Source organism: Schistocerca piceifrons, chromosome 4 (genome assembly GCF_021461385.2).
Source record: "Schistocerca piceifrons isolate TAMUIC-IGC-003096 chromosome 4, iqSchPice1.1, whole genome shotgun sequence".
Classification (NCBI taxonomy): domain Eukaryota; kingdom Metazoa; phylum Arthropoda; class Insecta; order Orthoptera; family Acrididae; genus Schistocerca; species Schistocerca piceifrons.
In genome coordinates this window covers 298,877,742-298,949,830 of record NC_060141.1, presented here as the reverse complement: position 1 = coordinate 298,949,830, position 72,089 = coordinate 298,877,742, and positions in this window count along the sequence as shown.

Sequence of the window (72,089 nt, the reverse complement as noted above, 5' to 3'; positions counted from 1 at the left end):
TTTCGACTGGTTTCATATGCTTTCAGCTATTTGTCGGATATATTCCAGTCCCAGTTTTTCCTTACTAAGTCTAGTACTATAGAAACTGTTTCCGAAACATCCAACTTCTGCTTGATGTGTATATTTGTAGTGTCTGTGGACTTGTAAAATCGTATGGATCTTTGTAGTTAAAATTAATTCCAAATATAATCCCAAATTCCTGCATGTAGAAGATTTAGTGTTGTGAATTTCGATGAATCCTTCTCGAAAACACAGTATTGCCACTTACATATCTATCTGGATTTGAAGTGGAGCATCAGGAACAGCACAGCTCAAACGGAACTACAGATCAGTTCGCAACATCTTTCGCTGACCTTCCGTTGCCGGTAACAGTTGCAGTATAGTCCGCTAATTATTTAAATCTACACTCCAACATGTAACATACCTACACGAATAGCGAAAGGGGAGTTTTGCCAGAAACCTAAGTTACATAGCATTCCTGCGACTAGGTCCTGGCCTCAATTTACTCCCTTTTCTATTCCCTCAGTGTGGTATTTCTAAGGATCAGAGACACAAATTTCTTGTAAGGCTGCTCTATACGTTTTTGCACGTCGATCGTCGCAAGCTACATCCTAAAAAAATATCAGCTATGCCGTTAAATAGATCATAATCCATTTACCTCACCTCTCTTAGCTCTCAGTGGTTGAATCAGCCGTTGTAACAATTGTTTTATTTTCTTCTTTGAGTTGCCTAATTAAAGTACCTGCAGACTGTTAATGGCAGGAACAATACACTCTTTGCTATTAAATGAAATGGAAAATAGCGCGACTGGTGTCGTCAAAAACGTCACAAAATTTATGAAAATCCTGAATTTGTTTCCCTATAAAAATTTACGTCCATTTACGAAAAAAAAGTCACTGTACTAGAAGAGCAAATCATGACGTGTAAACCGTGCGATTTGTTGCACATTATCCTTCCATGTATTCCACTGCGATCTTATTTCAGTGCGAAAAACGTTGCATTCGACTTGTAGAAGGACGGTGCCCCAAATTCCATCATTCAACTGAAGCAATTTGTATTTTCCTTAAATAACTTATTGTAAATGCCATGATGGTTTCTTCCAAAAGGCCTTGTTTATTTCTTAGACTAGCCACGTCCCCTATATTAAATGGCGTCATCAGAAATGGACCGGTAAATCTCCATGTTGGTTTCTTAATTCAAGCATCCCTTTTTACCAACAATGAAGGCTTTTATCGGAATTACATCCGTAAACATTTGGACACAATCTATAATGTTCGAATCGGTTCTCTAAATGTTTCGAATTCAGTAAACTGATCCATGAAGTGGCTTAATTAATGTGATGCGGCCAATATATCTCTGATAATTACGAGCGACACACAAACACGCTCACCCTGCATCATAGAAACAGCCAGTTTGCGCGCGTGTGTGGGCTGCTCCAGCAGACGTGGTTCATACACCTTCATTGGCAAAATGGATAGATATTGTTGCTATGTCGAATCATCATTATTACACCATTGCACAGATTGCTGACTACGTAATTCGATTCACCTGCATAAAACTTTGGATTAGTCGTATATAGATCCTACCCTATGGAACGGAATAGGCGGCTTTTCTGGTGAGAAACACAGACACACAAACGTAAACACACACACACACACACACACACACACACACACACACACACACACACACACACACACACACACACAAACACGCAGTTTGAGCAGCTGATAAACTAAAGAGAAGCCCTACTAAAGAGAGGCACTACTGATTTCCTGTAAACCGACCTCATTCTGTATTTCTTCCTAAAACTACAGTATCACTGAAGACGACAATCCCGTTACTCGTTACGACGTACATCGTGAATGAGAATAGACCGCAGAAAACGCGAAGAGATGTCAGCATCCAGAATCAGCCTAAAAATAACCAAATGTTAATCCAGCTTACCATTCGTGAGACTTCATGGAATGGTACCTCTGGCCATTAAATACGCCTTCCATCTCCATATGGACAATGAAGACCACAATACACGCAGACATATATCAAAGTCATACAGAGGTACTGTATCGTTTCACCATAGTTGGGAGAGCAAAGGCCGGCCGTTGTGACCGAGTGGTTCTAGGCGCTACAGTCTGGAACCGAGTGACTGCTACCGTCGCAGGTTCGAATCCTGCCTCGGGCATGGATGTGTGTGATGTCCTTAGGTTAGTTAGGTTTAAGTAGTTCTAAGTTCTATGGGACTGATGACGTCAGAAATTAAGTCCCGTAGTGCTCAGAGCCATTTGAACCATTTGGAAGAGCAAAGACGGGATTTCTATGGCATCGTTCAATCTGACGAGGAGAGAGACAACCTCTGTAATCTCCAACTGGACATACGCCTGAGATGAATGCCGGAAGGCTTCTTTGAAAGAGTGAAGTAGAACGCTTTCCTCACCCATCTCTAATCCAAACTGAACCCTAAGACCATATTTTTTTCTTTCTTTTTTTCCAATATTAAGCAGATGGGCCTTGTCAGGCATTCACTAAAATTCTTTCTAACACAAAATCTTTTGGTCACGATGTAGTTTCGACAGTATGTAATGACGCTTAGTCTGTCAGATTTTGACATATTGTAGAAAATAGACCCTAACCAACAAAGATTTATGAACGGTGTGGTGGCTATACATAATAATATCAAAAGTCACCCATATTTATCTGAATTTCGCAGAAACTGAGCAGTAAAATCACAGTAATTATCTGGGAGGAAACTGACCGAAAGCTATCAATGTGCTGATGGTGCAACACAATATGCGCCTGTGGAAAAAAATCCTTTTAAATCCCTTTTGATTAATTCTTCAGGTCGAAGGCACGAACGTGAATGAGCTCTTGATTAAACATGCATCGTACAACCACAAAAATAACACAATTTAAACTGATTGAGGCTGTTAACTGAATTATATTAGCAGATAGATATCGTGACGGTAACCACGTATCTCAATGAAAAAGCTTTTGATAACAGTCGCATCCAGTACGTCTAATTAGCGTGGCAGTCGCTTTATTAAGCGATGCTCAATAACACAGTGAACGGTGGTGTGGGGGGGGGGAGGGGGGGGAGGGAGGAGTAATGTGAAAATTAATGCCCAAAAGCCAAGCCATGAAAACTGCAGAAGGGGTTGCCAATTACGAATATCCAGAGGCCAACTGGGACCTGTGTCAGAGTTGATTACAACCACCACTCTAAAGAGAGATACAAATGCCTCTGTACATTGTGCCGTATTCCAAGCGATGCAAAGGTGTTTGATTTTCATGTAAAGTGGCACGGAAAAGGATGATTTATCTGCGCGGTAGAGGAAAATGGACACAGTGGTACCAAACAAAGAACACACGGTGTATTTATACATCATTTCAGTTCCACAGATAATGAAATTGCAAAGCAATAGAGCATTCAATACGAAAAAAACATATGCATAGCGTTCATGTTTCCTACATCTGTACAATGAAACATCAGCAAGATATTATTTATAATATAGAAGCAAAGTGTATGCATAAGCATTATGATGTGAATGGCTACATCACGCAAAAAATTTCTGTTTACTGGGGCGCAGCAGATGATACACGTCATTTTCTGACGCTTCACTTTTATCTGGTCATAATCTATGTAGAGTTAAAATAAAGGGATTGCAGTTGTAGCAGTATTCTATACCAGTATCCAGTAAGACACCATTATTCTTCCTCATCATATTTTGTAAAATTTTTTTAAGATAATGTTCCCTTCCTCTTTGATCATACCGACTGGAAGGCAAAGACGAAATGTTAGAAATATTTTTTATGAGTGCAGAAGTGTGAGCATGAAAAATAGTTTTAATTCTTTTCTACGTCTAGCTGTACTTCATTTAGCAAGCGCACGGTTCCGTACAAAATTTAGCAAATTTTCTGCAAGCCGGAAAGGTAATCATGTCTGACTGTCTACGGCCTGGCGGTGACCCTAATGTGTGAGTATGAAGACGACTGCTTCCAAAACAGACAGCTTTCACCCACCTCTAATTAAAATGCAATAGATTTATAGGATAGGACAGTTATGCAAGACACCTTTTTAGTTTTGTTTTACCCAGACTTGTTTCAGAAATTTTTGTGCTATCTTCAGAGGGCTGTTTTTTACTTCCTTACTGTAAAATTGTTGTTACATAATAACATTGTGTGAACTTCTGTACATAATATTTACAGCTGTAAATGAATAATTGTTGTGAAATAGTATACATCATTTGTTCTTAATTCACGGTTGAGATATGTATTAACGACCTGATACTCTATCTGTTATTTGTAACAGTAAGTCTGAAGTTCTAGTTCTAGCTGAATTGGCAAAAGAGTGGATGTATGCGTTAGTTTACATACCTTACATGATGCTAGCTAGTCTGTTACACAATCTACAACTTCTCATGTGCAAACAGGACTGGGGCAGAGGGAGAGAGAGAGACAGAGAGGGAGAGAGAGAATGGATTTTTTTGACAACTAAGTCACACACACAGTGGTAATATATTAAAGAAACAAGGACGCAACATATTATACAGAAACAACCACAGAATACAAAGAAGACTTGGAAGAAATACCACCAACACCGACAAATACAGCCCGTCCGGGTATACCAACTTACTTGCAACTGCTGTCAGTCTGTATATATGGGTCTAACATGCAGGAATTTGAGAATGAGGTATACAGACATCTCAGAGCACTGAAAAGCAACTGCTCACACTCAACATTCGCAGACCATCTGATAGTACACAATCACCACACAACAAACTTTGAAACTGACTTACACATCCTTAAAACTAGGAGCAGCTTATACCAAAAATTAAGTATAGAAGAAAACTATCACATCCAAAAATCAATAGGCCAAGGAAAGAAAGTACTAAATGAATACACATCACTGTGCAATGAAACCTTCTTTGCCACAACTGGAGAACTATACAAATAACATCCACACCAAAACTACTCATGAAGAAAAGAAGAAGCATTCTTTCTCTCTCTCTCTCTCTCTCTCTCTCTCTCTCTCTCTCTCTCTCTGTCTCCTCCTCTCTCTGCCCGAGTCCATAACACACACACACACACACACACACACACACACACACACACACACACACACAAACACACAAAGCAAACACCACAAGTGCCAAATACACTTCAGACTCGCGCGCCTCACCCAGCCACACACGCTACGAAACAAATGAACACTAAACAGCCACAACAAGACGTAATAGAAGAAAAACTCTGCCTATGTTTTGAAAAATCTGAGAAAGTGCAGTGTCAAGCTACCATAGGTCACGAAATCCGCCTATTCACCTCGCCAGCAACTTATGATAACGCACAACAACATCAAAGCCGTAAGTTACACACAAAGAACGTGATGTATACTCAGCTTCGTTTGTAAGTGCATAATAAACAGAAAAATAAAAATTACGTTTCGCCTTGCAGATGAGAAGTTGCAGATCGTGTAGCAGACCAGCCAGCAACGTAAACGTCCAATAGCAACATGTAAGGTACATGTAAACTGTGGTGTCACCGCCAGACACCACATTTGCTAGGTGGTAGCCTTTAAATCGGCCGCGGTCCGTTAGTATACGTCGCACCCGCGTTTCGCCACTGTCAGTGATTGCAGACCGAGCGCCGCCACACGGCAGGTCTAGAGAGACTTCCTAGCACTCGCCTCAGTTGTACAGCAGACTTTGCTAGCGATGGTTCACTGACAAATTACGCTCTCTTTTGCCGAGACGATAGTTAGCATAGCCTTCAGCTACGTCATTTGCTACGACCTAGCAAGGCGCCATTATCAGTTGCTATTGATCTTGTAATTCATGTATCACCAAGAGCGATGTTCACCAATTATGGATTAAAGTTAAGTATTCCAGAAGCTACGTACTTTTTTTACTAGACTCAACTCCTTTAACTGTTCGAGACCTCACGCCAGCCTGCGTGAGCTTAAACGCGTGCCTTTCGGCTATCTCATAGTGGCTTGGCTGTCTTGCCAAGTGACAACAGTTTGGCGACGAGCTAAATCGCGTTTGTACCCCTTCTGCCCTGATTTACTTGTGTCATGGCTTCGCCACAATCTCCAGATGTACTGTCCGAATTTTATCGCTTGTAGAATCAGCAGACGCAGGCCTTATTGAATGCCCTTGGACAGCTCGTCCAGGGTCAACGTGCATTGCAAAACGATGCGGCAGCCGCCGCTCCACCGCTACCGCAGCCACAACACGCAGTTGCACCACCTTTTCGTCCTTCTGATGCGGCACTGGAAAGCTGGACAGAGTGGTCACGCCAATTTGGATTCCATCTCGCCGCCTACAGAATTCAAGGTAATGAGCGGCAACCTTTTCTGCTTTCTTGCGTCGGAGTGACCACGTACCGTGTGATAGTGAAATTATTTCCCAGACGCGATGTAGCAACTCTGTCCTACGAAGAAATTTTGTCTGCATTAGATGCATATTTCAAAGAATCAGTCAATGTAGTTACCAAACGGTATACGTTCTTTCGTACAAAACGTTCAGCCAGTCAGACTAATCAGGAGTGGGTTGCACCCTTGCAAGGCCGTACTAGGGATTGTGCTTTAGAGTGTGAATGTGGACTTCCTTATTGAGATACTGTGGTACGTGATGCAATTGCACAGAACGTTTCTGATGTTCGTCTACGGGAACAGATTTTGAAACTAGTCAATCCCTCTCTTCAACAAGTGATGGACATATTGGATCGGCAGGACACACTTGACTTTGCTCAGGAATCATTTGAAACTTCACCAGCCATGTGTCACATTAACCGACCCGCTGGGCGCGCTGCACGGAACGGTAAACAGCCCTCGCGCCCATGCGCGCAACTGCCGCACAAGCAAGCAAATGCAGTGCTAAAATCATGCCCGCGGTGTGCTACTAGACATTCGCGTGAGAATTGCCCGTCACGCCAGGCTATTTGCTTTTTCTGTAATAAAAAAGGACATGTTCAAAGTGTTGGCCATAAAAAGCTCAGAACGGACACTCACAACCATTCCAGGCCTTTTGCTTCTCACCGGAATCGGAATCGAACCCAGAATACTCAGGCTCGTGAACCTTCGCCCATGGAAATTCATGTAGTTCGTTCCACTCCGCCCAGTGCCACTCTCTCTAACAGTGACTGTGTTTGTCCCACGAATAGTGTGCGTCGACATCGCCGGAAATCCCGTCAAGTCGCAAGTGATTCTGTACCACTGTCAGTGCACGTTGCATGAGAAGTCGCTCTTGTCGTCAGCAGGACAATAAACTTTTTGTAGACTTGGACATTAATGGCAACATGATACCATTCCAGCTCGATACCGGTGCTGCAGTTTCCTTGACCAATCAAGACACGTACAAACAGCTGGGCACCCCTCCGTTGCGTGCCGCAAATGTTATGTAGTTATTCAGCACAAGGTATCCCTGTGTTAGGACAGTGCAGCCTTCTTGCAACATACAAGTGACAAACAAAACTTGTCATTTTACGTACTTCGTTCTTCTTCTGCAGTGAACTTGTTTGGTTTAGATTTATTTCAGTTGTTTAACTTGTATATAGTCAATCAGGTCCTATCAGTGAACCAGACTGTGCCTTCAGACAGTGTTTCTCGTCTATGTTAAGAGTTTGCAGACATTTTTGCACATTTGGAACTGAAAGTAAACGCGCAACCGAAATTTTTCAGAGCGCGCAATGTTCCCCAAGCATTACGTGATGAGGTTGCAAAAACATTACACGACTTGGAATCACAAGGTGTCATTCAACGTGTGCAGGCTTCTCTCTGGGCATCACTCTTAGTAATATTGCAAAAACCTTCCGGAAACTTGAGACTTTGCGTGGACTTCAAGGCAACAGTGAATCCCCAACTAGTGACTGCAACTTTTCCTTTACCCCGCCCAGAAGATCTTTTTGACAAACTGTGCCTGGGTAAATATTTTTCGAAGTTGGCCCTAGCAGATGCGTACTTGCAAATACCGGTGGACGAAGAATCCCAGCGCGTTTTGGTGGTTAACACGCATCTTGGTTTGTATCGATTCAAACAACTGCCATTCGGGTGTTCATCCGCCCCTGCATTGTTTCAGCAATATCTGCAAATAGTTTGTGCGTCGGTCCCTACTGCAGCAAACTATCTGGACGATATTGTGATCTCCGGAAAGACAGAAGAAGAACATTTAGCCAATCTCAGAACATTATTTCAGGTCTTGCGCCAAAATGGTCTTCGCTTGCGGAAGGACAAATGTGTGTTTTTTGCTCGTGACTTACCCTATCTGGGCCATGTACTCAATGCCCACGGTATACGTCCCAGTCCCGAGCACCTCCGTGCCATACAAGACTTGCCTTCGGCGTAGAATTTGAAGCAGCTACAGAGTGTGCTGGGAAACATCAATTATTATCATCGCTATGTGCGCCACGTCTCTTCCATTTCAGCTCTGCTTCATCGCTTACGCCGTAAAGGTGTTCCGTTTGTCTGGACGACGGAATGCGAACGCGCCTTTCGCCAGTTGAAATCGGCGTTGCTTTCCAATACTTGCCTTACGCCATTCGATCCCCGGAAGCCCCTTTTGTTGAAGGTGGATGCATCAGATTTCGGGATCGGTGCTGTGCTTGCGCACAAAGATGGACCGCACGATCGCCCTATTGCCTTTGCGTCTAAATTGCTCTCGTCTGCGCAAAGAAATTATTCACAGATCGAGAAAGAAGCTTTGGCTCTCGTATTTGGTGTACAAAGTTTCATGATTTCTTGTTTGGTCGTCACTTTACCATCATCACCGACCACAAACCTTTCACATCGCTTTTTCATCCGACCAAGCCTGTACCTCCACGTACAGCGCAGAAATTCATTCGCTGGTCTATTTTCCTCTCGCAGTACCTCTACGATATCTTGTATCGGTCCACTGCTAAGCACGGAAACGCCGATTCGTTGTCCCGTTTGCCTGTTGCTGAGGATAGAGCATTCGATTCCTCCCAACTTGCTTGCATGTTCATTGATTCAGAAACCGATGCCGTGGTCGTCGTTTCCGATTGATTTTCGTCGTGTAGCTACAGCCACAGCTGCAGACCCTGTCCTTGCTTCCGTTCTGCATTTTGTTGCCACGCAATGGCCCTTGTCGAAGTCACGGATCGAGGATCCGTTGGTTCGCCGATTTTTTGCTCACAAGGAGAGACTTTTTGTTCGATGTGGTGTTTTGCTGTTGCGTTCTGATAATGATCAGTCCAGGGTCGTGGTCCCACGTTCGTTACAGTCCTCTGTCTTACGGCTTCTCCACCAAGGACATTGGGGTATAGTGAAAACGAAACAACTTGCTCGTCAACACTGTACTTGGTTCGGAATCGATGCTGCGATTTCGCATATGTGATCTTCTTGCATGGCGTGTGCCGAACAACAATCCGCACCACCGCGGAAATTCTTTGCATGGTCTAAAGCCACCTCCCCTTGGCAACGCTTACACATCGATTTTGCTGGACCATTCTGGAATGCTCGATGGTTGGTTGTTGTCGATTCCTTCAGTAAGTTTCCTTTTGTTGTCCGGATGTCTTCCACGACATCTTCTGCCACCATCCAAGCGTTATCGGCTATCTTTTGCATTGAAGGTCTTCCACAGACTATTGTTTCCGACAATGGCCCACAATTCATGTCCGCAGAATTTCAGGCATTCTGCAAGGCCAATGGTATTCAACATCTGACGTCCGCGCCGTTTTCGCCACAGTCAAACGGTGCCGCTGAACGATTGGTCAGGGCTTTCAAGTCACAGATGTTGAAGTTAACAGAGTCGCATTCTCGGGAGGACGCGTTATTGCTCTTTTTGTCTTCGTATCGCTCTCAGCCCCCAGATGGTCGCTCGCCGGCTGAGTTGCTCCACGGTCGTCCTCATCGAACCTTGATGTCTTTGCTACATCCGCCGCATCAGGCTCCTGTGCAGTGGCAGACACCTGCTTTTGCCCCACGCGACGTTGTTTACTATCGCAACTATCGAGGTTCACGGCGTTGGCTCGCAGGGCGCATTCTTCGCTGCCTCGGCCGCCCTATGTATCTGGTTTTGGGGGCCTCTGGTGAGGTGCGTCGGCATCTCAATCAGCTGCGCCTCTGTCGTCGCACGGGATCTGCCGCTCCCCGTCTGCTTTCAGCGACGGTGCCGTCCGGTCAGCGCCCTGCGGACCCATCTACTGGCTCGCCTCAGCCCCAGGTATTACCGACGATGCCTTCCATTTTGCTCCATGGCGACGCGCCACCGCCGCCGCCGCCGCCGCCTGTTCTCACGCCGGCGACGCCCGCAGTGGACGCGTCGCTGCAACCGCCGGGTGCCTCCATGGGTCACGCGCCGCCGATCGCTTCCCGTGCCCAGTTGTCCTCCACCATGGAATTCTTGCCCGCTCCGGACCATCTGCCGTCTTCGCCCGTCGGGTGCCCCTGCTCGATGAAGGTCGACTCTTCGGCCCCTCCTGTCTCTCTAAGGGCGCATCCATCGCATGTTGGCGTGCACCCTGAAGCAGGTTTCCAGGCGTTTCCTAGCTCCCCTCGGGCCGAATGGCAGTGTGCGGGTGGCACAGCATCGCCTGTTGTTAGGCTCCCCACCTCGTCGCATACGCCAACATGGGGTCCTCTCCACGGCGGGCGGAAGCCTTATACCACAACTGTCCGCCGATTTGCGGGGGAGGAATGTGGTGTCACCGCCAGACACCACACTTGCTAGGTGGTAGCCTTTAAATCGACCGCGGTCCGTTTGTATACGTCGGACCCGCGTGTCGCCACTGTCAGTGATTGCAGACCGAGCGCCGCCACACGGCAGGTCTAGAGAGACTTCCTAGCACTCGCCCCAGTTGTACAGCCGACTTTGCTAGCGATGGTTCACTGACAAATTACGCTCTCTTTTGCCGAGACGATAGCCTTCAGCTACGTCATTTGCTACGACCTAGCAAGGCGCCATTATCAGTTGCTATTGATCTTGTAATTCATGTATCATCAAGAGCGATGTTCACCAATTATGGATTAAAGTTAAGTATTCCAGAAGCTACGTACTTTTTTTACTAGACTCAAACCCTTTAACTGTTCCAGACCTCACGCCAGCCTGCGTGAGCTTAAACGTGTTCCTTTCGGCTATCTCATAGTGGCTTGGCTGTCTTGCCAAGTCACAACATAAACTAATGCATACATCCACTCTTTTGCCAATTAAGTTAGAACTAGAACTTTAGACTTAATGTTACAAGCAACACACAGTGCATCAGGTCGTTAATACATATCTCAGCTGTGAACTATGAACAAATAATGTATACTATTTTACAACAATTATTCATTCACAATTGTAAATATTATGTACCAAAATATCGCTAAATATTAATATGTAACAACAATGTAACAGTAAGAAAATAAAAAACAACCCACTGAAGACAGCACAAAAAATGTGCTCAAATATGTCTGGGTAAAACAAAACTAAAAACGTGTTTTGCATAAGGCGGGATTGCTCGTACTATTTTTATAGCAAGCATGGACATAAGAAGAAGAACTGCTACACCATAAGATGATTGCAACAAATTTAGTTGTTACTTTGCTCTCTTTCCACAAGCTCTCAAATGATTTTAAAACACTATATACAACTGTGAAGAAAAATCTAGTTGTTTCAACACAAATGTAGATAATACAGGAACAGCATGTAAAGTAAAATGCTGTAAAAGAAAAATGCTATGAGAAGGAATGGCACCCCAGATCACCAGTCCTGGTTGTCGAGCCATATGGCGAGCGACAGTCAGGTTGGTATCCCACCGCTGTTCGGGGCTTCTCCAGACATGTATTCGGTAGACTGAGTAGAATTGTCTTCAGTGGTGAGTCCCGACGACCAGCAAAGTCGTGCCTAGACGAGACCCAGGCAGCAGTGAGATACCAGCCTGATTGTCACCCACCATATAGCGCGACAACCAGGAGCGATGATCTGGGGTGGCACTCCTTTCCATACCAGGACCCCTTTGGTTGTCATCCGCGCTACCTTTACAACTCAGCGGTAGATCGACGATATTCTCTGCCCCGTTTTGATGCCCTTCATGGCAAGTCATCCTTCAGGGCAAACCCTTACATGGAAAGAGTCTCTACTGTTTGTCCTCGTTCATTCCAAACCCTAGCATGGCAAGCAACGTCTCTGAATCTCACCCCAATTGAGAATACTTGGTTGGAGTGATATGGGCAGGGCCTTCCAACCAGATCGGAGATTTGACGATCTAATGCACCAGTTGGACAGAATTTGGCACGATATCGCTTCCGAGGACATGCAACAAATTTATCAGTCATTGCCAAGCAAAATAACTGCTTGCATATGCGTCAGATGTGGACCAATGCGTTTGTGGCTTGCTCAATTTGTAAAGATCTTTTTCTCGATTGAATCATCCATTTTTTCTGAAATTTATGTGCACTTGCGCATCACATCTACCGTCCATTCGGATAATTCTTTCGTAGTCTACATCTACATCTACATATACATGATTACTCTGCAATTCACATTTAAGTGCTTGGCAGAGGGTTCATCGAACCACAATCATACTATGTCCCTACCATTCCACTCCCGAACAGCGCGCGGGAAAAACGAACACTTAAACCTTTCTATTATTGCTCTGATTTCTCTTATTTTATTTTGATGATCATTCCTACCTATGTAGGTTGGGCTCAACAAAATATTTTCGCATTCGGAAGAGAAAATTGGTGACTGAAATTTCGTGAATAGATCTCGCCGCGATGAAAAACGTCTTTGCTTTAATGACTTCCATCCCAACTCGCGTATCATGTCTGCCACACTCTCTACCCTATTACGTGATAATACAAAACGAGCTGCCCTTTTTTGCACCCTTTCGATGTCCTCCATCAATCCCACCTGGTAAGAATCCCACACCGCGCAGCAATATTCTAACAGAGGACGAACGAGCGTAGTGTAAGCTGTCTCTTTAGTGGACTTGTTGCATCTTCTAAGTGTCCTGCCAATGAAACGCAACCTTTGGCTCGCTTTCCCCACAATATTATCTATGTGGTCTTGAAACGTCCCCTTTTGAAAAATTATATACGTGACTGGGCATAAACTGACACACAATGTTTTTAGCGCAACGCAATCTGACTTTCAATAATCCCTGCAAAAGAATGGCCCTGACTAACATTAACCTATACCTTTCACAAATCACTTACCTCACAAAAATCTTCGTTACTCGAACTACTGCAATATAGCGAGCGCCGCTACTGCCAGCTAAATAAATGATTCTAACTACTGAAGGCACTAACTACTGATAGGCATAGTTAGCAAATGAAAGATTTTGATAGAGAACAAATGATGTATTTACCTTAATAGTCATAATATATATAGCAGTTCACGACATCCAGTCTTACAAATTTCAAAACTCCGCCATCTCTCTCCCCACATCCACCACTGATGGCGGCTCACCTCCAACTGCGCAACGCTACGCGCTGTTCACATCCAGCTGCCCAACACTACAATGGCAGACAACAATGCAAAGTAGCTGCAGACTGCACACAGCACAGCTAGTGATTTTATACAGAGCGCTACGTGGCGTTACCAATAAGAAAACATAAACAGCCTACTTACATAGCCCCCATGCTCTCCACAAAAAATTTTACAAATTGTTTTGGGCAGTGGCCAATAATGATTTGATAAAATTTTTCATAATCACAATAACAAAGAAATCAAATGCACCCACTTATTGGTACAATGTTGGTTAAAAGCTAAAATTTTCTCACAGTCCATAAAGAAAGTCCTGATCATTCATCACAGTAAAATTGCAGTGTTTTTCTCAAAGTCTGAGCAGTAAAAGAAAACACACATGGAAGTAGTGGATTTCCATGCAGTCTTGAAGAAGTAGTGTTGTCCTTCCAACGGAAAGACAGTGCTGACTCTTGGCATGCAGACAGCTATTGGGCCACAACAGAGCAAACCCACAGCAGAGTCAGTCAAAGTTTTGAAGAATATTGGTAGGTAGGTCATCACAGAGCAGACCCACTGTAGTCACGGTAGAGATTGTGGTATTGGTGGGCCACCAGAGGCCCAGACCCACTGCAGTCCTTGTAGAAATAATGGTACTGGTGAGTCAGCAAAGGTGTAGACCCACTATAGTCCTTGTAGAAATAATGGTATTGGTGGGTCATCAAAGATGCAGACCCACTGTAGTCCTTGTAGAGATAGCCAGCAGCCATCTGTTGTTACTGTGGAGGTGCACAATCACCATTGAAGAGTCTTGTGGATAATATAGCAAGTCCATAACCACCACTTGTGCACTCACAAAGTTTTTGGAATCGTCCTTAGAACCAGCAATGCTGTTATCCAGTCCCTTGCTGAATTATTAACAGACGTGCAAACACTAAAAGTCCCTACTTCTCACATATTGTCCATATACTATGACCAACAGAAACTTGTATAGTGAAATGGAACTTACAAGTTAATAATGTGATGAACTGGTGTCAATTACAATTTTATAACATAAGAATACAATAACAATGGTACAAAATACATCACTAAAAACATAATAATACAGATAACATTTGTAGTAATAGGGGCTTTACAAAAGAATAGAAATAAACATATACATCAGTGTTACAGGAATTATGACATAAGTAAATACATAAAAGATCAGAATAATCATTGAAACGTCAACTTCACACATGAGCATTAAAACAGAACAGAATAAATAATGTCTAAACATCTTTACAGAGTAAATAACATAGTATTAGAAAAATTCTACATCATAACTCTCATCAGCTAAACACATAAAGACAGGAAAAACACAAATATACAAGAATACACAAACACATAGCAGAATAACACAAGAAGAAAGGGCAGGGTTTGTTTTCAGTGTAACATTTGGTACTGCAGTCCAACCTAAAACTTCATTCCATAGATCTTTCGTCTTATTTCAACATTTGTTTCCACCAAAAAAATCCTATCCAAGCATGCTTTCTGTATTTATATGTTCACATATTTCTTACCTCATTATTCACTTTCCATTATCTTACCTCATCATTTATTTCCAAGAAAATCCTACCTAAACCTGTTGTCCCTAAACCCTACTATTTTTGTTCATATCCTCTTTCAAAATACATTTTTGGCCAAACCATTTTCTTAAAGCATCTCAATACATTTCTTCCAATTCATCACAACTTGTTCTCTTATATGGCCTACCCCATCTTAAGTTAACTTAAATCTACTGAGCTCAGATGCTAAACTAAGGAACGAGGCAATGCAGCAGCACAAAACAATTAACACAAACAGCAATGATAAAAAATACACATGGCAAAGCAAGCAGCATAAATTAGCAAAGCAAATGCAATATTACAATTAATATAAGGCAATGTGCAGCAAACAAGAAAAATAAATCAGTAGCAAAACTAGATTAACAGAGTAATAAAAAGTGAAATTTAATAACACTATGCCTGGCAAACAGCAGCAGCAAATGCAATAACTTATATCTAATCATAAAAAGGCTCAAGCAGAAAAAATATTATAGTAAATATGGCCATGTCTAATACCTATGTCACATCTTAACACTAGAGTGATGCATCACTGTAACTTGCTCTAGCAGACAAGTTACCAAGTCACTGACAAAAATTATGGATGCAATTCCTGTGAAGTGGAAATGTCTTTTTGTGCTCCCTCATTTTTTTGGAGTACATCCATCATAAAGTTATTTTTTACTGGATCTGTAGGCATAAAATATTTATATTAGTACATCTATTAAATTTTATTTTAACCAATGCTGCTGCAGCTAGAAACTTGATATTAAACAAAATGAGCAAACTCTCAACTAGAAAGACAATAGATGTAAAATGTTTCTCATCATTTCATTAGGCATTTTAGTAAATATCATAAATTAAGAGCTCCACAGTGTAATCATATGTTTTCAATTTCGACCTTGTCGTTTTTGCGATGCTTTCTACAAAGGCCTCTTTTTTTCTTCACCTGTGCCTCTGAAAGGCACTCACTAATGACTTCTTTCCAGGCGACTGTCGCCCATCTGGGTGCCCACGACGCATTACGTGATGGTCACTTAACTTTCTTACCGAAATATTTATGACACCAGTTTGCACAACAGTGACAGTCTCACATAAAAAATTTCACAGGTCGAGAATTTGCGTTGCAAATGTGTAGAAACAAAATCCTATCAATATAACAGTGTTCAAAAAATTTTCAGTGGCATTGTGATACATTCACACATGTACACACATTTCATAATTAAAAGTACGATTCTTGGTTTCCAACATCCTTTTCCACAAATCAGAGTCCCTAACCACTACTCATGATTCCTTACCTCATTATACATATACATATTCATCGACACTTCTTCAATATTTCATCATGAGAAATACGTAGCATAATAAACATTTCTCAACAACATAATACACATCGTCGTCGTAATAATAACATCATAACACCTCAGTCAAATCTCAAAAACGTCGTAGCTTTCTGGAATAATTTCAAACCCTAAAAAATATTCTCTGCTCATTTCAATAGTGTCATCTACCTCGAACGTACCTTAAAATCATGCTCCCTTACCAAATACATCATTCAAAGCTCTCATAGTATCACAATGGTTCCGAAAAAGTATGAACAGTTCACAAAGTACAGAAAAAATTTCGTAAGTGTGAAGCTACCCAACTGTGTAATTGTGTAAACATGTGTCACTGATGTAGTAAAAAAATGTTTATCTCTCAGCTAAATGATCAGATAGCTGTGTAATTTGTGTGTTAGAGAAATATGGTACCAATGTGTGAAGTTGTATAAGCAAATACCATATTAGCTAGGGCTCCTCGTGCTTGCCAAACACATGGTACACAAAGTAAGCGTATACGCCCCTGAGGATTAATGTAAGTATACCCTTAGGTGTTACAGATTACAGCAATGGAATGAAATGTATCACAGAAAACCTTCTTTGTAATTCAAAACTCTTTAAAAATAAATGTTTTAAGTATAACATTAATCACTCAAATACGTGTACTGTAGCGCTAAACTGTGCGTCTTGTTGCGATATAATCTCTGTGGAAGTGTCGTAGTTATCGTCCTCTGAAAGCTAAGTTCTGCAGAAGTCAATGTACTTACCTCATGATAAACAAAAGTGAAATGCTTTGTGTATAGATATCTTAGTTATTACGCTTATTGTTGTGATGAAGAAAGTACTGTGCTGTAACATATTGTTTTGCTACGGAAAGGGCTGTCTCCTTGTAGCTATACCACAAAAGTTACTACTAAAACATGTTTTACTTTCCAGAATAATACATAAAACTGTGCAGACATAAAACAGAAACACCGCAAAAGCAACATTGTAAATTGTCACTCATTAGTAGCATCGTGATAAAATCGTGTAGCTGTCACATAAACTAACCACTGTGTCATCTGGTATCTCACAGAAAGTACTTTAAATCCAGAATGTATTTTCAAGTAAACCAAAATGTTGCATTAAAATCTCATTAGCAGTACTGGTAAATGTTCTAAGTATGTGCTCCTTATAGTCGTTACGTAATCATGCAACTAACGAGCAAGAATGCACACACACAATAACACTGTGTCTTCTGTTCACAATAACAATGCATTCGTAATTTCTGTTTAAATAAGTTCTCTTGGTTCTTGACTGGATATTTAACTTCAAACATTGTTGCATGTTAACAGATTCTAAGTCTGACAAAGCATACTAGCGATGTAAAGTGAAAAGTTATATGGCAAAGACTAAGTTAAAAAGCAGATTATCTTTCAATAAACGGTTTTACATGTGAAAAATGGTGTAAACCTTTACTTTTCCTAGTACACAGAGTTTCAGTTTCAACGCAATTATTATGTGGTTACGTCGGTAAAGAACACTGGAATTTTTCTCAAGGTTAGCTTATGTTATTTTTCTCAAGCCCAGCCGGCGCAGGTGGCTGCCTGCGGTGCGAGTCATTGTCTGCTATCTCTTTGTTGGCGCGCATCGTTATTGGGATTAGGAGACCTAACTTCCACAAATTCACGTTGTCCAGAGTGCCCTGCTCTGTTTGATCCCGCCAGTTTGATGAAATTCAGGTCTGTCGTTATGATTATATCGTCTGTCGTCATGTCGGTAGTTCCTGTAGTTTCTTTCTTGTCAGTTAAGTGGTGAAGAATTTCTCCCTGAATTATCACTGCACAGTGGACCGTTGCGTCTGAAGTTATTCTGCCTCCCGTGATAATAATAGTTCTGGTTGCCATATTGTCTGTTTCTATGATTGTCTCTGTTATATTCATTACTACGGAAGTGCGATCTTTCTCTGTAACTATTACTCTGCCAGTGGTTGTCATATGGGTGGTGTCTGTTTTGTTCACGATTTGCGTTGTAAGGATAGCCATGTCGTGTCCAGTTATTATTTCTTTCATGGCAGAATTGTGACGGATGTGATCTGTAATTGTTGTGCTCCTGTTTTCGCGTTCCGCGATTGTCAGTGTCAATTTCCAGTTCTTGTAAGAGCCCCTGAAAAGCTTCAATGTCGTCTTTGCAACGTCCTGCCAAAATAATATGTCGCAAATGTTCAGGTAATTTGATTAAGCAAATGCAGATGAGTTCTGAGGGGCTGTATGGGTTTGACAGGTACTGGTTCTTGTGCAACATGTCTTCAAAATATTTGACAAGACTGGAAAATTCAGATTGTTCAAAGTGTTTCATCATCATGATGCTATGTTTTACTCGGTCTTGTGTAGCTTGAGACCAATATGCTGAGAGGAACGCATGGTAAAATTCTCCTTCACTGTGACAATCGTGAATGACCGATCGCATTCTTTCAGCTGGTTCATTCTCTAAGTAGCCACACATAAATTATAATCTGTGTTCTAACGACCAGTTGGGAGGAAAACAATGAGAGAATTGATGGAGCCATGCTTGTGGATGAATGTCGTTGCCAGAATTCTTAAATGTTTTGAATTTACGTGTAGTAATGAACAGCTTATAGTCAAAATCATCATGTCGGCGAGTAGCATATCGGTCATTGTTACGTCGTGTCGGCGGTTCCATCTCAAAATTCGGTGCACCTTGCCAATTTCTTTCATAATTTCCGAAATGCCCTGTGTTATTATTTTGTGGCTTTTCCGTATTTCTAAGTCCCTCTTCCCGTGTTGGAGCGCGTGTGTCCTCTGAAATATGTAATTTTTGTATTACTTGTGCCAACTGATCTTGTACTTCCCGGATTTCTCTTTTGTGTTGTGTATTAATTTCATTCTGATTTTGTTTGAATTTCTTAATTTGTTCATACTCTTCTGTGTCAGTGATGGCTACAGGTCTTGTGTCATTCAGATCATCATCTACCTTTGTAGATAAGTTAGTGAACTGATCTGAAAGTTCGGCTACTTTATCCGTTAGTGAAATTGTTTCCTCTGTGTGTTTTTCTGAACCAAGTTTCAGAGTGTCCATTTGTGTTGAAATCGTATCTACTGCGTCCTTTAAGTTTTCCTGAGTTTTTGCAAGTTGCATAACCGAATCGGTAGATGCAACTGAGTCAATTTTAGCTTGCAAGGTGTCGTGATTTTCATAAACAATAGTTTGCAGTTCTTTTATGGCTGCTTCGTGATTCTGTAATGCATTTTCATGACGCGAAAAAATAGGTTGGAAATGCTCACAAATTTGTGTTTTTACGTCATTACAGACTTTTTGACATTTCGATTCGATTTTATGTAACTCAGTAGTTAAATCTTCACGTGTTTGTTCAAGTGTGGTGTCTAACTTTTGAAGATTTTGTTCCATTGCGTCAAACTGTTGCTGTGTTTGTCTCTGGTGTTGTCCGATTGTGTCTAACGTTTGAAGATTTTGTTCCATTGTGTCTAACTTTTGAAGCTTTTGCTGTGTTTGTCTCTGGTGTTGTTCCATTGTGTCTAACTTTTGAAGCTTTTGCTGTGTTTGTCTCTGATTTTGTTCCATTTGTTGCTTTAGCTGTAATATCAATGCATTAGTGTCTGGAATCTGTTCCTCTACGCTTTTCGGCAGTGCATTTGCACTGGCAACTTTCACATTTTGACAAGCAGAAAATGTGTCTTGACTTATTTGAGAAAACGGTGAGGACGCAAAACCTGAATGTACAGTATTTGCAAAATTGTGTCCTGTCATTTCGGATTCCTGAGGCGAGCTGTTGCCGAGCGATCGATCGATAATGCTTCCCTTAATTGTTTCACTGCCTACGCCATTGTTTGCCGCCCGCTCCATTTCTCTACGCACAATTACCAAATTACTATGTTGAACATTAGTTAATTCATTACACGGTGGCGCTAACACACTGCTTTCGTCTTCACTGTCATTTCTCAGTTTACTTTGGAGCCTAGTATTACGTTTTTCACACGCCATTATTGTCACAATATTCACACGACAACACAGAAAAACACAATTTGAAGAGCAAAAGTAAGAGAACACATTAACATAGCACTGAAAATAATATCTAGTTAATTGCAAGCACAGCTGCGAAATACTTGCTGCAAATCTACATGCATGCCACAACTGTTTTACTGTACAACAATGAAACACTACAACTACAAAGGAAATTCTCTCTATAATTACGCGCTAGCAATAAACAAAAGCTACCACTACTGCCAGCTAAATAAAAGATTCTAACTACTGAAGGCACTAACTACTGATAGGCATAGTTAGCAAATGAAAGATTTTGATAGAGAACAAATGATGTATTTACCTTAATAGTCATAATATATATAGCAGTTCATGACATCCAGTCTTACAAATTTCAAAACTCCGCCATCTCTCTCTCCACATCCACCACTGCTGGCGGCTCACCTCCAACTGGGCAACGCTACGCGCTGTTCACATCCAGCTGCCCAACACTACAATGGCAGACAACAATGCAAAGTAGCCGCAGACTGCACACAGCACAGCCAGTGATTTTATACAGAGCGCTACGTGGCGTTACCAATAAGAAAACATAAACAGCCTACTTACAGTCTTTCCAACTGAAGTTGTTCGTAATTTTTACACTCAGGTACTTAGTTGAATTGACAGCCTTGAGAATTGTACAATTTATCGAGTAATCGAATTCCAACGGATTTCTCTTGGAATTCATGTGGATCACCTCACACTTTTCGTTATTTAGCGTCAACTGCCACCTGCCACACCATACAGCAATCTTTTCTAAATCGCTTTGCAACTGATGCTGGTCTTCGGATGACCTTACTAGACGGCAAATTACAGCATCATCTGCGAACAACCTAAGAGAACGACCTAGATTGTCACCCAGGTCATTTGTATAGATCAGGAACAGCAGATGTCCCAGGACGCTTCCCTGGGGAACAGCTGATATCACTTCAGTTTTACTCGATGATGTGACGTCTATTACTACGAACTGCGACCTTCCTGACAGGAAATCACGAATCCAGTCGGACAACTGAGACGATACCCCATAAGCCTGCAGTTTCATTAGAAGTCGTTTGTGAGGAACGGTGTCAAAAGCTTTCCGGAAAAAAAAAATCTAGAATCAACTTGAGATCCCCTGTCGATAGCGGCCATTGTGTCGTTTTTTTTTCTCTTAGAGTATTTAACTGACGTGACTGTGTCAAGCAGTGTAAAGCATACTCTCCATGAAGCACTTCACGAACGAATGTGCAGGAGGCGCAGCGAGGCTCCTAGTTCTCCGCTAAATATCAGCGAAAGTTATTTGGCCTTGGGGAAGGTGCCCTCCACGTAGCACCCCGTGTGGGGTCTTTTCCAGCTGACGGAGGGAGCGAGGAGGCTCCCAGGCGGCCCCTTCAGAGCGCGGGGGCTGCCAAGCAATCCCGGGCCCAACAGCGTCCGTCGCAGCGCAGCGCAGCGTGCAGCCCGCGGGGCTTCCCCGCCATCAGCCGGCCGGCCAGCGACGGCCTCGTTTGCGCTCGCGCGCCCCTCATATTCTCGCGGCATAAATTCGCTGCCGAGGGGGCGGACAAAGTGGCTGCCGTTAGGCGCGGACGACGACGACGACGACGACAACGGAGCGCCGTCAAGTTTATGCAAAGTACGTAAAGATTTGGGGCAGCCAGACTGCAGCGCGTCTCCGTAATGCGCACGCGGTTCGCCGCAGGGTGCGGGGTTGGAGGTGGAGCACGAGCGTGGCCACATCGCCGGTTATTACCGCCCGTGGCGCTGCACGAAAAAGCTGCCCTCTGCGGCGAGCTCAACAGGGCGCATCCCAGGCCGGAGATCCTCACGGGAAAAAAACTGTTCTACTACACTATCGAGGTCCAGGGCATTGTCCCTACAGAAATTACACCAAGGAAGAGGGGGAAGAAAAGTAGGAAGATTAGGGTTTAACATCCAATCTATGATATCGAAGATCGAGCGTCAAGCTTTGGAAGTGATAAGCAATCGCAACATTCAGCTTAAGTGAACTGCGGAAATCGTGGATGAACTAAATGTAGATGGTTAGTAAAGGATTTAAACACCTGTCATCACGAATATGTTTTTTTTAAAAATTATTTATTTATTGCGAACATAAAAGCTGCTCTCGAATGTGTGTCTAGAGCAGGTCGTACAATACATTGGTACACCGAAAATTCTCTTTGTAATAATATGCATGGTTTTTTCTTAAATCTAATAATGCGATATTGACTGTATCGCTGCTGTGAACGTGTATGCAGGTACTGGGTGTTTTGGACGTGTGTACGGGGGCTGCTTGGGTTTTCCTGCGGTGCTATGGACGTCTGAATCCATCCTGATCCGCCGACCTCAGTGCTGCTGACGAGTTACTTCCACATGTCGTCGATTAAAAAGTTTCGAATATGTGCCTCATTACTTGCTATCATTTGCAGAAAACCTAGTTTTGATAGCTTGTTCGTTTATAAGATGATTGTTATGACGACATGAGCCTTGATGCACAAGGGCATGGAGATAAAACCCAACAACTCGAGATAATATGAGTTATCCTTACGCTTTCGCTTTGAAATATAATCTAGATTCTTATCTATATTTTATTAACTGCGATATACGAGATAAAATGAACTAGACACAAAAGATGAACGCATTGTTTCGCGGCGATCTGCACTAACGAAATCCTGTCGAGCTTCCAGTCGCGCAAGTGGATTTTAAACCACTTGACGTGATTGAAAAGGCTTTAAAATTTTACACAATGTTTTAATTTGATGCCGCGCAGTAACACTGGCATATAACGAAAGAAACGCACTTATTTATCAACTGAAGATATCAGACGGTATGATCTGTAAAAATCAATTTTCTCACCAAATAGTTTTCGAAAAATTGGATGATAAGTATTTCATATCTGCTATGAGGAACATCGACCCTGAGCGCTGGTGCCAGCATTTGGCGAGCGGTACAGCCATAACATAAGCCGTCTCAGTACGGTATGCAAAGAGCACAGCTGTAGCAGGAAAAGGATTTAGATGCTAATTCATACAATGAAACTCAGTTTTATTCGCAATTTCGGTTTTGCGATGCTTTGCTGGAGTCATTCCAATCAAATAACCATCACCGCGTCTCTCATGGGGCACCCAGTGCCCACAGAAAGTGTTGGTTTGTTTCCCATTACAAGCAAAATGATTTTTAAAAAGGAATTTGATAGGGAGGACGAACGCCATATGACCTACACTTCACCCCGTCTGTTGAACCTCTCCACTGTAGGCCACAACCACGACGCCCAGATTTGAAATCACGTGGGTATCGTATGGTCGTATGGATAGCCGAGGGAAACAATGTAGGGACACCGCTGCTCAGTATCGATACGAAGAGGTCTCAGGGTATGGCATAAAGGGCGTCAATGATATCACTGCTTCCGTTGACGCGTTGATTCCCACTCATTTTGCTGTCGAACACAACAGTTTGCAGTGCGATGAATAACAGAACGATGTTTTTGGCAACCTTTGACACTACTGACCACCCCCCCCCCCCCCCCCCGGACATTCCAACCCTTCTCTAAGAACAGTGTGCGTCTGCCACATTATTGAACATGATTGCGTCCCTTTGGAGCGTTGCGCCGCAGTGATAGCGAACCATTTCGACATCCTTGAGCTGAGTGGCACTATTTCGCTGAACCAGCACCTGCTAGCCGCATGTGAAATTTAAAGGGTATCGATAGGGACTGTCACGTCAGCCCCTTCTATTCAGAGACTGGCTTTCTCTGTACAAACACATTTATCAAACAATCAACAAGAATGTTCGGGGTCATCAAGAATGTGCGGGTGCTACGAGGACGGCTGTCGCAATCTTCGTGATTACGCCACATGTGGGCGCGAAACAGGCGGACTGAAAAAGTATAGAGGACTCTTTGCTGCTTCGGATCACATTCAAATGTCGTGGAATGGTTTGGAAAATCTTCTAGTGATTCCACCCTCTACACCAGAGCAAAACATTGCGGTCGCGTTGTGCTCCAAAGGCGGTTTGTCTGAAATGTTTTATTCGGCCACCCACAAGAAAGCCGCGTGGTTTCAACGCTGGGCACTGCGATTCTCACTTGCATCTCAGAGACTTCAACACGAGGGGTGTAATGTGGGCAAGAGAGGGTGTGACAACCATCCCACCGCGTGTGACGTTGGTCGGAACTGTGATGAAATTTGGTACCAATGTGACACCATCGACCTACCTTACACGCCACATGAACTTCTTAGCTCCGCCCTTTCTCAGGCAAGTGTCGACTGCTTGCTATATCGAAAGTTGCATAGCGCACTGGTGACGTCACCACGCTTTCGCACCATCACAGGAGAAGGTTGTAGGCAAGTTTGAGCCAAATTTGAAACTTCTGCTTTGTTGTGGGAGACAATACACGTGGGTTCGAAATAGTAAGCTTTAATTGTGTTGCGCGGTGTAGATTGAAGAGTAGTGGCAAAAGATAGCATCCCTGATTTTTAATTTTTTAATCCGAGTCTTCCATTCATAACGACTTTCCTTTGTTCTTGAACGTATTGTATTTAATACGTCTTTCCCCACAATTAGCACGTATTTTTCTTAGAACAACGAATAATTTGCACCACTTTACATTGACACACGCTTTTCCGAGGACGAGAAATAATAAAAAAAATCTGATTATTATTAAGCTCCTAGCCATTTAGTGCTATTCAGCCTATCGTTTACACCAGAGTTTGGCCGTTATAAGCAAGCCAGAAGCAAAGTTGTTAAAATCATCATCTGATGTAATTTGTACGAACAAATCATGAGCAGATATCAAAATTTTCAAAATTATCACATATTATTTAAGTAGCTTTCCGCATAGAGGCCAGATTAATATTGGTTATTTGAAGGGGATCATGTTGATGTTTATTCATCTACATAGGACTAGAAAGGATATAGAAAGTGGCTTCTGTTCCTCGCAGTTTGAGAACCTCTGTTTACTCTTTCGCATCCTGTTAATGTTGTGTCTTTCGGACATATCGGACACATAATACCAAATATACAACACATTATTAGAAACGTGTAGAACATGGCCGCTAGCTATTTCCCTTGCCTATTCCAGTAAGATGAAAGCAGGTACCCAACTAGTGCCGATTGTTCCTTCATCGATCCCATCCTTAGTCTCAAGGCCATTCTTAGTATACTTCGCGCCTGTACTGAAAAAATGGATTCAGAAGGGTTTGATCAAATTAGGTCGATACTATACAGCTACCATTGATATCCTTGGTTCACCGTCAGGAATTAACATTTATGTATGTATAAATCCTAATCTGCAAGCATATTACTGTTTTTTCACTGCATTTTTAAAATTCTGAATAGCTAAGAAAGGTTGTATGTTGATATAACGTAACTGTATACAATTACACTTCTCCTGAATTTAAATCCGCTCAGCGCACATACGTGATTCACGTACACACATCAAAAAAAGTTTTGCATTACCCCGGTTCCCAGAACACCTGAAAATAGACGTCGACAGGGGATATTGTATCACAGACACAGTCCTTTTGACTGTTCAGAGATGTCACTAAACCCACCTAAAGAGGTACTGTCAGAAGTAAAGCTGTGAGGACGGAGCGTGGGTCGTGCTTGGGTAGCACAGTGGCAGAACACTTGCCCGCGAAAGGCAAAGGTCCCGAGTTCGAATCTTGGTCCGGCACAGAGTTTTAATCTGCCAGAAAGTTTCCACCCAAAGATGTAAACAATTATGCATGAGCAGCGCCTACTAGACGGAGAAGGTTCGACAGCCGATCAGTTCCAGTCATGCCATCAGGAAGGAGGTACACGGCACGTGTTATTGTAGTTCAACCGTACCTAGACGGTCAATACCGCGGTTCGATTGCGTCCGCATTGATACTTTGTGCCAGGAAGGGCTCTCAACAAGGGAAGGGTCCAGGCGTCTCGGTGTGAACCAAAGCCTGTTGTTCGGACATGGAGGAGATACTGAGAGACAGGAACTGTCGATGACATGTCTCGCTCAGGCCGCCTAAGGGCTACTACTGCAGTAGATGACCGCTATCCAAGGATTATGGTTCGGAGGAACCCTGACAGCAACGACACCATGTTGAATAATGCTTTTCGTGAAGCCACAGGACGTCGTGTTACGACTCAAACTGTGCTTAATAAGCTGCATGATGCGCAACATCACTCCCGACGACCATGGCGAGGTCCATCTTTGCAACCACGACATCATGCAGCGCTGTACAGATGGGCCCAACAACATACCGAATGGACCGCTCAGGATTGCCATCAGGTTCTCTTCACCGATGAGTGTCGCACATGCCTTCAACCAGACAATCGTCGGAGACGTGTTTGCAGGCAAACCGGTCAGGCTGAACGTCTTAGACACACTGTCCAGCGAGTGCAACAAGGTGGAGGTTCCGTGCTGTTTTGGGGTGGCATTATATGGGGCCGACGTAGGCCGCTGGTGGTCATGGAATGCTCTGTAACGGCTGTACGACCGATAGTGCAACCCTATCTGCAGCATATTGACGAGCCATTCGTCTTCATGGACGACAATCCGCGCCCCCATCGTGCACATCTTGTGAAGGACTTCCTTCAGGATAACCACATCGCTTGACTAGAGTGGCCAGCATGTTCTCCAGACATGAACCCTTTCGAACAAGACTGGGATGGATTGAAAAGGGCTGTTGACGAACGACGTGACCCGTCAACCACTCTGAGGGATCTACGCCGAATCGCCTTTGAAGTGTGGGACATTCTGGACCAACAGTGCCTTGATGAAATTGTGGATAGTGTGCCACGACGAATACAGGCATGCATCATTGCAAGAGGACGTGCTACTGGGTATTGGAGGTACCAGTGTGTACAGCAATCTGGACCACCACCTCTGAAGGTCTCGCTGGATGGTGGTGCAATATGCAATGTGTGGTTTTCATGAGTAATAAAAAGGGTAGAAATGATGATTATGTTGATCTCTATCCAATTTTCTGTATAGGTTCCGGAACTCTCGGAACCGAGGCGATGCGAAACTTTATTTTGTGTGTGTAGGCTATACACACTGAGTTATTGTCCAAATGTCAAACAGATCCATGCGATATTATAAATGTTCCTATAATTACTATACCTCGATCGCCGAATTACATTAAATATTAGCTCTGCAAGATGAACAGTACACCTTTAGATGTGATAATTATTCTTCACACAACTTTATGATACGTAAACTCAAGTTATGTATGTCATAAAAAAAATCAAATGGTCTAAGATACGTCTATGAAATATACAACGCGTCGTCATATGAAGAAAGCACGTTCTCTTATGGAGTTTCCGTCGGAAAGTATGTATAGAACGTCTGTTGACTAGGTCAATGATTTTATAGTCTATCTGCTCAAAATGGTTCAGATAGCTTTAATCACTATGGGACTTAACATCTGAGGTCTTCAGTTCCCTAGACTTAGAACTACTTAAACCTGACTAACCTAAGGACATCACACAGGATTCGAACCTGATACCGTAGCAGCAGGGCGGCTCCGGACTGAAGCGCCTAGAACCTCCCGGCCACGGAGGCCGGCAGTCTATCTGTAAAATCGTCGACCTAGCGCCTCGATAGTAGCTAGGAATGTGAACTGCTTCCCTGCCACTGATTCTCCATTTATCGAAAGCAGCAGCAAGCTCGGGACTCCTTGTAACTCGACATCCTCTTCTTTTTTTTTATTAGTAGCGAAGAAATTTTTGGGATAGTGTTACCGGTCGATGTTCTTGGAGTTTCCTTGAAAGCAAGTAAATTTGATTCTACACTACTTGATGTCATAGACTGAAGAGTCAAAGAAACTGGTACACTTGCCTAATATCGTGTAGGTCCCCCTCGAGAAAGCAGAAGCACCGCAATACTACGTGGCATGGACCCGACTAATGTCTGAAGATGAGCTGGAGGGAATTGACATCATTAATCCTGCAGGGCTGTCCATAAAGCCGTGAGAGTACAAGGGAGTGGAGATCTCAACACCACGTTGGAAGACATCCCAGATATACTCAGTAACGTTCATGTCTGGGGAGCTCGGTGGCCAGAGGAAGTGTTTAAGTTCAGAAGGGTGTTCCTGAAGCCACTCTGTAGCAATTCTGGATATGTGAGGTGTCTCATTGTCGTGCTGGAATTACCCAAGTCCGTCGGAACGCTCAATGGACATGAATGAACGCAGGTGATCGGACAGGACGCTGACGTTCGTGTCACCTGTCAGAATCGTATCTAGACGTACTAGACGTACTAGGAGCCCCATATCACTCCAACTGCACACACCCCACCATACCCGTACACGTCCATCCGCTCGATACAATTTGAAACGAGACTCGTCCGAGAGATTAATAACTGCCCCAGACACTTGTCTTATATAACCGTTGCCAATTGCAGCGCCGTATTATGCCTGTATTTGAATACGCATGCCTATACCAGTTTCTTCGGCTCTTCAGTGTATATTCCGAATGTTTGACGGAGAAAAAAAAATGGTTAGAACTATGCGGATGATATAAGTTTAACGAACGACAGTTGAGTATAAAGAGAAGATTTTTTTACTTTACTTTGAAATGTATTTATGTCTAAAATTTTGGTCACAAATTCGTAAATAACTGATTTAAGAATCTGCTGAGGAATATCAGTTTTGCTCTCGCCTTTTTTCAGCTGCCTCTGCTCTCTCAGATGTCCTATTTTTCTTGGGTTGCTGGTAAGGGAGTCAGTGCACGAACTCTGGCAGGCCCTACTTATAAACCGTTTAGCAGTAGTGATGATATTTAAAGCACTAGTTTGGACTATCCAAAAAACGTCATCAGGTTTTTGAACAATATCTGTTTCTTTTCGCTTATGAGCCTTCGATAACCTTCAATTGTGTTTTTTTGTAGGTGCCTCCATTGTTGACAAAAAGCTTCTAATTATTTATGCAGTGTTTCAGTTCTTCTGTCAGAATTTGTTGTTTTTCACAATGAATCAACACTTCGCCTCCAATTAGTGCCGCATCTTGACACACAAGTAATATATACACCTACATTTTTTTTAAATATTAACATTGGGCAGATGACAGTATAGTATCATTGGCTTACAGGGACTAATAAGCGAGTAAATATATATTTCTTAAACAAACTGAAGAAGAGGACCGTTGGGCCGATCCGGATTGATTCGAAAGAAAGAAATTCTCAGCTCGTCCCGCTGCCCCACCAACTTTATCTGACATCACGTCATCCAATCAGTGACGTGTGACATGCTAAGGCATTAAGGTAGGTAAAGTGAGGCAAAGAAATGGTAACATTGTGTAATGAATGGGATACGCACGGAGAAGGAATTTTTTTATTTCTTTTTATTTTTTGCAAGTTGATGGTCTTATCTTTTAGATTTTCCGATTTTGAAGGTCCAAGAGCACCCCTTCCTCTTATCCCAATGATCTAAATTTCTCATATCTGACTTTGGAAGCAAACAAAAAAATCTATAAATGACATAGAAAGTGGCATAAAAGGTTCAGCCTTTTTTGTATGTCATCTCCGAACATAGCGGTGGCACTATCCCTTGGCATGATAAAGAACTACGTGGGATACAAGGTTTCACGTGACTCATATAACTCTGCATTGGAGACGCTACATAGGTTGCCAAGAAAGAGAAAAAACTAGTACCCCTTTTGGTATTAACAATAACTGTTCTTAAGAAAAAATGTAAATTCTCGCAGGAACTGTAAGCTACTCTCTGAAGTCTTAACACTTATCATCATATCACCTGGGTCCTGTTGTAGTTATTTTCAAAATATTCCTTTCTTCGCCAATTTTCCGGAGAATGTTTTCATCTGAAACGCTCCGACTCTATCCTCTTCCGCTTTCCTCGCAGTACGGATACAATGCTGGGTTCCTCACATAGTTCCCAGAAACTACTTACCTTTTTTCAAGGTAGGATCTAAGAGGACATGCTGAAAAGTAATGACTCTGAAGTTTCTATGTGATAACTCTTGCAGAATTTGAAATACAACAAACGTTATTAACATTCTACATCTTTAGTGTGTACATATCTATTTCCCAATATAATTACCCAACGAAAAACCAGTTAGTTGAAACCGTCGACTTTGTTGCATCGCTTCATGACTATCGAAGCGAAGTCGTCGAAGGTATTGTTCTGGAAACTGATGAAAATCTGGTAGTAGGCCTACCAATGCGTCGCATTGTTAAAGATGTCGTAGCGCTCATGTGCAGTCTGGCATTTTCATGCTGAAGGGGAGGACGTGTTATGTGTGGACGAACTCTTCGCATTGGAAACTCAAATACAGCTCGCTGTATCTCATGCGCCGACATAGTTACGTTACACACTACCAACTTACACCCAGCAATTTGGGGTCCTCTAGTGGCCGAGTGCTGCAAAAAGGTAGACATGAAGAATGAAGCTGTAGACTGTTAATAGCGTTCGATTTATTGAAAGGCTTTGGGAGTTTTCACATAAGAAATTCGGAGGCATTACTTTACAGCACGCCCTCGTACGTTTCTTACTGGCGGAATTTCTGTGGCGAGGGATGCCTGATTTGCCTGAGCCATTACGCTTCTTACGTCTTCCTTGATACGCCACTTAGGTGACGCAGTGGTTAGTATACTTCACTCGCATTTGGGAAAACGACGGTTCAAACCCGCGTCCGGCCATCCTGATTTAGGTTTTCCCTGATTTCCCTAAATCCCTTCAGGTAAATGCCGCGATGGTTCCTTTGAAAGGACACAGCCGACTTCCTTCCCCATCCTTCCCTACTCCGATGGGACCGATAATCTCGCTGTTTGGTCCCCTCACCCAACCAACCAATCAACCTTAATACGTTAGCCATGCTTTATTTTGTTTATAAGGTCCCAATATCAGTAACAAATTTGACGATAATCCCTATTTGCTGCACACAGCACTTCAGTCTTTGCTTACTGTCAAACCACTCTCTATGTTCAGTAGTCTGCTCATCCAGTTCAGTATTTGCAGTTCTTCCCCACATGCTATGAGGACAGCAATATGATCAGCAAATCTTACTGCTAATTTCCTTCCAATTTTAACGGTAATAGTGAGTTGTTATTTTATTTCCGTCTTTTCTTCTTCGATGCACAGCTTGAATTGTATGGGAGAAAGACTGTATCCTGACATTAGCCAATTTTAATGCAAGAACAATAATCATTGTCCTCTATTCTTATGGTTCTTTTTACTGGTTAAATAAGTGGAAATTACTGTTCCGGTCGTATTTAGTGTGATTGGTGTTTAACAGCAGGAATACATTGTTGTGGGATTAAATTTATGGCCATGCCCTCGGGCATGAGTGTGTGTGTGTGTGTGTTTTTCCTTAGGATAATTTAGGTTAAGTAGTGTGTAAGCTTAGGGACTGATAACCTTAGCAGTTAAGTCCCATAAGATTACACACACATTTGAACATTTTTTTAAATTTATGGCTCGCCTCTGCCCTACCAATTTTTATGGAGTAGAGCTGCTAGTAATGACGCCGGTCACTGTGATAGGATACTCTTACAAAAGGTGAGTAGGAAATTAAATCGTCATTTCAGATCATTACACATCAAGCAAAATTGAAAATCTGCAATTTAAAAAGGGTAGGTAGGGACGAAATGGTAGATTCTTCACACACATGAAAGTCTCTCTCCTCTCAAAAACCGTTCGTGTTGGACATATCCTATTTTCACGCGTTTTGTTCCATGACCTGTGTGCACTAATTGTAGGTAATATGTGAACAGTCTCTGGTATTTTTATGGAACATGAAGGTCCTATATCAAAATACTCCATCAGTAGACCAAAACACGTCGGGAATGGAGGAAAAGATCTAAGATGTCGACTTGGAAAATCGAATACGAATCATACGTACACTCCTGGAAATTGAAATAAGAACACCGTGAATTCATTGTCCCAGGAAGGGGAAACTTTATTGACACATTCCTGGGGTCAGATACATCACATGATCACACTGACAGAACCACAGGCACATAGACACAGGCAACAGAGCATGCACAATGTCGGCACTAGTACAGTGTATATCCACCTTTCGCAGCAATGCAGGCTGCTATTCTCCCATGGAGACGATCGTAGAGATGCTGGATGTAGTCCTGTGGAACGGCTTGCCATGCCATTTCCACCTGGCGCCTCAGTTGGACCAGCGTTCGTGCTGGACGTGCAGACCGCGTGAGACGACGCTTCATCCAGTCCGAAACATGCTCAATGGGGGACAGATCCGGAGATCTTGCTGGCCAGGGTAGTTGACTTACACCTTCTAGAGCACGTTGGGTGGCACGGGATACATGCGGACGTGCATTGTCCTGTTGGAACAGCAAGTTCCCTTGCCGGTCTAGGAATGGTAGAACGATGGGTTCGATGACGGTTTGGATGTACCGTGCACTATTCAGTGTCCCCTCGACGATCACCAGTGGTGTACGGCCAGTGTAGGAGATCGCTCCCCACACCATGATGCCGGGTGTTGGCCCTGTGTGCCTCGGTCGTATGCAGTCCTGATTGTGGCACTCACCTGCACGGCGCCAAACACGCATACGGCCATCATTGGCACCAAGGCAGAAGCGACTCTCATCGCTGAAGACGACACGTCTCCATTCGTCCCTCCATTCACGCCTGTCGCGACACCACTGGAGGCGGGCTGCACGATGTTGGGGCGTGAGCGGAAGACGGCCTAACGGTGTGCGGGACCGTAGCCCAGCTTCATGGAGACGGTTGCGAATGGTCCTCGCCGATACCCCAGGAGCAACAGTGTCCCTAATTTGCTGGGAAGTAGCGGTGCGGTCCCCTACGGCACTGCGTAGGATCCTACGGTCTTGGTGTGCATCCGTGCGTCACTGCGGTCCGGTCCCAGGTCGACGGGCACGTGCACCTTCCGCCGACCACTGGCGACAACATCGATGTACTGTGGAGACCTCACGCCCCACGTGTTGAGCAATTCGGCGGTACGTCCACCCGGCCTCCCGCATGCCCACTATACGCCCTCGCTCAAAGTCCGTCAACTGCACATACGGTTCACGTCCACGCTGTCGCGGCATGCTACCAGTGTTAAAGACTACGATGGAGCTCCGTATGCCACGGCAAACTGGCTGACACTGACGGCGGCGGTGCACAAATGCTGCGCAGCTAGCGCCATTCGACGGCCAACACCGCGGTTCCTGGTGTGTCCGCTGTGCCGTGCGTGTGATCATTGCTTGTACAGCCCTCTTGCAGTGTCCGGAGCAAGTACGGTGGGTCTGACACACCGGTGTCAATGTGTTCTTTTTTCCATTTCCAGGAGTGTAGATGCGTTGTCTATTACCGCGTTGAATATCCATGTTTGTGAAGAGGAACAAACCAAGGATCATTTACTAAACGGAGCCTTGTACCCTCTGCAGTGTGGTGTGGAAGGCCTAATTATGGCAATTGTAAATGAATATAACCTTTCTTAATACTTGTCTAGTATGTTTTAAGAAATATGCGTCGTTGCTGAAACGTACTTTTTTTTGCATCAGTCTTTTGATTCATTTGATGCGGCGCGCCACAATTCCTCTCCTATGCTAACCTCTTCATCTTAAGAGTAGCACAGAATAGCACTTGCAACCTACGTCCTCAATTATTTTCCGGATGTATTCCAATCTCTATCTTTCTCTACAGCTTTTTCCCTCTACAGCTGCATCTAGTACCATGGAAGTCATTCCCTCATGTCTTAACAGATGTCCTATCATCCTGTTCTTTCTCCTTATCAGTGTTCTCGACATATTCCTTTCCTCTCCGATTGTGTGTAGAATCTCTTCATTCCTTACCTTAGCAATCCATCTTATTTTCAACATTCATCTGTTGCACCACATCTCAAATGCTTCGATTCCCTTCTGTTCTGGTTTTCCCACAGTCCGTGTTTCACTACCATACAATGCTGTACGCCACATCTACATTCTCAGAAATTTATTCCTCCAATTAAGGCCGATATTTGATACTAGTAGACTTCTCTTGGCCAGGAATGCCTTTTTTGCCATAGCGAGTCTGCTTTTGATGTCCTCCTTGGTCCGTCCGTCATTGGTTATTTTACTGCCTACATAGCAGAATTCGCAAACTTCATCGACTTCGTGACTATCAATCAGGATGTTAAATTTCTCGCTGTTCTGATTTCTACTACTTTTCATTACCTTCGTCTTTCTTCGATTTAATCTCAATCCATACTACGTACTCCTTAGACCATTCAGTTCAGCAGATCATGTTATTCTTCTTCACTTTCACTCACGATAGCAATGTCATCAGTGAATCGTATCACTGACATCCTTTCACCTTGAATTTTAATACCACTCCTGAACCTTTCTTTTATTTTGATCATTGCTTCCTCGATGTACAGATTGAACAGCAGGGGCGAAAGACTATACCCTTGTCTTACACCCATTTAACACGAGCACTTTGTTCTTGGTCGTCCACTCTTATTATTCCCTCTGGGTTGCTGTACATATCGTATATGACCCGCCTCTCCCTATAGCTTAACCCCCCTCCCTCTACTCAAATTTCGAACATATTGCACCTTTTTACATTGTCGAATGCTTTTTCCAGGTCACAAGTCCTACGAACGTGTCTTTACTCTTGCTTCCGTTATTAACCGCAACGTCTGAATTGCCTCTCTCGTGTCTTTACTTATCCTAAAGCCAAACTGATTGTCATCCAGCGCATCCTAATTTTCTTTTCCATTCTTCTGCATATTATTCTTGTGAGCAACTTGGATGCATGAACTGTTAAGCTGATTGTGCGATAATTCTCGGACTTGTTAACTCTTGCTGTCTGCAATTGTGTGGATGATGCTTTTCCGAAAGTCAGATGGTCCGCCACGAGACTCATACAGTCTAAACACCAACGTGAATAGCCGTTTTGTTGCTACTTCCCCCAATTACTTTAGAAATTCTAATGGAATGTTATCGATCCCCTCTACGTTGTTTGACCTTAAATTCTCCAAAGCTCTTTTAAATTCTGATTCTAATACTTACTCCCCTATCTCTTCTAAGTCAACTCCTGTTTCTTCTTCTATCACATCAGACAATTCTTCCTCCTCAGAGAAGCTTTCAATGTATTCTTTCCACCTATCTGCCCTCTCCTCTGCATTTATCAGTAGAATTTCCGTTGCACTCTTAATGTTGCCACCCTTGCTTTTTATGTCATCGAAGGTTATTTGACTTTCCTGTATGCTGAGTCTCTCCTTCCGACAATCATTTCCTTTTTGATGTCTTCACATTTTTCCTTCAGCCATTTCGTCTTTGCTTCCCTGGACTTCCTTTTTATTTCATTCCCCATTGACTTGTAGTTCTGCATTAGTGAGTTTCCCGAAACATTTTTGTGCTTCCTCCTTTCATCGATCAAATGAATATTTCTTCTGTTACCAATAGTTTCTTCGCAGGTACCTTCTTTGTAACTATGTTTTCCTTCCCCACTTTTGTGATGGCCCGTTTTAGAGATATCATTGCTCTTCAACTGTACTGCCTACTGAGCTATTCGTTATTGCTGTATCTATAGCCTTAGAGAACTTCAAATGTATCTCGTCATTCCTTAGTAATTCCGTATCCCATTTCTTTACGTATTGATTCTTCCTGAGTAATTTCATAATGCTTATTTACTATGAAGTTGCCTTTTCATTTTGTCAGTGCTGACAATGTTGTTTTGTCGTAACACATTTCTTTGGAACAACGTTATTTTTGTCACGAGTAAATTAATAAATGGAAAAAGTTTTCGGAGAAAATTGTGTACTTACAAACCTATGAACAGACGATTGTGCAACGGAGTAAAATAACATATTCGTGGTAGATGTCTTCATTGTGTTCTAGGCCGACCCAAACAGGACGGGTAAAAAAGCAATTCAGTTTACAAGCATATTGAATATGTAAATAATTTTTTAAATAAAAGTAAATTTTTAGTTTAACATCTTATTATATAGGACGAAAAGATATAATAAAATAATATATCTTAGACCTGTACACATAGTTCTGTAAATTCGTGATTCAGAATTTTTAGTAGATATGAAAATACTTGGAACATTTGTGTCGAAAAACTGAATAGATAAAGATGTCAGCTATTCTTGCATCAATTACGTTTTGCCCTGCACCCCATATTTTCGTTACACATGTTACAAGTATTTTCGTAGTCATTAAAAATTCACAATTATAAATTTTCAGAATCATTTGTAAGGGGCTAGGAATCTGTATGGGGTCAGGATGAATTACTTTATACTTTTAAGTCTGATGTGGAAATGTGCGATACTAAAATTTTATTTTTATTTAATAAATATTTTCTGGCTTTTATTCTAGTTTGTGTTGAGTTCGTCAACCGATTTCTAGTATCTTGATGTGATTACAACAAAGACATCTGGGAAATTTCAGGCTTTTACTTTCTCTTCAGCTGAGTCACCCAACGCATTGTTTTTTTCTACTCAAAGAAGACGGCGATGGTAGAATTTAGAGAGATTCGAGATCACAGGGAAGATTACCGGCAGTCATTCTTCCCACGAACCATTAGCGACTGAAATAGGAAAGAGAGGGAACGGCAATGCTACACAAAATACCGTCCGCCACATACCAGACAAGAAAGTGAGTTAATATTACACAGCCAACCATTTCTGAGCTATGTTGAATGTTCCACATCTTTATCTCATCGGGAAATGACAGCGCCCTCCGTCACACACCACACAAGAGAGATAATTAATATTGCATTGTCATACAGTTGTGAGCTGTGTTGAGAGTTTCAAGTCGCTAGGTCGTCGTGAAGTTAGTTAAAACCAGCTACAAAATTTATACCAAACAGTTAGACAACGTAGTGAGTTCATAAAAAAAGAAAAATAAGTCATGTGTACATCAAATTTGTTTGAAATCACTCCAGGAATTCTTGAATTAGCGTTTTGTAAACCCCTTTTTCACTCTCACCCTCACCCTCGGCTTCAGGGTTGCTAGGAGGGACTTAATGTCACTGTATTTTTACTCCCACACTATTTAATTGTCATTCAGTTACGAGCTGTGTTTAAGATAGCACTTCGTGATGTTCTCTTACAATCAATTTCGAAATATGTATCAAACAGACAGGCAAGAAAGCGACCTAATAAAAACATGTTACAATAAGAAGAAGGCCCGTATCACTGCATGGCAGAAATTGGCAATTTAGAAGTTACAAGACTATCGGATAATGTTTCTGTTGGCTCATCTACTCATTTTCTTCATTTTCATTGTTTTGCAAGTGGTTTCACAAATGAGTTAGACCTCTGACGCCGGTCGCAGTGAGTTTAGTGTAATTGAAGCATTTTTCTGTGACAAGCGTCACACCTTCAGGTATATTGATAGGTTTTATTTTATTTGCGATCGACTTCGGTATTACACCATCTTCATGCTGCTCTAACCAGATGATCGTGTAGATATCGGGTAATCACCGTCATGCTGAATCTTATTTATTTCTCATGGTGTGAATGATCGCATTTGGAGTTGATGTGCCATCTCCATTGACACTTGTTAGTCCTTTAGTTGCTTAAAGCAACATTGTCATGCAATTGCTGTTCAGAGCAAACTCATGCCATCACCCTCTCTCAACTCACACTCCTCCAGCTGTCCGTTTCTGCAGTTTTGCACCGATATTAATCTGGGCGTAGCACTGGAACAGCAGAACTTGTTCATGTACAACAGTTAGACATATCCAAATTTACATATGTCAAGTAACATATATGTAAACGATATTAACTATACATAAGGAAAGAAAAAATTCAAAATAAACACGCCAGTAAAATTCCCTCACATTATCATAGAAGCTTAGAGACACGAGGTGTCCTTTGGTATAGACGTGGTGGAGTGGCTGTGGAGTGTAGGCCAGCGGTGGCTACGAAAACTCCGCCGCAAGGTATAACATCTTGTAACCTTGACCTTCAATGCTGAATTGCTACGACGAGCCCAGATACCCCCTTTGAAGGTGCATGTTTTACTAGTGATGCCGTTGACGTCGGAAGGCCGCGGCGGGTCATCTATTTGACGTATTCATCCTGTTTTGCTAACAGTGTTTACCCCACTCGGTAGCCTAGGCCTAATAGCAATATATGTTCCGCTGAGTGGGCAGTGCCAGCGACGTGAAGATCCACTGAACTGTCGTGTATACGAATTAGCTTATTTTAAATTGATCTAAATTTGTAAATACTTTGACATGTCCTATATCCTTGTAAAAAGATTTCTACTGATGAAGAAAGCTACTACTACTACTACTACTATTACTACTACTACTAGGTGTCCGCAGCTACAGGGGCAGAAGTTTGCCCTAGTGCGGGTGGGTGAAGGCAATACCACCCTGGCTGCGAACCGCTGTCCTCCAAGACATGTGTTTGGTTGCTACCCTGGAGTGTGGGGACGGATTATCTGTCGTGTCATTCTGAGCCCACAGGTGTGGTCTTAGAACTGTGAACCGCTCTACTGGAAATGACCGCACAGTCCGGCTTCAGCTGTTGGCTGGCCCAAGACTTAATCCAGAATTTCTTGGATCGGAAGTCTTGGAGGTTGCTACCAGACTATGCATAACTGTGCTAGAATTAGACAGTGTTTATAGTTATTAATAGGAGGCTTGTTGTGCCGATATATTGCTTCCAGGCACGTACATACATTCGTGTCTGAATAGTGTGGAAATACTCCATAGGTCGGTTCGTAGTTGCACGTCATTTTTGCAATTTTATCACAACTGCAAGGCTCGGTCCGGCAACCTTATGGTATACAAACAGCCTTTCTTTTGTGAAATTACGTATCAGCGCCTCCACTTCCGCCTTCTTGCATCACATACAGCTACAATGCAGCTGCTTCTCACTCAGTAACGCCCACAAGTGTCGACTGCGTTTCACAAGATTTTTCGAATATCTATAGAAGATATTCGACAACTTGTCCATACGGTGCAGTTACTAGAAGTCTTGTCCACCCCCGTAGCTGAGTTGTTCTGAGTGAACGGATCAACGAACAACCAGAACTGATGTCATCAGACGTCCGCCACGAACAAATTCAACGAACAATATAGAACAAAGTGAGATTTAAAAAAAAAAAAAAAAAGTTGTTCAGCGCGACAGAATGTCAATCCTAAGGGCCCGTGTTCGATTCCCGGCTGGGTCGGAGATTTTCTCCGCTCAGGGACTGGGTGTTGTGTTGTCCTAATCATCATCATTTCTTCCCCATCAACGCGCAAGTCACCGAAGCGGCGTCAAATCGAAAGACTTGCACCCGGCGAACGGTCTACCAGACGGGAGGCCCTAGTCACACGACATTCACATTTATTTTACTAGAAGTCTTGTCATTACATTACCTATGAAGTAGTACAGTACGTAGCTTGTACCAGACTGATTCAGAATCTAGAAGTCTGTCAGAAATATGAAGAATGAGCTAAGAGATGATAACGGAGGTTTTGGCCTTGCGATGGCGGAAAGGGTTTTGAGAAATGGTGACCGCGAGGAGGGTGGGGACAGCCAAGTAATTTGCTGTATGTATATATGGGGCAGGCTGCGAGGGCCGGGTTGTCAGGGGACATTTGTTGCGTGAACCTCCTAGTTGCTGGCCTTATCGCCGGGCGCAGGCGAGTGGGTGGGATGTAGAGTCTCACTGGACTGCAGTAATTACATTCCAGCTGGCTACTGCGCTCCGGTTTCTTGTGAATATTCAGGAGAACGGTTGGCCCACTGTCTTGTGGACGTCAGGCAAGCTGCTTGGCAATCGTAATTCGGCCGTGGTGCACGTTCCAACTCTAGTTTGCTCCTTCAATGGGTGACGTCTTACAGTGATGGAGTACTGACCTGGTGGTGCAGCGCATTTAGCACTTCGTTTTCTTGGTTCACAGAGTACGTGCTTTAGGATTTTCCATTTTTCAAGCTTAGGAGGCTGGCACTGGTTCAAAACTCTCCCTTATTAATTATAATAGACAAGATCAAATCTCAACCAGGTTCTTTACTTATTGCATGCACTTATATAACATCTGAAAACGCTTGATCTGAAAGCTAAGTCTTCTTCATCTGATGGAGCCGTGCTATGTAAACTCAACTTTCATCTGAGGACATACAGGGGTTGGACAGAAATAGGGAAACAACGGTCGAAATGCTAGCTTCAGTGCAAATACGAATGCTGGCAAAGCATTCATGTTGCTCTCCTGTATTTCCAATGTACTCAACACGTTAAAATTGTCAGTCGTGGACAGAACAGTGTTCTGAATAATTATAAGTACAATAATTCAGAGCCGAGCGAATTCAAGCGAGCGTAGGCAGATTGTTGGTGCTCATATGGCAGGTGGTGCCATAACAAAGAGAGCCGAAGTGTTTGACGTATCAAGACGCACCGTATCGAAGATTCAGACTGCATGCTGTGAAAGCAGGAAAATATCAACCACTAAATATAAGCACAGGCTTCCGCTGCCAATGTCACAGTCAATAAAGCTCTCTAGGATATGTACCCACATTGTCAGTATGTAAAATTCTCGGTCGTTTCAGCCACTGTTGCGAAGCTCTTTGTCAGGTTTTTTTGCTAATAAAGCTCTCTAGGATATGTACCCACATTGTCAGTATGTAAAATTCTCGGTCGTTTCAGCCACTGTTGCGAAGCTCTTTGTCAGGTTTTTTTGCTAACTGTTGACTGAAAGAAATTTGGGTTTTTATAGTGGCAGAGGACGCTGTCATCGTAATCTGACAGGAATTGACAATGAGGAGGAGGGGTGTTAGACGTCCTTTATTGGTGTTCTCGTTATTTCTTTCCAATAGTGGAGATAGACTTCCTTGAGTGGTGTGTGCCTAATTGCTTGCCACTGGTGGAAACACCCGAATGAAAAGTTGTGACGTAGCACTGTTTACTTGGTGTCGGCTGAAGCGTGCCAGTACTCTGAGTACTTGTGTACCCGTACTCTGTATTCTTTTTAGCGGGTCGCTTGGTTGTTTCTACCTCCGGTCTCATCTTTCTCCTGCCGTTTCGCTAGTACGCGGAATATTCAAAATTCTGTGACTATCGAACCCATCTTGGTTTTCTGCCACCGCCGACCTGGTGTTTTGTCTTAGTCGGATATATCTTTCGTGTTCAGATATCCACGTGTCGATGGGTCACCCTGTCTCCCTTACATACGCTTGACAACACTCTCACCCAGTTTTGTAAACTAAAACAGCATGTAGCTTGTCAACTGCATCCATCGCAGACCCAAGAATATCTTTGGCTTTTATTTCGTCGCTGTTTTTGGAAAACTAGCTCGATACCCGCTCGATAGAGAAATTTGCCTACAGTTTCAGTGACCCCTTGAATATGTAGTAGTAGGGCGAGCCGGACGGGGTGGCCGAGCAGTTCTAGGTGCTACGTTCTGGAACAGTGTGACCGCTACGGTCGCAGGTTCGAATCCTGCCTCGGCCATGGATGTGTGTGATGTCCTTAGGTTAGTTAGGTTTAAGTAGTTCTAAGTTCTAGGGGACTGATGACCTCAGATGTTAAGTCCCATAGTGCTAAGAGCCATTTGAACCATTTTTATTAGGGCGATTTTTGTGCTTCCTTCTGCACTTCCCTATTGCCTTTGAAGCCATAGTTTTATGTATCTTCTTCACCCCATAACCATTGACTCCAAACACGGACCGGAGGTTTTGTAGTTTAGTCTTCAGACGTTCTTCATCGCTAATTCAGTGAGCCTTCTTGGTTAAAGTGTCCAATCCATTCTTCTGCGCAAGGCGATGGTGGGAGGAGGCAAGTAGGTATCTGGGCTTCCTACATAATCTACAGCCAAGTTTACCATCAGGCTTTCGGTGAACTTCCCCGTTGAGGACAGGCACTCCTCTTCCCTCCCCCATTCTTTTCTATCTCGATAGTGAACTGAATTTAGCTGTGCTGCTGGTTGAGATGTTGGTGGAAGTCATATTCTGTGTTGACAGATAGCGAATGTGTCATCAAATTATCGGAACCATCATTCCGACCAATGTGCACGCGGATACATGAACATGAAAGATATATCTGACTAAGACTAAGTCAGTGGTGGCAGAACACCAGGATGGGTGCGGCAAGCAGACATAATTTCGAGAAGCCTGCGTACTAGCCAAACGGCAACTTACCTTCAGGAGGAAGACTAGAGAGGCGACAGTAATAGCCAAGCGACCTGCCAACACGAGTAGAGAAGACGGGTACAGAACTACGGCGTCTTGCCTGCCAGCAGTAACAGCGCTATGGAGTGGCAGCTTCCGCGAAGCAACCCACACAGGTGCACGGGAGACTGAGCGTGACCCCGACGCCAAAGTTTGACTCTCAGCACTTTACCACTCGTGACAAAAGGGTTTATTTTGAAGTGGTTTTATTAAGTGTTACATCGTACCATGATTAAGCGTTCACGGTAACCGTGCCGGCCACCTACAATTGGATTGCAGTGACGATTGTGGTGTGTGTGTGTGTGTGTGTGTGTGTGTGTGTGTGTGTGTGTGTGTGTGTGTTGTAAGTAGGCTGTTTATGTTTTCTTATTGGCAACGTTACGTAGCGCTCTGTATGAAAATCACTGGCTGTGCTGTGTGCAGTCTGTGGCTAGTATGCATTGTTGTCTGCCATTGTAGTGTTGGGTAGCTGGATGTGAACAGCGCGTAGCATTGCGCAGTTGGAGGTGAGCCGCCAGCAGTGGTGGATGTGGGGAGAGAAATGGCGGAGTTTTGAAATTTGTAAGACTGGATGTCATGAACTGCTATATATATTATGACTTTTGATGACTATTAAGGTAAATACATTGTTTGTTCTCTATAAAAATCTTTCATTTGCTAACTATGCCTATCAGTAGTTACTGCCTTCCGTTGTTTGAATCTTTTATTTAGCTGGCAGTAGTGGCGCTCGCTGTATTGCAGTAGTTCGAGTAACGAAGATTTTTGGTGATGTAAGTGATTTGTGAAACATATAGGTTAATGTTAGTCAGGGCCATTCTTTTGTAGGGATTTTTGAAAGTCAGATTGCGTTGCGCTAAAAATATTGTGTGTCACTTTAAGCACAGTCATGTATAATTGTTCTAAGGGGACGTTTCAGTGTGTGCTAATTAATGCAATAGTGTGTGAAGATATCAAAGAGCGACTTGTGCTGAGTATACCCATCATTAAATTGTAAGACAGAGGGAGTAACTGCCTCACATTTGTGTAAAATCAAGAATATGACAATGACTGCAGAACATCGCACTGAGTATTACTGCAATAGAACCTTGACGATTGTGTTAATTAATTATTCAGCAGCTGGAACACTGATTCGAAACAACTCCCAGAGCAATATTAACAGATCAGCCCTTTATCCTTAGGACACGGTCAATCTAACTCATTTGTTAGGCTGCTTCGCGGTGATTATAAAATCCATATCCATCGAGTGTTTCAAAATGGTTGAAATGGCTCTAAGCACTATGGGACTTAACATCGGAGGTCATAAGTCCCCTAGACTTAGAACAACTTAAACCTAACTAACATAAGTACATCACACACATCCATGCCCGAGACAGGGTGAGAACCTGCGACCATAGCAGCAGCGCGGTTCCGGACTGAAGCGCCAGGAACCACTCGGTCACAGCGGCCGGCTTGGGGTGTTTCATATGGAGGAATGAAAGAAAGTGAATTGGTCGGATGAGTCTTGTTTTGTATTTTTTCAACTTCTGTCAGAGTTAAAGTCCCAACACTGAAACATGGCGAGGGTTTGCTGATAATTTGGGAAGCTGCATCGTTGTATTCCATGAGCCCCACGGTAACTCTGCACTGTCGAATAACAGCCAGAAATTATGTGACCATTTGCCTGATAAGTCAAACCAAAGGTACAATGTTTGTTCCCAAATGGTGATGCCGTGCTCCTAGATGTCAGGGCCCCTGTACACATATCTCGCGTCGTCCACGCCTGGTTTTTTGAGCAGGAAGCTGAAGTGTCACATCTTGTTTGGCCATCACAGTCACCAGATCTCAGTACTAAAGAGTCTATATTGGAGAAAATGGTGCATGATCGCTATCCATTCCCGCCATAGTTGCCTGAACTTGCCACTATTTTGCAGGAAGAATGATGTAAGATTCCATTGAAAAACATACTGGACGTATTTACCATACAGAGACAAGTAGAAGCTGTTTTCAGTGCCATATAAGATTCCTACACCTCACAGTAATGTGGGGTGTTTTGGATTATAGGTTTTGTATTTCAAAACATTTATCTTTAACGGCTTGGGAGTCAAGTAAGAAGCATCTAAGGTAATGGATGTGACAACCATGTATAGAGTCCCATCAGATTTTAAAATGCGGTATCCAGTCCTCCAGTTTTTGTGTCACTATCGTCAAATGTCCTTGACATCATTGTTGTAAAATCCTAGAACATATTGTGTACTCAAACGTAATGAAGTGTCGAACAAAATGATCTCATCCTTGCCAACCAGCATGGATCAATGAAACAAGGATCATGTGAAATCAAACATGCATGTTTTTCGCATGACGTACTGAAAGACATATATCAAGGAATTAAGACAGATGATGTGTTTCTTGACTTTCTAAAGGAATTTACTTCAGAGTCTCAGCTACTTTTATTACTGAAACTAGGGTGACATGAAGCATCAAGCGAAATTTGTGACAGAATGGAGGATTCCTTGATGGGAGTAACACAGCTGGTTCGCTTAGTTGGAGAATCAGGGGCAAATGTAGCTTCAGACTGTCCTTGCTGTACATGTTGTATATTAATGACGTTGCAGATAACAGTAACAGTAACCTCAGACGTTTTTCAGAGGATACGATTATTTACAATGAAATACTGTCTGAAATAAGCTACACAAATATTAAGTCAGATCTTGAAAGAATTTCAAAGTTGTGCAAATACAGAAAATTTGCTTTAAACAACACATCACAACACCCGGTACCTAAGCGAGCAAAATCTCCGACCCAGCCGAGAATCGAACCCGGGCCCTTAGGATAGACATTCTGTCGCGCTTTTTTTTTAATCTCACTTTGTTCTATATTGTTTCTCGAATTTGTTCGTGGCGGACGTCCGATGACGTCCGATCTGGTTGTTCGTTGATCCGTTCACTCAGAACCACAAATGTAAAGCTGTGCAATTCGCACAACGAAAAAGGCTTAATATCCTATGACTACAGTATCAACGAGTCACAATAGAAATGTTAAAGTAATACAAATACTTGTGTGTAAAGGTTTTTTAGGGTATGAAATGGAACGATCACAGATTCTCAGTCACACGTAAAGTAGGTGGCAGACATAGGTTCGTTGGTAGTGAAACTGAAATGGATGCAGTAAAGTAAAAAGTTTGCTTACAAAAAACTCATGCGACACAGCTTAGAATATTTATTGCTCAGACGTGTCGCACCTGTAGGACTAACAGGAGATGCTGAATGCGCAAAGAATAGCAGCTGGAATGGTTAGAGGTGTGTTTCATCCATGGGTAAATGTCGTGGACTTGCTGAAGAAACGGTACTAGCAGAGGGTAGGTACGAGAAAATCTGTTTACCAGTTTTAGGTTATGGAGCTAGCATTATACGGTTACCCTCGACGTGGCACAATACGACGAATATTAAAACATTAAGTTCGAAAGAAAAACCCACTCACATTATATAAATCTATAGATTTTCCTATATTTTTGAATGGATGAAAAAGCTCGACTCCTTTTTCCGATGATACAAGGAAAATTTAACTGTCTGAAATGAAGTTTCTCCGCTATTTAACGGGACTCTCGTTCCTAGAACACGTAATTAATCGGTGTTAGTAGTGTCTAGTTTGGCTCTGAAATAAGTTTGTTTCCAAATAAATTTTCTGCTACGAGTCACTATTTTCTTTCATTCATATTTTACACAACGCGATTCGGCATATAATTTCCATTTTCAAGTTAATTTTCTCTTTCTACTAAACAATTGTTGGATAATGTTTTCGATGTGTGAAGTTCTGCTTTGTTTTCCTGATTTTGCTACAGTATATAAAAAACGAACAATTTTTAGTTAGTTATAGATTTTTACATGTAGAAATTTGGAAGAAATTGTACTTACAGTTTTCTTATGGTCCATTTATGTAGAATCTTACACATATTAAACATCACACACAATTTTCAATGCACAGCATACATCGAGAATAACCTACATTAACAAACACAAAGATTTTAAATGCATTTGACAAGGGTAATGTTACAGCTCTTCCACGGAGAACGATATGCTTTTGTACAGAGAGTATTTATCTTAACAATATGAATACTGTGAATTGAAAATTGTGTGTGATGTTTAATATATGTAAGACTGTGCATAAATGGATCATATGAAAACTGCAAGGATAAGTTCTTCCAAAATTTGCTACTAACTGCCTATAAAAATCGCTAACTAATTAAAAGTTGGTCGTTTTTTATGTATTGCAGCAAAATCAACAAATAAAAGCAGAACATCACACACAGGAAACAATACGTAAAAATGGCACAGCACAAAGAGAAAACGCACTTCAAAATGGGAATCATTTCCAGAAATGCGTCGTGTAAAATATGACTAAAGAAAAATTGAGACTGGTAGCACAAACGTTTCTCAAAACAAATCCGTTGTTTCCACAGTCGTACGATTTCACAAAATCGTTTAAAAGGGACAAAATCAGACTCTGTAATAAGATCTTGAAATAAATCTGCGTTAGTAGTATCTCGTTTCAACGTGGGATCGCTATCCACTCTTCACCTCAATTAACAACTTAGCACGTTATGCAACATTTCACTCGCAAAATGGCCACCCTGCACAAAAAAATACCATGATCATCACACTGAATCACCGCCTTCTTGTAGTCCTCATTATTACTTTTATTTACTGAGATTTTCCTCTATACAAAGGTTTTTGTCCAGCATAAAAAATACCTGTAAATTATTACATGTTACGAATCAACTTAATTTATCTTCTAGGCTGTCCCTCCAGGTGTTGCGATGTTGTGTATCTTCTTCTTCTGCGGCAATTCTTCTCTTTGATAACTGTACATTTTACAGCCAATTGGTAATTGGGTGTCCTCTTCTTTCCCTCCGGTTACCGTTCCAGGATCATTTTCGGTATTCTGGCTTCCTCAAAGCTTCTGACATGCCCGTACTATTGTAACTTCCTTCTATCCATCACGTCGTGTATTCTATCTCTTACTTACATTCTCTTTATTATTCGTGATTATATTTATTAAATAAGGGTCACTTAATTATGAGAGAAGATATAGGCAGTACGTTTCATAAATGGAATTTGGTTCCACTGTCGGCAGACTTTTATTCAAATAAATAAAAAAAATAGAATCTTCCTGCAATGACACCCTTGAAAAAGAAAAACGCAAGGAAACAAAATGAAATACTGAAGCTTAGGAGGACTGAACGTAGAGCAAAATTAGATGGTATCTGCACACCTCGCAATTTCAAATGTATAAGAGAAAAAACTAACTAAATCCGCATCCAAAATGCACAAAGAACCAAATAAATGAGAGCTACTCAGATTACGGACTCGGAAATATAAAACTAAAACCCCATGCTAATGGAAAATCCAGGGCTTACACCTTCATAGGGCGCGGTCAGCAAGGACGAAAGCCAGAAAGTCAATGAACAGAATACAAAATTTTCCGTTGTCAACCTAAACTCTATTGCAGAGGCGACAGCATGCTTGTAGCCATTGTGAAAGTATGTTAAAACAAATGCGAATATATTCGAATGTAAAAATTTTTGGGAAATTTTTGAAGTGTGATGAGGAAGGACAATGAGACAGCTGGCACCCCATTTTTCAGTCAGAGAATTTTTTGTTTTCCGATAGAAACATTTTTTTCGCTGGTTCCCCCTTTTCCCTGCTGCACAAGGGCATGTGACGTTTGAAAAGAAATGTCTTGGTCAGTAAAATTTAGGAAGTTGATTGATATTAAACTGAACTAAAAATTAATTTCACTGCTCAGGCCATATTTTATGTTCACAAAAATTTTGCATTTGCTTCAGTGCTACAATACTTTTCTGATTATGAGTTACCTCGAAGAAAACAGTCTCTTGACATGCAGTCAACATGGATTTAGAAAACATCATTCCTGTGAAACGCGACTAGCTATTTACTCACATGAAGTGTTGAGTGCTATTGACAAGGAATTTCAGATTGATTCCGTATGTCTGGATTTCCGGAAGGCTTTTGACACTGTACCACACAAGCAGATTGTAGTGAAATTGCGTGCTTATGGAATATCGTCTCAATTATGTGACTGGACCCGTGATTTCCTGTCAGAGAGGTCACACTTCGTAGTAATTGGCAGAAAGTGATCGAGTAAATCAGAAATGATTTGTGGCGTTCTCCAAGGTAGTGTTACAGCCTCTTTGCTGTTCCTTGTCTATATAAACGATTTGGGATACAATCTGAGCAGCCGTTTTAGGTTATCTGCAGATACCACAGCCGTTTATCGCTAATAAAGTCATCAGAAGATAAAAAAATTGCAAACGATTTAGAAAAGGTATCTGTATGGTACTAAAAATGACAATTGACCCTAAAAAACGATAAGTGTAAGGTCATCGACATGAGTGCTGAAAGGAATACGTTAAACTTCGGTTACACGATAAATCAGTCAAATTTGAAGTAAGTAAATTCAACTAAATAGCTAGGAATTAAAATTATGAACAATTTAAATTGGAAGGAAGACATGGAAAATGTTGTGGGTAAGATGTTGGCAGAACACTTAGAAAATGTAACAGATCTACTAAGGAGACCAGGGCAGAAATTTTTTTTATCGCGAAATAGGGTAGAGAGTGTCACTGAAATGATACACGATTTGGGGTGGACATCATTAAAACAAAGGTGTTTTTCGTGGCGGCGAAATCTTCCCACGAAATTCCAATCACCAACTTTCTCCTCCGAATACGAAAATATTTTGTTGACACCGCCCAAGGGGGAAAGGTTCACCATGATAAAACAAGGGAAATCAGAGCTTGTACGGAAAGATATAGGTGTTCGTTCTTTCCGTGTGCTGTACGAGATTGGAATAATAAAGAATTGTGAAGGTGGTTCGATGAACCATCTGCCAAGCACTTAAATGTGATTTGCAGTGTGTCCATGTAGCTGTAGATGATAAGGAAGATACTTCGATGCATATTTCTCAGTGCTACTTCACCTCATAATACGCATTTAAGTCTCACACTAGATTTTACAAGCATATTTTACGAGTACAAGTAGGATAATTTTCAACCACTATAACTCGGAAACGGATGAATATACGAATAAATGGAGCTTAGGAATAAATTGTAGAAATTACAGACATTTGGTGTGGTAGTTACCTTGGTATCCGTGGCTGGCTTTGCGTACGGCAGAAACAACATGCTGGGGTGTTTCTCGATAGCGAATAAAGATTTTTGAAAACGGGGAGATGGCTCTTCTAGATAAATGCCTAGATAATAAACCGTTAAAATTTAAAAAAAAATTCTGCGGTTACTCATGTTCCACATTTCGCTTCTCAACGGATTTTACGTCTAGAAGTGGGGTAATTTTAATCTCTGTAACATGGAAACGGATAAAAATCTCAAGAAATACTTCAAGCTTGTTCGAGAGCTGTATCTTAGGAACATATGTAAAAATTGTACTCTTTTGCTGCGCATATCCGTCTTGGAATCCTCGACTAGGTTTTGGTCCGCTGGTGAAGGCGAAAATATTGTGAAGGAAACCTTTTGGGGTTTTTTCGAGAAGTCGTCTATGAATTAATAGTGCCTCCATCAGTTCCAGCAAGCCCACCGTAGACCACAGAAAACGCAAAAAGAATCAACCGACTTATTCCATTTTCATTAGAGGGAGAAAGTGACTAATATTCATATTTTGATCCGGTACTTGAAGTTAGGAACGCTAAGACCTTACTTTTGTTGTGTACAGAAATGGTTGCTAGCGCAAATGTGATCCAAAACATTTGACCCTACATCTTTGCCACCAGTAGAGCCTGAAATGTGAGCGTCGGAAAATCCCATTTTTATGCGCAGCTTTCTGGAACGTATCAGGCAAGCATATTGTTGGATGCGTACCTATTAGAAAGGACTTTGATTCATTTACAGATCTTACAAAAAAAGTATACTTAAAAAAGCTGAAAATATGGAAGACACAATATCAGGACGACTGCTATGCAATGTAATCCTAGAGAAAAACAAGATATAGGACACCATGTAAAGCGACGCCGTGAGCAATTCTGAGGCGGAACCGATCAATAGGTCTAATCCATGATGTCGACTATGACGAAATTTTCACCAATTTCTGAGTGTTCCTGTTCCACTGTTTCTGAGGGGGTAAAGCTCACTAGCGGCTGTGGGCTGTAGCAATAACGTTGGCCCTGGCCGTGGGCCGTGCGGCACGGCTTACGAAGCGCCTGTGGCAGAGAAGGCTCTCCATCGCCGGCGTAGCTGGCCAGCCAGCCGGCCGGCAGGGGCGAGTTGCGCTGCCCCCGCCTGTTCTCGGCTACCAGATCCCAGGGGGCGCGTCCCGCGCCACCGGCCAAGACCAGCGCCGACAGTTTTATTGGCGCATTCCGCGGCCCTTCCGGCTCGGCTTCCCACAAGAGGTCGCGGCTCTGCGGCTGCATACACTCCACCTCAACTCGCCTCTTCTCCATTCCCGTGGGCTCCGCTGCCGAATACTCTCGCGCTTCTTTTGTCCTATTTTCTGGGTTTCTCCCAGTAACTAGCGGAGGTATCCTGTTGCGCTGAGGGGTCTGAAGCGAGGAGGGGGTAGGGGCGGCTACGCTGATGCGTTGCATAACGGCTTTCATGAACTACGCCGTAAAAAGTATTTGGAAGACACGCTCTGACACGCTCTCCATGACGTACTGCCACCGCTCCGCAAAATGGTATTATTTACAACGAAACTTAGAGCAATGAGGATTCAGCTGGGCTGGTCCTGGTAAATGCATGTTCCATAACTCTCCATTTAGGATCGGTTGAGGTGGATGAGGGAAATGTATCATAATACTTGCAGTTCCTTCCAGTGCATTAATTTTTCGCAGATGTCGAACACAGTGTTGAAATGTTGTTAAACACTTGCAGGTGTTTGTAACGTTATTGTTCGCTGGGGAGGCAAATTTCCATTTGAAGTAGACAGTTACAAACCTACGACTTGGTAAAGTCTGTCGTTTCTCGCGCTCTGTATTAACGAAAAGCGTTTAGAATGCTGAAAACTTTACGTGTGTTACTACAAAGAACGGATTACGTCTTCCCGTGGTAAGTCTTTATTTTACATGAAGTCTGCGAATTAATGTCATAACGACAATCGCGTATATTAATATCTTTCAAGGCGAGATTACTCTTCGAGGGAACTTCTTGTTTAAAAGAAAAAAAGGAAGAAGATAAATGGCTCCCACGTTCGATCGGGAGAATAAAGAAATTCGCCCCGAAATTTCATTTCAGAGCTAGACTAAGAGTGTTTGAAACTAAGACATACCATACTAAACATGGTTGACTGAATAAAAGAGATTTATTTCACGGAAACTCTGCTTAAGAGGTATTCTTCAAGGCTTTAGTACAAAGAATTGGTTGTATAAGAAATTAGGAAATTTAAAACTTCTGCCTGTAGCAGTAAACTGGGTAATCGTGAATAAAATTCTCTTGCATGTAGATGATGATGAAGTCCCATACTCCGTGACGGAGCGTAGGGGAACGATGCGGGAGACCCGCACCGCCGTACTAGGCAAGGTCCTAGCGGAGGTGGTTTGCCATTGCCTTCCTCCGACAGTAATGCCGATGAATGATGATGATGATGAAGACTACACAACAACACACAGTCATCTCGAGGCAGGAAAAATCCCTGACCCCGCCGGGAATCGAACCCGGGACCGTGCTCGAGAAGCGAGATTACAAGCAGCGGACCCTTGCAAGTTAATGCCCAGAAATATACGAGCATAATTAATAAGTAGATATTTATCTGTAACAGACACCATGATGTTAGCAATTGTTCATAATACTAATCAACAACACTGTTGTTGCAAAGATTGTGAATGTTGTTTTTTGCTTTGTCGTGGGTGCAAAATGATAATTTGCAGTAAATTTTTGACTATTGTGTTTTTTTTCTGTTGAAATCCATAAAAAAGCTTTCTATTTGTTTTTATTTGTTGAAGTATGCTGCAGATCTATTTGTTGAAAAGTAATCGAAATAAGCACCATACCTGAACGTCAGTTCAGAAAGCTACCTCCAGACGTTTGTGCAGCACAGCATCTCTTAAATGAGAGTTCTGGCAGTTATAACAGCTTGTTGTTGCAAATTCTTGCAGATTTTGTTTTGTGTAATTTTAGAGGAATAAATGCCTCGTACCTATGTAAGTTGCACAAAGTCGGATGTGTAGGAAAAGCAAACCCGGAATGTTCGTATACAGCATTAGTAATATGCTGATTGACACACTCAAGTTATTTAATCACCTTGGCGTAATGACGCAAAGCGATATGAAATGGAACGAGAATTTGGGAATTTTAGTGGGGTAGGTAAATGGTCGACTTCGATTTATTGGAGAATTTCCGAAAATTTGCGGTACATCTGTGCAGAAGAGCACATGTAGGACATTTCTGTTTTCTTTTTAGGGCTCTATACCTCAGTAGGTAAAAACGGAATCCATATGTGGTCACATATATTTCAGTCTGTGTGTCCTATTTTAAACCGGGTAGACGTATTAAGTTGAAATTTATGTAACATAATAAGGTATACGGTCAATTGGCAACATAAAAAAATTAAGCTTCTAGGTCAATGCAATAAAAAGATACGGCCATTTATGTTATTTATTTCGATATGCTCAAACACAGTTATTAAAATCTGGAGCGTACTTTTCCTTGATGTACAATCATGACAAATCTAAAACTTAATAATTTGTAATTATATAAGACAGAAATATAGTCTTTTGTCATTTGTTATCAGACTTCAGACATGAAACTAGAACATTCTAAAAATTATTTGAATCCATGCGCCCAATATCTTGCCAGTTCAAAGTCGGTAACAGGCAAAAATCGTAGCAATTTTCGATTCCCGGGATCCTTAGTGCAACCCCTGACTCGTTTGATGCGGGACGCCACGAAGTCTTCTCCTGCGAACCTATTCATCTCAGAGTGGTAATCCTCAGTTCATTGTTGCCTGTATTCCAATCTCTGCGTTCTTATACAGTTTCTACCCTCTACAGGTCTCACTAGCAGAACGGAAGTTAACCTGTCCCTTCTCCTTGTCAGTGTTTTGCAAATATTCCTTTCCTCGCTGATTCCTTGGGCAAACACGTTATTCCTTATCTTATTAGTTCACCTAATTATCAACATTCGTCTGACCACATCATCGATGCTTCAGTTCGCTTCTGTTCCGATTTTCTCACAGCCCATGGTTCACTTCAATACAGTGCTGTGCTCCAAATATACATTCTCACAAATTTCTTTCTCAAAATAATGTCTGTGTTTGATAATAGTAAACTTCCTTTTTCCAGTGCTAGACTGCTTTTTACGTCATTCTTGCTCCGTCCAAGATTCGATATATTGCTGTCTAGGTATCAGAATTCCTTATCTTCATCTATTTCGTGATCCCCTGTTCTGATAAGTTTTTCGCTGTTCTCATTCCTGCTACTTCTCATTACATTCGTCTTTCTTCTGTTAACAAGCAATCTGTATTCTGTACTCGTCAGACTGCTCAGTCCATTCAACAGATGCTTCTTCACTTTCACTGAGGATAACAATCTCATCAGCGAATCTTAACATCGATATCGTATCACATTGGAATTTTATTCCACTCTTGGACCTTTATTTTCTTTCCGTAATTGCTTCTTCGACTTATAGATTGAACAGTGCTGGCGAAAGAGTACATCACTATCCTCCATACTTTTCAATCCAAGCCCTTCGTTCTCGTTCTCCCGGCCGGCCGATGTGACCGAGCGGTTCTAGGCGCTTCAGTCTGGAACAGCGTGACCGCTACGGTCGCAAGTTCGAATCCTGCCTCGGGTATGGATGTGTGTAATGTCCTTAGGTTAGTTATGTTTAAGTAGTTCTAAGTTCTAGGGGACTGATGACCTCAAATGCTGAGTCCCATAGTGCTCAGAACCACTTAAACATTGCTCTCCCGCTCTTACTGTTCTTCCTTGGTTCTTGTGCATGTTGTATATTACCCGTCTTTCCCTGTAGCTTACCCTCATTTTTCTTAGATTTTCGAACATTTCTCACCATTTAACATTGTCTAACACTTTTTCCGGATAGATCGATCCTAGGAATATGTCCTGATCTTTCTTCATTCTTACTTCAGTTATCAACCTCGACGTCAGGACCACGTCTCCGGAGCTTTCATAAAGCCGAACTAATCGTTAGTTCCCTTCTCCATTTTTCTGTATATTATTGTTGTGAGCCACTTGGATGTACGAGCTGTTAAGCTGACTGTGTGATAATCCTTGCGCTTGTGAGCTGTTGCTGTTTTCGGAAATGCGTGGACGATATTTTTCCCGAAAGTCAAATGGTATATCGCCAGTCTCATTGATTCTACACGCAAACGTGAATGGTCATTTCGTTGCCACTTCTCTCAATGATTTTAGAAATTTCGGTAAAATTATTTGTCCCTTGTGTCTTATTTGATCTTAAGTCGTCAAATTATCTGCTTATAATATTGTATCTCCTACCTTTTCACTCTTGACTCCTGTTTCTTCTTCTATTACGTCATCAGAGAAGGCTTCTCCCACATAGCGTCCTGCAATGTAGTCTTTGCTCTCTCCTCTGTACTTAACAGTGGAATTCCAATTGCCATTGCTTTTAATTTAACCGAAGGCTGTTTTGGCTTTTCTGTATACTGAGTCAGTCCTTCCGAAGATCACTTCTTTTTAGGTTTCTCCACATTTTTCATACAGCTACTTCTTCTTAGCTTTTCCTGTAATTCGTATTTATTCCATTCCTAATGACTTGTATTTCCATATTTCTGAATTTCACTGAACATTTTTGTACTTCCCTCTTCCGTCGATCAACTGAAGTATTTCTTCTACTACCCGTGCTTTCTTCGCAGTTACATTCATTGTATCTGTGGTTTCCTTCCCGCTTCTGTGACTGCCTTTTTTAGAGACATCCATTCCTCTTCAACTGAACTGCATATTAAGCTGTTCATTATCACAGTATCTGTAACCTCAGAGAGCTATTAGTGTTTCCGTATCCCACTTCCTGTCTAGTCTCTTAAACTTCAGCCTACTCTTCATCATCACTAAAATGGGATCTGGGTCTATATCTGCACGTGGGTATCCCTTACAATCCAATATCTGATTTCGGAATCTCTGCCTATGATGTAATCTAACTATAATCTTTGCGTATCTCTCGTCCTTTTCGTAGAATATCTTCTCATGTGGTTCTTGAACATTTATTATTACTAGTTGAAATTTACTGAAAAAGTCAATTAAACTTTCTCTTCTCTGATTTCTACTACCGAACCCATATTCTCCCATAATCCTTTCTTCCGCTCCTTCCCTTGCGACCGCATTCCTATCAGCCACGACATCCCCCTAGTACCAAGCCCATATTCTTCCGCAATCCTTTCTTCTGCTGTATCCTTTGCAACGGCATCCCCGCATTCTCATCACCCAAGTCTATTAGATTTTCATCTCCTTTTACGTAGTTTACCGCTCGGCCACACCGGCGGGCAGCGAGGCTTGTTACCGCTATATTCGAGGAACATGCAAGTACTACAAAGATGCATCGGGAACTCAATTGGAAATCTCTGGAAGGAAGGCGACGCTCTTTTGTAGGAACACTATTGAGAAAATTTAGAGATAATCATTTGTAGCTGACTGCAGATTGGTTCTACTGCCACCGATGTAGATTTCGCGTAAGGACTCGTCCGACACATGTAGAATGATTCTAATGCCACTGACAAACATTTCACGTAAGGACTCACACTGAGGCGTATAGACGTCGTTTTCCCCTTGTTTTGTTTACGAGTGGAACAGGAATGGAAATGACTAGTAGTGGTACAGGGTACTCTCCGCCACGCACCGGTCGATGGCTTGTGGTGTGTGTACGTAGACGCAATTTCAAAAATTGTGTTCGTCACATCTACGAGAGTTGACACCGATAATGCAAAAACTATAGCCACTGGTAATGAACTACGAACTTACCGGACAAGGAAAGAATTGAGCCTTCCCCTCTCCCCCGGCCACCCCCTCGCACGTATGCTGTTAGTCATGACTGAACTCCAGAACGCCACAGGTCCTTTGCAGTTCCCATGATTTGGAGAGAAATATCGGACCACATGGTGTTTCTCTGTCCAACAAAAAATAAATAGAATCACCTTAAACACTAGGAAAACTGTGCAACGTCATAACGTATCATGCGTTGTAAGGCTTGAATGTCAATGTTGAACTGCTAATACCTGTGCTTCTTAAGAATGTGACTGTGACTGAAGGCAAATACAATGAAGAAACTACAGAAGAAGGCTTCTGTGACACAAATGATACACACCTTTGGTCTAAAGGTGATTTCGGCAATCTTGTTCTTAATTTAAATTTGTCGAAGCAACAGGTTGAGCTCTTAGCTTCGCGATTAAAAAAAGTGGAATCTTCCTCCGCTCGATGAAAAAATGTTTGTTGTGACCGCCAAGACATTTTCTTCTGAATATTTCTCCATGGAAGGTGACTTAGTTTTTGTAGAAATACTGACTCATGTTAGTATCACTCAGCAGTGTAACAACACAAGTAATTCATCTTCGTTTTCTTCTCCACTTCCAGGAGTAGACTTATAGGTTCTTATGTCTTCATAAAAACCACCTTTTTCCTTGGTCTTCCCACATCCCTGTTTCTTTTAGGTCTATAAGCTGACTTCTTTTTCTGCCTCCAATTTCGCAATGTACTTCTTCCTGATTTTATCCCACATGCAGTTCTTTCATTGATGCAATAAATATTTAATTCTTCCCTTTCTTCCGAATTCTTCATTTGATCGCTGATTATGTTCTTTCACTTGCTTTAAAAATTTCATTTCAGCTTACTATTTTTATCGTCTTATTTAATAATTGTCCTAATGTCATTTGTGAGCATAGGTGGTGCCACTATTTGTAAAAATTTGTTTTTGTGTCTTTCCTGGTTTTATTACCTAATGTTCAATGTATGAAATTTGAAGCCTGTGTGATTTATTAGAAATTGACCTATATAAATATTCATGTCATAACCTAATACCTGAATGTAATGTACCTGTGTAACTGGCTTTCTACTTAGCATTATTTTAGAAAGTTTTGGGCGTTTTTCTTTAAAATCAACACATTTGATTTTATTTTCTCATATTTTAAAATTACAGAGTTTACTTATTTAGTCCAATACCAGTACAGCAACTTGTATATCATCATATATATTCTGTAAAACTATTTGAATGTCACCAAATAGTACAGTATTTATAAATGTCTTTCTAGGAATCAGTTTTATTCTTCGGTTCCATCTTTATTTCAGTTACCTAACAATGTAGTTTCTAAGCCATCACTTGTCTACCATGTAAATCATCTTCAATGTTTGATCTTTTTCAATGTTTGAAATCTGCATCAATTTGTAGAAGAGTTGCACTTCTGTCACGTTGAAAGATTCTCGTCAGTCGTCGCTGGTACCGTTCTTGCAGGATCTTTCCCAGCTGCAGCGATGTCGGAAATTTGATATTTACCGGATTCCTTACATTCATGGTACACTCGTGAAATGACCGTACTGGAAAATTCCCGCTTCATCGCTACCACGGAGATTCTGTGTCCCATCACTCGTGTGCCTACTATAACACCAAGTTCAAATTCACATAATGCTTTATAACCTGCCATTGTAGAATCAGTAACCGATCTAACAACTGTGCCAGGCAGTTGTCTAATACACGCGTCGCCTACAGCAGCACCATATTCTGCCTATTTACATATCTATGTATTTGAATACGCCTGCCCATACCAGTTTCTTTGACGCTTCAGTGTATTATAGTAAGACAGAGTTATGGAACCAAGTTTTAAATTGTAAGACATTTCCAGGTGCAGGTGTGGACACTGGCCACAATTTATTTGTTGTGAGCCGTAGAAACTGTAGAAATGACAAAAAGGTTGGAATTAATGAGATGGGACCTGGTAAAGTGAAAGAACCAGAGGTTGTAGAGAGTTTCAGAGGGAGGATTAGAGAACGATTGACAAGAACAGGAGAAAGGAATACATTAGAAGAGGAGTGGGTAGCTCTGAAGTATGAAATACAGAAGGCACTAAGCCACTAGAGGACCAAGTAGGTAAAAAGAAGAGGAATAGTAAAAATCCTGGGGTAACACAAGAGATACTGAATTTAACTGATGAAAGGAGAAAATATAGAAGTGCAGAAAATGAAGCAGGCGAAAAGGGATACAAACGTCTCAAAACTGTGATCGAGAGGGAGGGCAAAATGGCTAAGCAGAAATGGCTAGAGGACAAATTCAAGTATGTAGAAGCATATATCACTAGGGGTAAGACAGATGCCGCCTGTAGGATAATTAAAAGGACCTTTGGAGAGAGGAGAACCACCTCTATGAATATCAAGAGCTCAGATGGAAAGCCAGTCCTAAGCACAGAAGGAACAGCAAAGAAGGGAAAGCGGGAAGCTGGAGTCATATATACAGGTCCTGCACAAGGGTGATGTTCTTCGGGTCAGTATTATGGAAATGGAAGAGATCGTAGATTGAGAATTGAGATATGATACTGCTTGAAGAATTTGACAGAGCGCTGAAAGACTTAAGTAGAAACAGGGCCGCGGGGGTAGAGAATATTCCGTTAGAACTGCTGAAAGCCTTGGGAAAACCAGCCAAGACCTAACTCTTCCATCTGGTGAGCAAGATGTATGAGAAAGGCGAAATACCCTCTGGCATCAAGAAGAACGTAATAATTCCAATTCCACTAAAAGCAGGTGCTGACAAGTGTTAAAATTACCTAACTATCACTTCAATAAGTCACGGTTACAAAATACTAACCCGAATTCCTAACAGACGAGTGGAAAAACTGGTAGAAGTCGACCTTCGGGAAGAACAGTTTGGATTGCGTAGAAATGTAGGAACACGCAAGGCAATACTAATCAAACGACGTCTCATGAAAGGTAGATTATGGAAAGGCAAACCTACGTTTAAGGAATTTGTAGACTTAGAGAAGACTTTTGACAATGTTGACTGGAATACTCTCTTATAAATTCTGAAGGTGGCACAGATAAAATACAGGAAGCGAAATGCCATTTACAATCTGTACACAAACCAGAAGGCAGTTATAAAAGTCGAGGGACATGAAAGAGAAGCTGGGGTTGAGAAGGGAGTGAGACAGCGTTGTAGCTTATCCTCGATGTTAAAATACACTCCTGGAAATGGAAAAAAGAACACATTGACACCGGTGTGTCAGACCCACCATACTTGCTCCGGACACTGCGAGAGGGCTGTACAAGCAATGATCACACGCACGGCACAGCGGACACACCAGGAACCGCGGTGTTGGCCGTCGAATGGCGCTAGCTGCGCAGCATTTGTGCACCGCCGCCGTCAGTGTCAGCCAGTTTGCCGTGGTATACGGAGCTCCATCGCAGTCTTTAACACTGGTAGCATGCCGCGACAGCGTGGGCGTGAACCGTATGTGCAGTTGACGGACTTTGAGCGAGGGCATATAGTGGGCATGCGGGAGGCCGGGTGGACGTACCGCCGAATTGCTCAACACGTGGGGCGTGAGGTTTCCACAGTACATCGATGTTGTCGCCAGTGGTCGGCGGAAGGTGCACGTGCCCGTCGACCTGGGACCGGACCGCAGCGACGCACGGATGCACGCCAAGACCGTAGGATCCTACGCAGTGCCGTAGGGGACCGCACCGCCACTTCCCAGCAAATTAGGGACACTGTTGCTCCTGGGGTATCAGCGAGGACCATTCGCAACCGTCTCCATGAAGCTGGGCTACGGTCCCGCACACCGTTAGGCCGTCTTCCGCTCACGCCCCAACATCGTGCAGCCCGCCTCCAGTGGTGTCGCGACAGGCGTGAATGGAGGGACGAATGGAGACGTGTCGTCTTCAGCGATGAGAGTCGCTTCTGCCTTGGTGCCAGTGATGGTCGTATGCGTGTTTGGCGCCGTGCAGGTGAGCGCCACAATCAGAACTGCATACGACCGAGGCACACAGGGCCAACACCCGGCATCATGGTGTGGGGAGCGATCTCCTACACTGGCCGTACACCACTGGTGATCGTCGAGGGGACACTGAATAGTGCACGGTACATCCAAACCGTCATCGAACCCATCGTTCTACCATTCCTAGACCGGCAAGGGAACTTGCTGTTCCAACAGGACAATGCACGTCCGCATGTATCCCGTGCCACCCAACGTCCTCTAGAAGGTGTAAGTCAACTACCCTGGCCAGCAAGATCTCCGGATCTGTCCCCCATTGAGCATGTTTGGGACTGGATGAAGCGTCGTCTCACGCGGTCTGCACGTCCAGCACGAACGCTGGTCCAACTGAGGCGCCAGGTGGAAATGGCATGGCAAGCCGTTCCACAGGACTACATCCAGCATCTCTACGATCGTCTCCATGGGAGAATAGCAGCCTGCATTGCTGCGAAAGGTGGATATACACTGTACTAGTGCCGACATTGTGCATGCTCTGTTGCCTGTGTCTATGTGCCTGTGGTTCTGTCAGTGTGATCATGTGATGTATCTGACCCCAGGAATGTGTCAATAAAGTTTCCCCTTCCTGGGACAATGAATTCACGGTGTTCTTATTTCAATTTCCAGGAGTGTAGTTCTAGGTTCTGAGCACTATGGGACTTAACTGCTGTGGTCATGAGTCCCCTAGAACTTAGAACTACTTAAACCTAACAAACCTAAGACATCACACACATCCATGCCCGAGGCAGGGTTCGAACCCGCGACCGTAGCGGTCATGCGGTTCCAGACTGTAGCGCCGAGAACCGCACGGCCACTCCGGCAGGCCCCCGATGTTATTCAGTTTGTATATTGAGCAAGCAGTAAAGGGAACAAAAGAAAAATTGGGAGTAGGAATTAAAATCCAGTTAGAAGAAACAAAAACATTGAGGTTTTCCGATGATATTGTAATTCTGTGAGAGACAGCAAAGGACTTAGAAGAGCAGTTGAACAGAATGGACACTATCTTGAAAGGAGGGTGTAAGATAGACATAAACAAAAGCAAAAGGATGATGATGCAATGTAGTCGATATAATTGCGTGATGCTGAGGGAAGTTATGAAATGAGACACTTGAAGTAGCATATGAGTTTTGCTGTTTGGGCAGCAAAACAACTGACGATTGTCGAAGTAAATTAGATATGAAATCTAGACCGGCAATGGAAAGGAAAGCGTTTCTGAAGAAGGGAAATTTGTTAACATCGAATACAGATGTAAGTGTCAGGAAGTCGTACCTGATGGTATTTGTATGGAGTGTAGCCATGTGTAGAAGTGAAATATGGATGATAAATACTTTGGAAGGAAGAGAATACAAGCTTTTGAAATTTGGTGGTACAAACGAATGCTGAAGATTAGATGGGTGGATCACGTAACTAATGAGGAGAAGACGAATTTGTAGCACAACTTGACTTGAAGAAGGGATCGGTTGGTAGGACACCCTCTGGAGCATCAAGGGATCATCAATTTAGTACTGGGGGGAAGCGTGGAGGGTAAAAATCGTAGAGGGAGACCGAGAGATGAGACATTAAGCGTATTTAGTAGAATGTAGGTTGCAGGAGTTACTCGGAGATGAAGAGGCATACACAGAATAGAGTGACATGGAGAGCTGCATGAAACCAGTCTTTGGACTGAAGACCACAATACCAACAACAATACCATTTTATCCCAGGATTCTTGACAGGCTTCTCTCAATCATTTGGCAGCATTTTTACATACCTCTCTACGCAGTACTGACGTTTCTTCTGTATTGCGCTCTATATTTGTAATGCACGCTCTCTGTTGCTCTTTAATTGCATTTGCGATATCTTCATTCGATATTTTGGCATCATATCTCCGCCTAAATTCCTTTTCTTCCCCTGTTGCCTCCGTCGCCGAATGGATCACACATGCTTTTATGTCTTTCGTTCTGTATTTACGTTACTTTCTGTGAGTTTATTTAGTAAGTAAAGCGCATGTCACTGTTGAACTAGATTTCTTTTACTGATTTGTTGGAGCAGGTAGATTTTGAAAACATCTTTGCGAGTGGAATCGATCTGCGATGAGACAGGCGATCTGAGACTCGCTCAGAATCTTTCCACACTGCACCAGCGAATCTCATTCGATATGGCGCGCCGAGCCGCGCAGCTTATGAAAAACGCGGAGGTGGCGTGGTCTGAAGCGGTTGTGGGGGGTGGCAGTTAGTCAGGCGGTGCGAGGCTGTCGTTAGCGCAATATACAGGGGCGGGCACCGGCACATTAATCTGCAGCGGCCCGGTTTCACGCGCTATCGAGTTTTGTGGGCCGCGCGCGCCACCCTGCGAGTGCCAACCGGTGTAACGCGTAATTGATGGCAGGAGCACGTCTCGAAGCGACCCGTGGGCCGCTGTCAGCTCACCTCGCCTCACCTCCCTCCGCCTCGCGCTTACTTAGCCGTCGGCAGTCGCTATTAACCCCAGACGGCCGCATAAGCGCCCCCGTGCGTCACGCTGAAGGCTGCGCTGCTGCCGCGGTTCACTGGCAAGGAGATGGATGTGGCATATGCAGCTAGCTCTTGAGGAAGGACCGGCCGTACAAAAAGTATTTTGTGCACTTGTGCCACCAACTTCACGACGAAGCTGTCAGGCGAGAAACTGTAGTAACATAAATGAACCACAAGGCCGATTTTTATCCAACTTCGCTAAGATGATAATGACGTAACGACTGTTAAATGATTCCACTTTTATTCACTTGAGACCTGATATCCATCATCTCCTGTATTACAAATTGCATGAAAGCAGGTTGCATATGAAAGCCGTGTTGATAAACACTTTCCCATGCTTGTCATACATGATGTGTACGTATATGGAGACTGATGACTGTAGTCTGAAAGTATACGCTTTCCATCGCAGCCTACGCATCCGAACCCTCAGATCAACCTACAAATCAGGAGACGCGGAAGGTCCATCTAGGATCCGTACATTCCCAAATGCGTTAGTGGTGTAATTGTCAGAGTAGGGTATTGGATTGTCATGCTAGAATATGCCAGTTGGTACCATGGGCATTAGAGGTATGATTGCCTACCCAAGTGGCGAAGCTTGGACCACCTAAATTGTTGGAGAGTCTAAGGTGGTTCTCTGAAACAGTATTAAATGAAGGTCCTCCATGACAATTGGAAACATGCGACAATGCACCGGGCATATGAAAGGGTCACGTAATGACCCAAATAATTATAATGGACTGGCAGTGATCCCTCTCGTTGGAAGACTGTACTCGGAGCCAGTTAAAGATCTCGTGGAGAAAGAAACAACTCACAAGCAAGGAGAAGAGCAAGCAGGAAAGTCGGTAATGGACATTATCTTCAGAATAAAACTGAAATTTGAATATGTTGTTGTTGTGGTCTTCAGTCCTGAGACTGGTTTGATGCAGCTCTCCATGCTACTCTATCCTGTGCAAGCTTTTTCATCTCCCAGTACCTACTGCAACCTACATCCTTCAGAATCTGCTTAGTGTATTCATCTCTTGGTCTCCCTCTACGATTTTTACCCTCCACGCTGCCCTCCAATACTAAATTGGTGATCCCTTGATGCCTCAGAACATGTCCTACCAACCGATCCCTTCTTCTGGTCAAGTTGTGCCACAAACTTCTCATCTCCCCAATCCTATTCAATACTTCCTCATTAGTTATGTGATCTACCCATCTAATCTTCAGCATTCTTCTGTAGCACCACATTTCGAAAGCTTCTATTCTCTTCTTGTCCAAACTATTTATCGTCCATGTTTCACTTCCATACATGGCTACACTCCATACGAATACTTTCAGAAATGACTTCCTGACACTTAAATCAATACTGGATGTTAACAAATTTCTCTTCTTCAGAAATGCTTTCCTTGCCATTGCCAGCCTACATTTTATATCCTCTCTACTTCGACCATCATCAGTTATTTTGCTCCCCAAATAGCAAAACTCCTTTACTACTTTAAGTGCCTCATTTCCTAATCTAATTCCCTCAGCATCACCCGACTTAATTAGACTACATTCCATTATCCTTGTTTTGCTTTTGTTGATGTTCATCTTATATCCTCCTTTCAAGACACTGTCCATTCCATTCAACTGCTCTTCCAAGTCCTTTGCTGTCTCTGACAGAATTACAATGTCATCGGCGAACCTCAAAGTTTTTATTTCTTCTCCATGAATTTTAATACCTACTCCGAATTTTTCTTTTGTTTCCTTTACTGCTTGCTCAATATACAGATTGAACAACATCGGGGAGAGGCTACAACCCTGTCTTACTCCCTTCCCAACAACTGCTTCCCTTTCATGTCCCTCGACTCTTATAACTGCCATCTGGTTTCTGTACAAATTGTAAATAGCCTTTCGCTCCCTGTATTTTACCCCTGCCACCTTTAGAATTTGAAAGAGAGTATTCCAGTCAACATTGTCAAAAGCTTTCTCTAAGTCTACAAATGATAGAAACGTAGGTTTGCCTTTCCTTAATCTTTCTTCTAAGATAAGTCGTAAGGTCAGTATTGCCTCACGTGTTCCAATGTTTCTACGGAATCCAAACTGATCTTCCCCGAGGTTGGCTTCTACTAGTCTTTCCATTCGTCTGTAAAGAATTAGTGTTAATATTTTGCAGCTGTGACTTATTAAGCTGATAGTTCGGTAATTTTCACATCTGTCAACACCTGCTTTCTTTGAGATTGGAATTATTACATTCTTCTTGAAGTCTGAGGGTATTTCACCTGTTTCATACATCTTGCTCACCAGATGGTAGAGTTTTGTCAGGACTGGCTCTCCCACGGCCGTCAGTAGTTCCAATGGAATATTGTCTACTCCAGGGGCCTTGTTTCGACTCAGGTCTTTCAGTGCTCTGTCAAACTCTTCACGCAGTATCGTATCTCCCATTTCATCTTCATCTACATCCTCTTCCATTTCCATGATATTGTTCTCAAGTACATCGCCCTTGTATAGACCCTCTATATACTCCTTCCACCTTTCTGCTTTCCCTCTTTTGCTTAGAACTGGGTTTCCATCTGAGCACTTGATATTCATACAAGTGTTTCTCCTTTCTCCAAAGGTCTCTTTAATTTTCCTGTAGGCGGTATCTATCTTACCCCTAGTGAGATAGGCCTCTACATCCTTACATTTGTCCTCTAGCCATCCCTGCTTAGCCATTTTGCACTTCCTGTCGATCTCATTTTTGAGACGTTTGTATTCCTTTTTGCCTGTTTCACTTACTGCAATTTTATATTTTCTCCTTGCATCAATTAAATTCAATATTTCTTCTGTTACCCAAGGATTTCTACTAGCCCTCGTCTTTTTACCTACTTGATCCTCTGCTGCCTTCACTACTTCATCCCTCAAAGCTACCCATTCTTCTTCTACTGTATTTATTTCCCCCATTCCTGTCAATTGCTCCCTTATGCTCTCCCTGAATCTCTGTACAACCTCTGGTTCTTTTAGTTTATCCAGGTCCCATCTCCTTAAATTCCCACCTTTTTGCAGTTTCTTCAGTTTTAATCTACAGGTCATAACGAATAGATTGTGGTCAGAGTCCACATCTGCCCCTGGAAATGTCTTACAATTTAAAACCTGGTTCCTAAATCTCTGTCTTACCATTATATAATCTATCTGATACCTTTTAGTATCTCCAGGGTTCTTCCATGTATACAACCTTCTTTCATGATTCTTAAACCAAGTGTTAGCTATGATTATGTTGTGCTCTGTGCAAAATTCTACCAGGTGGCTTCCTCTTTCATTTCTGTCCCCCAATCCATATTCACCTACTATGTTTCCTTCTCTCCCTTTTCCTACACTCGAATTCCAGTCACCCATGACTATTAAATTTTCGTCTCCCTTCACAATCTGAATAATTTCTTTTATTTCATCATACATTTCTTCAATTTCTTCGTCATCTGCAGAGCTAGTTGGCATATAAACTTGTACTACTGTAGTAGGTGTGGGCTTCGTATCTATCTTGGCCACAATAATGCGTTCACTATGCTGTTTGTAGTAGCTTACCCGCATTCCTATTTTCCTATTCATTATTAAACCTACTCCTGCATTACCCCTATTTGATTTAGTGTTTATAACCCTGTAGTCACCTGACCAGAAGTCTTGTTCCTCCTGCCACCGAACTTCACTAATTCCCACTATATCTAACTTCAACCTATCCATTTCCCTTTTTAAATTTTCTAACCTACCTGCCCGATTAAGGGATCTGACATTCCACGCTCCGATCCGTAGAACGCCAGTTTTCTTTCTCCTGATAACGACATCCTCTTGAGTAGTCCCCGCCCGGAGATCCGAATGGGGGACTATTTTACCTCCGGAATATTTTACGCAAGAGGACGCCATCATCATGTAATCATACAGTAAAGCTGCATGCCCTCGGGAAAAATTACGGCTGTAGTTTCCCCTTGCTTTCAGCCGTTCGCAGTACCAGCACAGCAAGGCCGTTTTGGTTATTGTTACAAGGCCAGATCAGTCAATCATCCAGACTGTTGCCCTTGCAACTACTGAAAAGGCTGCTGCCCCTCTTCAGGAACCACACGTTTGTCTGGCCTCTCAACAGATACCCCTCCGTTGTGGTTGCACCTACGGTACGGCAATCTGTATCGCTGAGGCACGCAAGCCTCCCCACCAACGGCAAGGTCCATGGTTCATGGGGGGGGGGGAAATTTGAATAATGCACTGAAATTGAAGACACGTGATGCTTTGACTGACTTAGGAAAAGCATAAGATAATGAATGAATCAACAAAGTGTAAGAAAAGTTGAGGGAGACAGACTTGGATCACAAGTTTCTAAAGGCTCTTATGAAATTGTATGAAAATAACACAGCGGGATTAAGGATAAGGAATAGTTCGACAGAAGAATTAGATATGAGCAAGAGTCTGTGGCAAGGATGTGGGCTGTCGCCGACCCTCTTTGAGCTGTATATAGAGGCGGTCCTGCAACATGGCATAGCGAATGCCAGGTAGCGGAAGTGGCAGTAGAGGAAAGCAAAATATTTAGCCCGTAGGTTTTAGATGATCAGATTGTACTTCTAGAAAATGAAGATGATCTGAACTACATAATAACAAAGCTTCTAGAGGACTGCAATACGGCTGGTCTGAAGATAAACGTGAAGAAATGTGGGTACTTGGCCGTTGGAACGGGAAAAATTGACTGTTTGGAAATAAATGGAAAAGCAGTAATAAGTGTGGAAGAGGTATAACATCTTGTGGTATTATTTAATAAACGCTGCACGATGATGAAATCAGTTGTAGGTTTCAACTGTAACAGAGTCAATGAACACTGTTCTGTGGGACAAAATAGATAAGAAGAATAACTAAGAAGAGAAAATATCATAGTCCAAAGTGTAACTTCGTAAACGAAACAAAAAATGAAAACCGCTTCCTACTAAGCTGGATTACTTAAGACAGAGCTGAAGTTGATGGATAGAATAAAAAAGACGTAATCCGAAGAAAGGTGAAAGTGAATAAGGATATCTGTTACGATATAAAACAGAAAAGCTAATGTGGTTCGGCCGTGTGAACAGGATGAACGAAGACAGGATTCCAGACAGGATACTACGGTGGATAGCGTCCCAGCGGAAGAAAAGGGGTCGACCACGACGCTACTGGCAGGATGATGTGCACGAGGCAATAGAAGCAAGATGAACACAGAGGAAAGTCAAAACAGAAGATAGCAACTGGGGCGGAGATGTGGCGCCAGCCGTAGATAATCCGCAAGAAAAAGAAGAGGAGGAAGAAGCGGCACACTGGCAAGCATTCAGTTGCTTACATCAATTTTCAAAATAGTCCTGTGGTCCCATCCACAAGCTCTCCGCACCATGTTACAGGAGATAAACAGATATGAGTCTGAGGAATCTATTTACTTGTGATCCTATTACCAAAGCGATTAAAGACGCAATTGGCGCTGATATGCCACAAACTGTGGTGGCACTCATCGTTCACTCTACAAGAGGCCACTGAAAGTCCTAGTTGACTGTGACTCTACTCTGCCTGTAAAACTCACCTTTATCTTTAGGGTGATATCAGTCTAAAGGATGCGTGACAACTCGAGTTTTCAACGTAGCTTCCGTAATCTGCTCTGGGTGATTCGTGGTGTCACTGCGCCGATAGACTCTGCCGGTATTTCAGATGTTGTCATCCTTCTAATCGTCAGAGCCAGTCGAACAATCCTACGCCCTTCGTGTAGTCCTTCTGGGAGGTTCTTCCTACTTTTCACACCACACTGTTATCCTGAGTCCATCTCGTCAACCCTCCTTTTACAAACTTGCACTTTAACTAACCCCCAGCTCGACTTGTCGGTATCACGCTCCCATGACTTTCATTCCTGTGATTCCACCTTCCACAAAGTCCAGAGAATGGTAATAAGTGGTACGTGCATGTTCTGTGGCATACTGTATTACAGTCTTCCCTGGAATGTTCTAATAATATTAGACACCACTCGTAATGAAGCAGCTGGGATATATATATATATATATATATATATATATATATATATATATGAATAATTGAGTTGAAAGGAATGGGAAGGAAACAGGATGAGAAAGAGATAGCGAGGAAATAATGACATCCAGGCGCACAGGTCACTGCGAAAATACAATGGTGAGAGTTTAAAAATTGTGCTGGATAGTGACTCGAACTTGGATGCTTCCCTTCTGTAGAACGGTCGCTATAATTTACTCTGCCATCCGGATACACTTGCATCAGACGCTAATTCCCAAATTCAGGCTCACCGCACTGCAACGACCCTTACGTAAAGTTAGGAATTTGCGTCTGACAGAAATCGTGTCTGGATGTCCGAGGCGGTTAAGTCAACCGTTCTAGAGAAGCGGAGCATACTGGTGAGGTCTGTCACAAATTTTAAGCTCTCGCCGTTGCATTATCACTATGCCCCGTAAGGCTGAAAGTAATTATTTCCTTCCTATCTCTTTCCCATCCCGTCTCTCCTTTATTCCTTTCACCCCAATTACTCATGGATACTAGACATACTCAATAGCAATTTTTAGACATGCTTTTTGCGGTACTGAAATAGGTTCGAATAAAACTGAAATTTTAATCAACATATCCACAAGCTTCGTAATACTATGGTAACAGTTTGGCAGTGTTCAGTCAAAGAGTACACGGTATAGAACTGCCAATTTCCTTCAGAGTTATATAGCGTGAGTCTGAACACGAATACATGTAATTCCTTATGTATTGGTAGTTTCTTTGTAGCTACGTAACCAGAGTTACTGCATGCACAAGTAATTTATCAGATGCCTGGCTTATACTCGAGAAAAGACCATATTACTTCTATATTCTCAATTATTTGCTGTATGTATCCAAATCTCTGCCTTCCTCTACAGTTTTTACCCTTTACAGCTCCCGCTAGTAACGTGGAAGTCATTCCCTTATGGCTTAGCAGATGTTCTATCATCCTGTCCCTTCTTGTCAGTGTTTTCCATATATTCCTTTCCTCGCCTATTCGGTGGAGAAACTCCTCACTCCTTGCCTTATCAGTTCATCTGAATTTCAACTTCCTTCTTTACTACCACATCTCAAACGGTTTTATTTGTTAGCAGAATTCATTAACTTCATTTACTTCGTAACGCCAATTCCGATGTTTTCTCGGTGTTCTCATTTTTGCCACCACTCATTACTTACGTGTTTCTTCGATTTACTCTCAAGCCAGATTTTGCACTCGGTAGACTATTTATTCCTTAAAACAGATTCTGTATTTATTCTTTAGTTTCACTGAGGATATTCCTTCACCTTGAATTTTAGTTCCATTGTTGAAGCTTTCTTTCAGTTCTCTCATTGCTTCTTTGGCAGAAGGGGCGAAAAACGAACTCCCTGTCTTACAACCTGTGTAATCCAAGCACTTCGTTCTTGGTCCTCCAGTCTTATTATGCCCTCATGGTTCTTGTACATATTGTATAGTACCCTCCTTTTCCTACAGTTTACTCCTGCTTTTCTCAGGATTTCAAAGCTTTTGCACCATTTGAACAAGTCGAACACTTTTTCCAGGTCGATACATTCCATTAATCTGTCATGTTTTCTCTTCTGTCTTATTTCTGTTGCCAACCACAACGTCAAAACTGCATCTCTGGTGCCTTTACCTTTTCTAAAGCCAATCTCATAGTCATCTAACAGATCCTCAACTTCCATTTCCATTCTTCGATATACTATTCTTGTGAGCAACTTCGATGCATGAGCTGTTAAGGTGATCGTGCGATAATTTTCCCACGTTTCGGATCTTGTAATGTTGAAAGATCTGTGAATGTGATTGCCTCCGAAAGTCTGTTGGTATACCACCAAACTCATACACTCCACACTCTAACGTGAATAACCGTCCTGCTGCCACTTCCCCCAATGTTATCTATCCCTTCTGCCTTATTTTATTCCAAAGCTCTTCTAAATTCTGGTTCTAATACTGTATCCTCTATGACTTCCCTATCGACACCTGTTTCTTCTTCTGTCACGACGTCAGATAAGTGGACCCCTCTATGTACTCTTCCCACCTGTTCGCGCTCTCATCTGTATTTAACAGATGAATTTCCATTGCTCACTTAACGTTACAGGCCTTGCTTTTGAATTTCATTGAAGGACGCTTTGACTTTTTTATATTCTGGGTCTATCCTTCCCGTAACCATTTAGTTTTCGATTTATTCAGATTTCTCATGTAGCTGTTTTGCTTAGCTTCCCTGCGCCTCCTGTTTATTTCATTCCTAAGTGCCTTGTATTTCTGTATTCCTGAATTTCTCTGAACGTCTTTGTGCTTCTTTCTTCCGTAGATCAGCTGAAGTATTTCTTCCGTTACCGATAGTTTCTTCTCAGTTACCTTCCTTGTACTTAACTTTTTCCCTCCAACTTCAGTGACTGGCCTTGTTAGAGGTGTCCATTCCTACAAAATTGTCAAGGCTTTCGTGGCCACTTGTTGACAAACTGCCTATTGGCTTCTGTCTCGGGTTCTTCGTCCGACGTTCATCTAATGATTTTTCTGACGTTTCGCCAGCACGAGTGGCTGGCATTGTCAAAGCTTCACCCTCCATTGCCGGTGGTGAACTGGAGCCGAGCTCGCGGCCACAGACTATATGTACCTGGCGCGCCAACGTCCGAGGACTTCTCCGCGGTCATTTCCGGTGCGGTTCTCCTCTTGCTACCTGCGACGGTCGTTCGCTGCAGTACGGGCAGCCAGGATCCGTTTACCTTAAGGCTTTCCTCTTTCTTGTTGAAACTGTTGGCGTGTTTTTGGATTTCTACAGCTTCTCTGAACAAACGCGTGTGATAGTGCTTCTCTACAGCCAGAACTTCCGTGTCGGCGAATTTTATTACGTGATCGGTCTCATTCAGTGCGTGCTCTGCCACGGCCGATTTCTCCACCTGCCCCAACCTGCAATGTCGCTTATGCTCTTTGATCCTGGTGTTAATTGATCGTCCATTCATTCCGACATAAACTTTTCCGCATGTGCATCGTATACGGTATATTCCCGACATTGCAAGTGGGTCTGTTTTCTCCTTCGCCGATCTAAGACACTCTTTGATCTTCCTTGTCGGTTTGAAAATCGTCTTTACGCCGTGCTTGCGCAATATACGGCCGATTCTGTCCGTCACTGTGGGAATGTATGGCAGAAAGGCCGTACCCGACATTTCTTTTTCTGGTTCCTTACTTCGCCGAGTGTTTGGCTCTGTTACACTTCTAACGTAATTTGTGGAGTACCCATTGCTCCGCAGAACAGTTTCCAGGTGTTGCATTTCTCGTTTGAGGTGTTGAGGCTCACATATTCGTCCTGCTCTCGTTACGAGCG